Raw genomic sequence first — 72,089 nt, 5'->3', positions numbered from 1 at the left:
TATGATCCACACAATCAAAGGCTTTAGCATAGTCAATGAAGCAGAAGTAGATTTTTTTCTGGAACTCCCTAGCATTCTCCATGATCCAGTATATGTTGGCAATTTGATCTCTAGTTCCTCTGCCTCTTCAAAATCCTGCCTGTACTTCTGGTAGTTCTCAATCCACATAGTGCTGGAGTCTAGCTTGTAGGATTTTAAGCATAACTTTACTAGCATGTGAAATGAGTGTAATGGTGTGATGGTTTGACCATTGTTTGGCACTGCCTTTCTTTGGAATTGGAATGTAAACTGATCTTTTCCACTCCTGTGGCCACTGTTGAGTTTTCCAAATTTGCTGGCAAATTGAGTGTAGCACTTTGACTGCATCGTCTTTTAAGGTTTTGAATAGCTCAGCTGGAATACTGTCACCTCCACTAGCTTTGATATTATTATCAAAGTACAATTTGTTCCCTGTTTTGTGTTTTTATGGTGACTATGGAAATTCTCAATCATTCAGGTCATGATTGTACCAAAGGTGCTTTTTCCAAAAGGCAAGTGGATTTTTTGGAATTTTTTCCTTTATTTACTTCTCATCCAAGAAACCTCTTCAGTTCAGAACTGAAGGAGCTTGTTGGATGAGAAGTGAAACATTTTCAAAGAAAAAAAAACACCCATGAAAGTCCAGTTTGCCTTTGAGAAAAAAGCACCTTTGGGTTTTTAATGTGAGTTCAGAAAAGGGAGGGGAAAACTTTAAAAGGTACTTTAAGGTCTTAATTATTTCTCCTATTCTGTGTGCTGTGTGCCTAACGTATTGGAAAAGAACACAATAGGGACAACAAAAGAGGGGCCCAATTTTACCAAGAAAATCAAAGTCTTGAGCAGAAGGAAAAAGAGACCTGCTTTTGCAAGCAATTTCCGGGATGCTGTCTCAATGCAAGTAAGTGCTGCTAGTCCCCGATAGCCTTCCTCACAGGAAATGTATTGAAGCAGGAGAGCAGAGGACAGAATTCGTGGGGGTTGAAAATGCTACCAGAATCCATTACTGCTCACTTCCCTGTAATTATTGTCTCTGGGTGTCCAGTTTTTCAAGGTTCATGCAGTTCTTTAGAAATTTGCCAAAGGCACCGAGAACAGATGATAGCTAGACAAAAAAGAAATGTTGCTGTGCATCAACTACCTTCCTTTAAAACAACTCACCTCCTTTCAAAATTATTCAGCAAGTCCTAGACTGGACAGAGGCTGCAAATATCAAGGGGGCTCCAAAACTACACCCTTTTTTTCCTTCCTTTTTGGCCTCTTCCTTCTCCCACCAACCCATATCTCACTCTGCAGAAGTAGAGCAGATACGCTTAGGACTCAAAGTTTCTCTGCTTTCATTCCTCAATCGCAGAGCTTGATCTTCCAAAAGCCTCACTGGGGAAGAGCTTCATATAGTTGCTGTCTATTGCTAAAAGCTATCTGTTAGATGTGCAGGATGATATATAGAAGGCAAGGAAAGGGTGTTTGTTCTCATGCCTTTTGAAACACCATGGTTTATTCCTTCTCCCTTCTCCTTTTACGTTGCATTTTCCCAAGGTTCAAACTCTCAAAAGCTTCTTTTTCAGTTACAGCATTTACAAGAAAACACGCAGCTCTTATTAGGGGGTGAGTTCCCCTATGCCCCTATTTGGGGCATAGAGAACCATCATCTTCCTCATGGGAAAATACATTACATATCTCCAGCATTTGGTACTATACAAGTTTAGGACCAAACCATGCTCAAAGGATAGCCTTAATTGAGCTCGGTGATCTTATGGAGACAAATGAGAAGAAAGTAACCTTTAAGTCTGTGGTTGCTCAGCACTTTGAAGGAGGGCCCAAACTCAGTGAGTAAAGTTTAATTTAATCCTAGGACTTTAGACATGCTACAAGCATTTATTAGAAACTTTTCTTCTCCCTCTGCAGTTTAAAATCACATTGACTTTCCATCACCTTAATTTTTTTATAACAGAGTTGCCAATTTGATGGGGTGTTCTATGCTCCCATAAGCCAACACACATTCTAATTAATTCCAAAATTAATGTATAAACCTCACTGAACACAACCGCACATCCTAAGGCCACATTTCTAGGCCAAGGAATTTTATCACTTGTCATTTTTCAAATTTGCACATAAAAAGTTTTGGCTGTCATCACATTTTCAGTTAACCTTTCTTGGGCTCTGCAGCTTGCATATAGTTGGATACAGCTCCAGATAGCATCCCTTTTAATAACTAGAGGCATTTAGAGTGTGAACTGTTTATGGTTCAAAGTTATTTATATGGGGCATCTAGTTGATCATATTATTTTACTTTAGAGGACTACAATGTAGCTTTACCATCCGAGTGGTATAAAATCCTCTCTTAGAGCAAGTCCTCATTATGGTAAAAAGATTATTGTAATATACAAAGCATGAAACTATTTGCTCAGTTTCACATCAGCCAGACTGGAATGTCTTCAGACATTTTTCAATAATTACATATATTATCTGTCTTGGAAAATGGGGCGCCTGTGTTAACATTTACAGAATATGATTATGTTCATTTCAACTATACATAAGAGCACACTTTCCATAGTGTAAAATGTATACATTATCTCTTTATAGTTTATAGATTACCAAATTGCTGGGAGCTGAGCTTCTCACTTTGTTACAGCTTAGTGATTTATAGCTATTCTACCCAGAGGTATGCCAAGATTTTCCTTCTTATCAGTCTCCCATAAAGGCAGTGATATAATCTGGGGTAAAACATCATGGTGATTTCCCAATGTAAATTTGAATGATCAGTTTAACATTGTGAAGCTTTCTTCTGCAGGAGTTTCCATCCGTGGCCAGCTTTAATTTCGTGTATCCCACAGGTTCATACCAGATTTATTTCTCAGCATGTGAAAGTATAGTTCAGGGTTAGGTTGCCTCAAGTTGGGTGTCTCCTGTTCAATATAGTGAACAGAAAGCAGCTCTTCTATTATTAAAGCGCCTGTCTGATTTTGTCTGAGAAATTGAAGCTTAATTTAGAAAAAAACCCCACCATAATCTCATTTTGACTTCTAGCCAACAGTCTGTGGCAAAACAGCTGGATATAACTAGGAGGATGCAAGTAAAAGGCACCTCTAGCACACTATAATAAATTATCCTGTGCATATCTATTAATGCTGGATAGAAAACTTATCCTAAACTTTTTCCTAGCAATCTTTATTCATTTTTATGAAAAATAATGAAATTTAATTTGTTTTCAAAGGAGGCATCTTCATGCCTAGAGTCTGATGTTCTTGTGCTTATTCATATCTGTGAGTCTCATGTTTATCATTGTCCAGTGGTCTGCAGCCTTCCTGGCTTCTGACTCTTAAATGAAATTACTAGGTAAACCATGATCATGGAACTTGTCTTCCTGGTTGGTTTCAGTGCTGGTCCTCCAGTCATACGTGGGAATCCTGCCCTTGGAAAATGCTTGTATAGTTTATTCTTTCACTGGATCCACCTGATTTCTCTGTCCACACCTTTGTGTTGGCCATCTTTGGCCTAAGAAATGAATTCTAACCAGCAGAGAAATGGTACTTTCAAGGGCAAGTGAACAAAAAAGTGATGGTTATATAATTTGGTGGACATGTGGGTTAGAGATAATGTGTAACTGAGTATACATGGTTAAGGTTTTATTCCATTGGAAAAAATGATTATAATGGGCCATCCCTATGTTCTGCATTGTATCAGCAGTTAGAATAAGGTTGGGAAAAACAGTTTCATTTCTCAGCTAGGAAACCTCATGGGGCTCACTCAAATTATAATCAAAGAATTGTTACTGTGGATCAGAATTGGAAGAAAGAGTACTATGTCTTTAGCCTGTACTAAGTGACTCTGCACTCCCTTGAAACACTGACTTGGTCTAAATCTGTTAGACTGACAAAACTGGTCCATCTTCATATTCCAAATTACAATTTTAAGATGGGCCGGCTCTGGCCACTTGTCCAATTGGATATCAATAAATGTCCTTGAGTAAGAAGAGCTGAAGATAGTATAGGAAGAAAAGTCTCCAGTGAGTCCTCACAATCCACTTTAGAATAAATACTGAATGTCCTTCTAAAAAAAGATCTTTTAAATCTTCCTGTCTGATGCAGACCAAAAATTACAAGACTCAAAATCAAGAAGCTAAATACTTTGACACATGAAATTCCCATTCTCCTCACCTTTATTCAATAAAATAATGGTAATAGTAATAATAATGCAAACTGAATAACTTGCAATTTGTTATGTTTTTGCACAAAAAATTGGGCCCCTGAGGCAGTTGTTGCATTCTGTCTAATGATAGGTTGGCCTCTTTGATGCTTTTAAGTTTTTCAGACTTAAATAGAAACATATTTGACATTTTTACACAAATATTATACAACCAAGCTTTTCCCAGGAGTCATGAAAACTGTATTTAATTCCATCAAGGTCATGCCGGATCATATTGCTCAAAAGGGAAGGTATAAGGACACATGGATGCTCTCCTTTAATAAATTACTTGCTCAAAGCAAGATTTTGTACAGAGGATAGTGAAAAAATAACATCTGCAAAGTATTAACTGCATTTTGTTGGTAGTGCTTTGTTTAAAAGAAGAGATCTATCTTATTTTAATATCATCAGAACATCTTGGCCCTAACCAATCAGCTATTAATTGCAAACTTAGTAATTAAACAGTCTTGATAACTTACATACAGTATTCCTAAATCCAGTTAACATGGACACTATTGGGAAGTTACACTAAAATGCAATAAATTATATCTAGCTGCTTCTAGTGATTTCTCAAGAATTAATCAAACTGCAATATTATCAGAAATGCTTTTATCTTTTCATTGTCAAGACCATCATTGGCACCTGGCATTATTGGGCAATTGTCAAACTCTGACACCTGTAAGAGACTGTGGGTAGGCTGGGGAACTTATGGAAGAGAAATTAGAAATACATAGACAGAGGAGGAGCTGGATAGTAGCTTATCTTGTAAACAGCAACTCAGTTTAGGTAGTAAAAAACCTAGGAAGGAATCATTCAGAGCCTCTCCCATAAGGAACTGCTCTAAATGAGTTTAGTTTTTGAAGAGTTACTCTGCCAACCGACTGACTGGCAAACCAAAAATATAACCTCCTCAGCTCCTTGACATAATTTCTTTCCTACATTCCGTTGGGTTGAAAAGAATAAAAAGCCATTCTCCCTACAATAAACTCACCTTTGAACAGAACAGCACAAGCTTCTCCCCTGGCTCAACACAGCTGAAAGATTCCTGTACTAGCTCTATCCTTCAGAGCAAATGCTATGCAAAAACACTTCCTAATGAATCATGAATATTCACTTAATAGGCATAGAGCTGATATTCAGCCAAGTTAGAAAGCATCTGCAGTATTTATACTCTATTACAGGATACTCACTGTTGTGTAGTGAGTTCTTTGAAGGCAGTAAGCGAGACGAGAGTTTGCAAACAGGAACATTGCTTTATTGAGGCAAACAGGAACAGAACTTTATGTTGCTCTCCGTATTGTACTAGCTATCATCTTAGGCAATACATTACACTCACCTATAACCCTCCCCTCACAGTTAAACCTCATGGTTCGAGCACATCCACCCATTATTATTTTGTATTATATTGCTTTATTCTCCCTTCACATTTTCATTGCAGTATTATTTTTTTAAAGGCGTTCTATGAGAAAAAAAACCCTGCTTCCAAACAACAAGGATTCTGAGCAGTTATCAAGATAAGTTATTAAAATAAAGAATTTTCTGAAAGAATGGTGTTTAGCAGAATGTCTCTGCAGATTCTGTAGTTAGTTAAATTCCTCCCTCATTTGCATTTGAATGCAAATTTTCAGGCATTATAGATTCTACTGATGGAGACTAAACCATGCCTTTTCACTTTCTCCTAGTTTCTTCATTCTTCATTTATCAGTGGATTTAGGGCTGGAAATGCTCTAAAGTACAACGTGTGAAATGAGGCACAGAGCTAACCTGAGCTTTACTACCTTTTTCTTTTGTGTCTCTGAATAAGCAGACTGAGTTAAAAATGCTACGTGGTTTGGTTTAACAAGTTAATAGATCCAACACAAAAGGAATAGATGAGGAATGCAATACATTTAGCTCGTAATATCCTGCAACACAGCCTGGAGGTTTTTTTTAAATATATATATATAACATTCACAACATTAAGGAGCCAAGCAAAATTTAGAATTTTTTTTTCTGATAGGTCTGTAATCTCAGCGATTTAAATTACACAAACTAAAGTCCTAAACGTAAAGGGACACTTAGTTTTCTTTGGTATGATCTCAACTATTCCAATATTTTTTGCTGTGCATAATGACACCACAAGTTGTCCATTCTGTTTAATGTGACCCCCTGGTTTTGCTTTTCTAACTGAAAAACATTCTGCAAGTCAGCTTAACATTCTGGGTTTTGCACAAATATTATCCTCTGGTTACAAATCAATAAACCACCTGGATAATTTCACTAATGGCAGCTATTTTTATGTTTGCCCAGAATCCAAGCAACCTTTGCCAAGTTCCCAGTTCTGCCTCTTATTTTAACAGGCCACAACATTTTGAAAGTTGTGCTACTTCTGCGAAGTATGGGCATTTTCTGCCTTTTAAAAAAATAATACTGCAATGAAAATGCGAAGGGAGAATAAAGCAATATAATACAAAATAATAATGGGTGGATGTGCTCGAACCATGAGTTTTAACTGTGAGGGGAGGGTTATAGGTGAGTATAATGTTTTGGGATTTTACTTAAACTGTTTCATGTGTCTGTTTGAATGCTGCTTAAGGTTGCTCAATTGGTGTGTCTGTGTAACTGACTAGCCAGACTTGCTGTCTCCAAGATGATTGTTGGATGATTTGGGGTAGGAATGGGTTCCTTTAAACCTATTGGCCGCCACCTAGTGGCCAACTGTATACGTAGCTGCGCAGAAGCCTCTGTTTCAGTTCTGTTCCTGTTTGCCGGCACCTTTTTTGGATGGAACCTTGTAGGGTAGGCAAGGCGGGTTGTATGACATGTGTGAGTTCCGGCACCTTTTTCTTTTACAAAAAAAGCACTGTTTGGAAGTATATAAAACCCCTACAATTAATAATAAACTTTTTCCTGCCAAAAGAAAAGGAAACCTCCTCAGATCTGGTATCTTGACTTGATACATGGAGGATTTACCAAAGCATGGAAGTAACAGGAATAGTAGCAATAACTGACCAAGTTATGCTGACTTTTTAAAGAGACATCAGAATTGGTCACAATATGTTAGAATTCAAGAATGTTGCATTATATGTTTTTATATTTATGCTTTTATACTATTGTAAGCTGCCCAGAGTGGCATGATAGAGATAGATAGATAGATAGACAGACAGACAGACAGACAGACCTTAAACAAGCTAATGAATGTCCATAGTTGAAAGAACCCAGGTCTTTCCAGCTTTATGTTGCTCTCCGTATTGTACTAGCTATCATCTTAGGCAAGCCAATTTTGCATTGTCAAAATATGCGTATGCTGCTTGTCCTCAGTGAAACTGCATTAAGGAAAAAAAATATTTTTCACATTCATAAATCACTAATTTATGCCTCCCTTTACAAAGATTGAGCAACACCGCTTGGTCTTTTGCAGTGTAGGGCTGTGCTTAGGATTGAACTTTGGTGGATTCATTTCATTTTGTATTTTTAATACAATTAATTACACAGCTGTACTTTTGTCCTCACAAAACCCATTTGAGTGGAGTTAAGTTCTGGAGAAAATACATTTTGAGAATCACATTATCATAGTGCATAGAGTTTTTAGAGGCCCAGCTAATGAATAACAGTATTTAGGGGAGGGAATTGAAAATGGTCCAATTAGAACCATTCTGATTAAATGCATAATTTACATTATATGTGCACTAAATGTTGCAAAATAAAGTAGTTAGAGTAAGGTGATTATGTTTCCAAGAAACATAATTAAGTATTAAAGATGTATAATTACCCACCTGAGCTAGGTAACAGCACTCAGATATACATACTGTTGTAATTATAAATTTTAAACCTTACAATTTATGCTTTAAACTCTTGAACTTTTGTTAATAAGAGTATCATTTACCCAAATGTTATTCTGCATGAGAGTGGGTGGGGAAAATAATCCTGGCTTCATCTGAAATTTAAAAAGTCATTTTTGGTTGCTCCCAGAGCAGACAGCTGGCATCTTAATGAATTTACCAGATCTGGTGAAAGAAATAAATCCATTTCAGAAATAAAAGAAGTACAGTCCTGTCATGCTTCCAAAGATAGGACACCATTCCATTCATTCTAGTTATTCCAGAAAAGATATGACTAGCATCCCAGTTTATAGCAATGTGAAGAGTGAGATATGCAGGATCTAAAACAGAAAATTCTGTTGAATTTAAGCAGATTGGTGGAAGTTCTTGGCTGCAGAGGAATGAAAGTAGAGAGAATGTTAGTTACAAGAGAAGTCTGACTAGGTTCATTCTGCCTTAAAAAATCAATCTCTGCAGAAGCTGGGGACTTCTATTCATCTTTTTTAAAAGGGGAGGGGAAAATGCACAGGATCAAATCCAATTTTTAAAAACCTTTAAAAGTCAGAGGTGCAGCAATATCAGACTCTTTTTTGTGAATTTTCTTTCCTTTGTCGGTGTTTCCTGGAATGCTATGAATGCTCTCTGATCACATTGTTATTTCAGGGAATGCCATCAAGAGTAAGAAATCTCTCTCTGTTTGGCTTGGTACCATCAGAATCAATTTCTCCAAAAATTAATTTGTCATATATGGACAGCTGAAATTGTTTGGTGTCCCTCACATTTACAATATAAGGTGGGTTTGAAGCTATAGAAACATAGAATTGGAAAGGTTTTTCAAAGCAATCCAGTGCCCCTATGTGTTCTATGCCGATTTACTATAGTATATATTTACCTTATGATAAACAAAGACTCCCGCATTGCTTTTGCGTGTACCATTGCCAAACCAAGTCTTCCCCTTCCTATATTTCTGTCTTCTACCCAAGTTCAGAACTTTACATCTATTCTTTGACATTCAATCCTGTTTATTTCAGACAAACGTACAAGTGCCTAGATCATTATAGCCAACACTCCAGAAGATAGGCTTAAGATACAGGAGGATCTTGACAGACCTGAACACTGGATGCTATCTAACAAAATGAAATTCAGTGGTGAAAAAAATAAGGTTCTACATTTAGGCAAGAAAAACCAAATGCCCAGGTACATTATAGGTGGTACCTCACTCAATAGTAGCAACTGTGAGAAAGATCTTGGAGTCCTAGTGGACAATCACTTAAATATGAGCCAGCAGTGTGCTGCAGCTGCCAAAAAAGCCAACACAGTGCTAGGCTGCATTAAAAGAGGAATAGAATCAAGATCACGTGAAGTATTAATACCACTTTATAATGCCTTGGTAAGGCCACACTTGGAATACTGCATCTAGTTTTGGTCATCACGATATAAAAAAGATGTTGAGACTCCAGAAAGAGTACAGAGAAGAGCAACAAAGATGATCACGGAACTGGAGACTAAAACATATAAGGAATGGTTGCTGAAATTGGGTATGTCTAGTTTAATGAAGAGAAGGACGATGGGGGACATGATAGCAGTGTTCCAATATTTCAGGGGTTGCCACAAAGAAGAGGGAGTTAAGCTATTCTCCAAAGCACCTGAAGGAAAGACAAGAAGCAATGGATGGAAACTGACCAAAAAAGAAGCAACCTAGAACTAAAGACAAATTTCCTGATAGTTAGAACAATTAATCAGAACAATTAACCTGCCTCCAGAAGCTGTGAATGCTCCAACACTGGAAGTTTTTAAGAAGAGACTGGACAGCCATTTGTCTGAAATAGTATAGGATTTCCTGCCTGAGCAGTGGGTTGGACTAGATGACCTCCAAGTTCCCTTCCAACTTTATTGTTAGTGTTAGTGTTATTTTGTGTCATTTTTTTTTCATCTGAAGGATTAGCTGTCCCTCCCAGTTTGGTGTTATCTGCAGTCTTAACAAAATCCCTTAATTTCCTCATCCAAGCCATTGATAAAAATGTTGAACATAGAGAGCTCTGTGGCATTTCCCTCAATACTTCTACCTCCTTCAGTACTCTGCATTGTAATCCACCTGGCTCATGACACCTCAATATATTTAAAACAGTTATTCTCTTAACCTCTTCATGGTCTGTCATAAACTGTACAGTTACCTTATTCCCTTGTGACAAAATATTGACCAACTAGGGTCAAAAAGATAGGTAGAAAAGATAGGTACAAAACCGAAGTTGAGAAACAGCCTATTCACCAGCATCCCATACAATGCTTTCTTCTCCCGATTGACCTATACCAGTTTTGTCTTTCCTTTTATTTCTAATATTTCCAAAGAAATCTTTTATTGCTCCTGGAAACCTCTCATCATTTGCTGTAGCCCTTCTGGTAGAATTACTGTAGTTCATGGAGACCACAGTGTAATTTAATTGTTTACATTCCAGTTTTTCCATGTCATGATGATATTTCCCACTTTTCATTTATTTTACATGTCCCATTTCCTCTTCAGCATTTTAGAGAGTTTTGAATGCATCCAAGCCCATCTCTACATTTCTCCCATGTTTCCTTGTGATGACTGTTTGAGGATGCACCTTCTGAGTCATGTTATGTAGGATCTTTACCTGGACATTTTTCTTAGATCTGATGCAATGTCCTCAGATACCTATCTTGCCTCAGAGTTTATTATAATCTGCTCCTCTGCAGCTCTGATTCTTCTCCGTTGCTTTTCTTCTATATATTAACAAACCAGAGTTTCCCACAATATTCCAGTAACTTTCACCTCTTCCAGTTCATCCCTGTAGATGTTGTTTAAATTCAGGAGAGCAACAACCTTTTTTCTTTCTTCTGCCTTCTGCTGAATGAGGTTGTCAGTAGCACAGAACAAAAATTTGTTGGACTTCTGATCTGGGCAGAGTTAGATTCCTAGCATATGTCTGGTTAATGGAAATCCCTTGTTATCAGTCTTGCAAGCTTTCTGCAAAGACTGGTCATGCGGTGCAGAATGATTTTATCTGTGTGTTCTGCTTGTCCAAGTAACCTAAAATAAGCCCCCACAATGAGGAGATATGGGTAAGATATATTCTTACCTAAATCCTCATTCTCTCTCTCTCTCTCTCTCTCTCTCTCTCTCTCTCTCTCTCTCTCTCTCTCTCTCTCTCTCTCTCTCTCTCTCTCTCTCTCTCTCTCTCTCTCTCACACACACACACACACACAAACACAATGAGTATGCACACGAGCACACAGTGTAGTATAGTGATGAAGATGCTGGACTATGATCAGGAAAATCCAGTCCTACTTTTTCTACTGTTGTCCCCTACAATTTGCTTTTGTATTTTCACCTTTTATGTTATAAGTGAATAAAACTTATATATATGTATATATGTGTGTGTGTGTGTGTGTGTGTGTGTGTGTGTGTGTATGGAAAACCCAGTTCTAGTCCTCTCTAAAGCATGGAATGGGGTGCCTTTGAGACTATCATCCTTTCTGTGTCCTAGACAATGATGTCCAAAATCATATATCTATCAACCTGTACTGGAATTATATGGTAGATTATGATCTACAGCCATCAGTGAGGAGACCTTCATCTTGTAATGGATTGATTCAGGCTGATAAATCATAATCTGCGGTGGAATATCCCATCTTTTCTGCAGGGTCTGTTACTTTCAAATAAATTATAGCCCTCCAGTGCTGTGTATCAACCATTACTATCATCCCAACAATTTGAGTGATGTTTTTCACTTCACATTTTTCTTTCTAAAGTAGAATCTCTAATTGCCTGTATTTTGTGCATTAGTGTAGAAACAATTGAGTTTTGGGCTGGTTATTGGTTTCTGGAACTCTTCATCCTGGCTTTCTATTTTCCCTTTGTGCTTTCTTGGCTCCAATTATTGGTTGTATATTTGGTTGTGGGCCTTTGCCATCTTTCCTGTGAGACTGGAGAGGAGCCTACTGGGTATGTTCTTTCCAATTTTTGTAAGATGTAGCCTCTGCTCTGTCCAAGGAGTTCTTAGCCGATTGTCACAGAATGCAAATCCTTCTTGGTGGCATCATCTGCAATGTCATTTGAGAATTCCAGAATCCTGTTTTCTCTTGTTTCAACATCAGTCTTAGCTAGAAGGATGGATAACAAGAGCTGTGTTCTGAGTCTCTTCATCTTTCTTACCAGGCATTGGATATTGTTTAAGGTATATTCTGACCATAATATTATCACATAAGATAGTTGTTGGTGGGTTTGAATAGTCCTGGTAACATTTCATTCTTGTCCTAAATAAAGCAACATGGAAGACAACATGCTTTCTTAGTATAATGTTGGTGCTGCAGAGAATGGCATTAGTTTATCTTAGCAAGGAATCACCCTCCTCATAATACACTTCTTTCTCAGGTTGATTCTTGAATTTCTTGAACCTCTGGGTGCCCAATTATCTGCTACAATACTCCAAGATTTACCCACGTGCTATGCTTTGTGTTTTGAATGGGGAATCCATTCCTCAGTTCAACTACAATGAGTACCTCCTGATCTTTCTTCTTTGGGATACCTACTTCCACATGATTTTGTCTACTAAGGGGAACTGTCTCCTCAAATCCATTAACTTTCTTTTCCAAGAAAGAGAAAAACTTGCACTTGCAACAGATATAGTTGGGGTCCTTTTCAGAGGACAAATGCTGCAAGGAGACTAAAAGAGGAGAGAGGGGTTTTAGTTAGCTTAATTTGAATGAATTAATCTTTTTAATAAGTTCAGTGTAATTTAAATTATTTAAAATGCATGTGTTATTTATTTTTTATTTAATTTTAATTAATTTATCATGAATATTGCTTAAATATTATTTACCATGGATGTTTTAATTTGAGGTGTTTTGTGTACCACCAAAGAGTTACACAAGGTTTGACTGTTAGAACTTAATTTCAAAAGGAATCCTTCTATCATTTTGTACATTATTGAAAAATAATTGTAATTCCCATCCAACCTCATCTGATTGAGCCAATATTTTTACATTTTTAAAATTATTCTTTTAAAATATGTCACATCTGAAAACTAACCCATTAAAGTAAGATGTAAAACAAAACAGATTTTTGAGGCAATGCACATATCCAATGAAGTTTCCCATAGCAATAAAAATATAATTAAATTGGCAACTAAGTTTATTACCACTTACAGACAGTCTTATCTAACAGTAGTGTTGGCTGCCTGCTTGTGTCTTTAAATATTCATTATCTGCTCTAAATTCCTAAATTTCAGCTTAAGATAAAATCCAGAAAAAAAGAAAAGAAAAGATAATGGAATGATAAAAACAAACAAAGTACAGGAGGGGTGTTCCATAATTATGGTGCCATCTCTCTCAAGAGATTTTAATCTTTGGGCAGTTTAGTCCATGAGGCCAGATGCTTTGGAATATAATTTATTGATTCATAAATTCATGTATATATTTCAAAATGACTCCAAATGGTAACAGGCTGATCTGTCTATCCAACACATTAAGTTGCCCCCCTCAACTCAGTAATAGTTCTTTCCTTCTTCCATTCATGAAACATCATCAGCCAAATATTTCAAGCATTACAGTGTACAGATATAAGTACAAAAGACATAGGGATACAAACACAGGGTGTCCAAATAAATGATGCACAAGCACCAGGATATAAAAACATAGACACAAATAGTGTGAATTTGATAATTTTCACATCATTGGTGTGAATCATATAACTTTCACATCCTGGGTAATGATGATGCACAGGATGGATCCCCCTCTAAATGTCCATGTGTACAGAAAGTGTACAAACTGAAAAAGTTCTAAGCTTATGATTTTGTTTTAGATTTCAGACAGCCATTTGAAGTTTAAAATGGATTGATAGACTTTTGCAGATCCAAAGAGATGGTTTCAGTTTAGATAGACCAAGTAAGATAAAAAGAGCATGTGTTTTAATAACAAAATATATATCCTGCCTTTAAAAAAAAGCTTAGAGTGACCTACATGGGGCACAACACATTTTACCCTCACGTTCATATACTATGAAGGCATGTTTGGTTGAGAAAAGGTGACTTCTCAGGTAAAGTGGGGATTTGAACCCTGAGCCTATGTCTAATGCTTTTAACCACTAGTAAATATAAGTTTGGGGTAAGAATAAAAGGAGGTAAGAATGATAATATGATGGAAAAGAATAGAAATGAGATGAGACTAGGTATCACTGAGTGTAAATTACCATTGTGGTGGCAATGGTGTTGTTGATAAGTATCCTATGTGATAGCTTCTTCCTTCTAATATATCAGCTATCAGGATACTAGGAGCCAAAATAGTTCCTCCAACCTAGAACTAAGGAGGAATTTCCTGACAGTTAGAAAAATTAATCAATAGAACAACTTGCCTCCAAATGTTATGGGTGTTCCAACACAGAGGTTTTTAAGAAGAGATTGGACAAACATTTGTCTCTGTTATTCTGTCATTCCTACTGCCCTGCCTCCACAAATGGACCAGGCTTTTGCACCTCTTGTCTTCCTGGAATAAAATGCTTATACTTTATTTCTTCTCTTAAGGGAAGGTCAATATCCCCCCCCCCCGTCATGGGCTTCTTTCCTTTAGGGAGACTCTGGAGGGCATAAGGTGAACACAGTTAAAACAAGAAGAGGAAGTGGACAGAGCCAAAAAAGACAGGGAAGAAACCATTCTTGGGCATCCCCCCTCCTCCAGTTTCTGATGCCCTGCTCTCTCTTTTCCAAACAAAAGGCTGCAGGGAAGGATAAAAATGCACTTCCCAAAATGGAGGGGTGTCAACAAGATATGGTTAAAAAAAAATCAAAATGGGGGTTGCAGCAGTGTGTTGGAAGATCTGCCTGTTTTGTTTTTTGATGTGTGCCCTGTATGCACAGGCAGACACCCCTACTTTAAAAAATGTAAAGGTTCCCCCGCACATGCGTGCTAGTCGTTTCCGACTCTAGGGGCCGGTGCTCATCTCCGTTTCAAAGCCAAAGAGCCAGCGCTTGTCCGAGGATGTCTCCATGGTCATGTGGCCGGCATGACTAGACGCCAAAGGCGCACGGAATGCTGTTACATCTGATTTTGGGACCTGAACATGAGTAAATACTGCAGGACTACGGTGAGCATAGCACAATGTGCAAAAAAACACATTTTGTAGTCTGTGATAAGTGACTTGCAGCACGACAGTAAGATTAAAAGGCATTTTCAATGTATTCATATTTTCAATTACATTTCTAAGCAGCAGAGACATTCTAATAGTGTAAGTAATGTTAGCTCAGGTACAAAAATGACACTCAAACTACATTTGTGCCATTAAAAGCAAAGCATAACAGTATACTGCCAGTGCTTCTAATTACATTTCTTACATCCCTCTCCTCTAAACAAATGATAATGGGGCAGTGAAATGCAGGTCTAAAAATGCCCACGGAGGGGAAAAAATTCATGTGGGGCTTATAATTATATAAGTGGAGAATTTCCCCCCTTCCACAACTTGTTTCATCTTTTTTTGGGGGGGGGGTGTAAGTGTGTGTGAAGACATTTGTGTAAATGGCTAATTTGGCAGACTTAACTTTGCTTGCATTCTTTGTAATTGACATGTAGAATTATCAGGAATTGGGTCAGGAGGCTCAGGATGGCAGCAGCCACACTGGATCTCTGTCAAATGTAAAGCAGCTATTTGGCAGATCAGAGGAGGATGGGAATTAATCCAGGCAAAATGGGATTTGATTCAAGGCACAAAACGGGTTTAGTTCCACTAACGCAAGAAACAAATTAGTTAGAAGTTAGAAAGGCAAACATAAAGGGCAGGAATTTAGAAACAATTTCTGGACTGGGGGAATCAATAGGAATAAAAGAAAAGAGATAGGAAGGAGGGGAGGCACCAAGATGGCAACACTTCAGCAGTCCCTGAATTGTGACAGGCCTTATCTTGTGACAGGCCTTATCTATTCTAGGTTAATCCTACGGCCCCAAAAGGTTATCCAGAGGCAAGAAAAGAACACAGATGATCAGGTGCTGGGACTTGAGCTCCAAATGGCAGGGGGAAAAAAGGTAAAATCACAGTGTTTTCTCCCCCCCTTTTTTTTTTTAGTAGTCCATGAGAAGTAAAGAAGAATCCACCCAAAATGGAGGAAGTGTTTAAAATACAGAATGGTTTGGGGGGAGATTTCTTAAGCTGGTTTCATTTCCAATTGGTTTATGCATTGGTGTCCGTGAGTTTGAGGCTGCAGCAGAGGAAGAAAAAAAAACTTGTGTCATAATCGTATCTGCCTCGAACATTTCCAAACTTATGTTCCCACCAGCAAATCCAGGAAGTACATGACACAGAGCAGAAAAGCATTCCCTGGCACACATGCCTTAGCGTGCTTGGTCAGCACTGGGAGAAAGGAAACAGTAAAAGCCAACTAGGGTCGTGGAATGGAGGGGGTCAAAAGGACATAGACGGGAGAAGATAAGCAGGTGGGGAGAGTTGAAGAGCCCCTGTAATCATGAGGGAGGGCAGGCTGTCAAATATCTGAATTTTGATCACGTGGCCACAGGGGTGCTGCAACAATTGTAACTTGGAGGAACCAAGTCTCTTTGCTCAGTGCCACTGTAATTCGGCATGGTCACTGAATGAATGGTTATTAAGTTGAGGACTTCTTGTAAGATTATTTTATGGGTATTAAAAATGAACCTGAATTCTGCCAAAGTGCAGAAATTATCTAGAAATGTATAAAGACATAGATGCATAGACTGTATACCTGTAGATAGGGAAAACTCCAATATGAAGACCAGGAAGGGGAAAGATTTATGTGAGGAAGAAGCGTGTAATCCAGCTGTACAAATCAACAGTTTTCATCATGGTTCTAAAATGACTTTGGATTACTTTACTGAAATATTGTGTTATTGCGCTAAGTCTCTTTCTCCAAAGGTTAAAGAGTTGGGACAGACAACTCGGTAAGATGTAGCAAGGCACCAACAAATGATTCATATTCAATTCTTTTAGCCTCTGCCCTTATTTGTTCCTCTTCTATTATTGCTGTGACTTTGCTGCCAACTGAGCAGAACACCAAAATGTCTTAAACTATTTTTTCATTCCTCGGGACTCTCTAAGCTCCATAGCTATCTTTCTTCCATTTTCCATGTTTCCACCCTAGAGGTGCATCTAAGAGGTATGTCGCTTCCATAAAAATTGAGAAAGGAAAGAAGGAACGAAGCAAGCTGCTTAAATTACAGAAGAACATCAAAGCACATGCCTTCTGCTCCACAAACACAAAAATGAGCTTTTCATAAGAACCAATGCTTCAATTATTCGGAAAACTTGCAGTTTTAATAGATAGGGCCATCTTTTGATTCTGTGTCATTTTCATAACAGTTGCTTACAAAATATAGGGAGCTCAACCCATATTTTTATTTGAAAACCCTAAAGTATAAATGCTGCTCTTATACCAACACGCAAACTCTGAACATATTGATTTTGATACTTAATTTCCAATAATAGTTACTTAGGCTCTGAGTCAAAACTGCGGATAACTGCATCAGTCTGACATGAATAAGGCTGTTTTTTTCAAATCCCTGAATCCAAATTCAATCTTACTCCCTTTGTCGGTGTCACCTCCCAATCAATACTTTCCCATATATTTTACTATAGGATTTTGAGTAATTAGTATTAACCTGAATGTTCATAAGTTGTTTCACAGTGAGATCTCCAAGCTTCATATTTCAAAACAGAATTCCTTAATTTAATGAAAGCATACAAACAGGCATTTCCCACAGATTTATGTGAATCAAGCAAAGTACCGCACTTCATTCTTGAGGGAGATAATAGGGATCAAATATTTAAAAAAAAACAAGAACAGGAAGCTTTAAATCTTTTCCTTGCCCATTTCCATAAATATTTTTTTTGTGGTAGAACACACTACCAGAAAAATGAACCTATGTTTTACAAATGTTTAGAAATTAAGGAGACAATAACAAGAAATTGACATCGGGCTAAATTTGAATGTGGTTTGTGATTTCACCTTGCAAACCAGTCATGTTGTGGTTTGTTCAGTAAATTATTGGTTATCAATGTGATATCACATGATGTGTGGGCCCAACTAATCTAATTATATACTTGGTTGATATAGTTTAGGGCTGCTCTCAGTCCTAAATTACACAAATAAAAAACAAAACTTTCACTCAGAATATGCCTTACTTTAAGTGAGGACCATTATTGTATCTCCTCCAATGCACCATGCTAGCAGTCAGGTCATGCTCTTCTTCTGAGGAATAACTCTGCAAGTATTTAAAGAATGTTTCTATATCTTCCCTCAATCATGGCTTTTCATGTCACAATGCTTGGTTTTGTGTTCCTTGGTCATCTTTGTTGTTCTTCTTTGCCCCTGTTCAGGATATCTGTTTTTTTTTTCAGGGGTGTTGATCAAAGTCGAATGTTATTAATGCAACTAGAATAGAAGTGTGATAATTTGCTGTAATTTAGTCAAGAATACAATTAGAATCAAATAGCTCATTGAAATGTGCCTTTCTGGTCATATTTGCTTTCAATATATATACTACCGAATGAAGCATGATACATTTTTACCTGATAATTATGTGACAATATTTGAAGAATACAAAGGCCAATGGACAATTAAATTTTAAACTTATATAAAATCCAAAAGGTTCAGGTGCACTTGTGGTCCCATCATTAATTCCCTCAAGCAAGGTTAAATATGGAGTATATTTCAAGGAAATAGCATTGAAATGTTCCAAAGTTCATAATGTATGTGTCACCTGAAACAGAAGTACAGTACTATTTTTCTTTCTATTTTGGGTTAAGGGTTAGGAGTTGCCTGGGGTGGAGAGTAAATAAGAAAATGTGTGTTGCACAATCGTGTCACAAATGCTTCCCTTCATGCTCTTGGCTATGATGTCATGATGCAAATAGGAAAGGACAGAGCATGCCCCATGATGTCACAATGTAGATTTTGTCACTTTGGCAGCATCATGGTTAGGAACAGACACCTATAATGGCTGAATTAAAAGTAATGAATCTACCTACATTAATATTGTTTAAAGAATAATAATTGAAACAGAAAAATAATCCTTGACATGAATCCTTTTGTTACCTTCTCCGCTCTTTGCTACACACCTCTGTGAATGGTGAACATGCTTCTTAAAGCCATTGCAAAAGAACTCCATACTTTGTCCTTTCCACTTCTTCATCTGTGTCAAAAAGATGCCCCAAGAGGTATTCCTTCAATTTTGGAAAAATGTGGAAGTGCTGCGGCACCAAGTCTGGACTATATAATAGATTATATATATAGCCTACTTTACAATTTCCTCTTGGATAGCTCATGACAACTAATTTTGTCATGCTGCTACATGACACTTTCGCTTACTGCTTTAAAGTCTCTGTTTCAAAGTTTGTAGGATTGCAGTGTAAGTGCTCTAAGTTGATACTGCTGCATCCCACCCCACAAAATTGTAAGCCTGAGTTATCCTGGTGAAACCTAGATTTTGATTTTCTTTTCCCCCACAGGTAAAACTTTGTGATGATATTCCATGGACTGACACTTCATTTATGAGTCATAATGATAGGCCTATGTTTCATCAGCTATCTCCCCCCCCTTTTTTTAGTAGTCCATGAGAAGTAAAGAAGAATCCACCAAAATGGAGGAAGAGTTTAAAATACAGAAAGGGTTGGGGGAAAATTTCTTAAGCTGATTTCATTTCCAATTGGTTTATGCATTGGTGTCCGTGAGTTTGAGGCTGCAGTAGAGGGGGGGAAAAACCCTGTGTCATAATCATATCTGCCTTGAACATTTCCAAACTTATGTTCCCACCAGCAAACCCAGGACGTACATGACACAGAGCAGAGAAGTGTTCCCTGGCACACATACCTTAGCATGCTTGGTCAGCACTAGGAAAAAGGAAACAGTAAAAGTCAACTAGGGTCATAGAATGGAGGGAGTCAAAAGGGCATAGACGGGAGAAGTTAAGCAGGTGGGGACAGTTGAAGAGCCCCTGCAATCATAAGGGAGGGTGATATTCCATGGACTGACACTTCATTTATGGGTGGTAATGATAGGCCTATGTTTCATCAGCTATCACACTGCTGTGAAGAAAATCTTCATCTTCATTCTTGTAGCATGGCAACATTTGCTGGTAAATTTGAACTCTTTAAACTTTCATATCTGCCCTCAGTATATGAGGAGCTCATCTCATACAAGAGGGGCCCACCAGCTCTAGTGTCATACCACATTTGACCACAGTTTGAGTAATCCACCAAGTGTCCTTAATTAGTTCACATTTTCTTATATTAAACTCCACTGGTTGTCATTACAGGTCATCCACTTCATTCTTGCTCGTATTTATCAGCTCTTCCCACTTCAACATCTTTATATAATTTTTGGCCTGGTGACACACAGTACTCACAGCAATAGTCATTATTTCCCAGGGGGTGTGTTTGAACCAGAGTGCAGAAAATAATCATAATAAAGCACAATTGGTTTATTGACAATGCCTGAGGCAAAAACACAGCTAAAAAGGTGTAGGGATACATCCTCTTTGTAAACTTATTCAAATCAGATTATATAAGAGATCAATTGCTGCAGCAAGGTATTTTATTTGGGATAGTGCATTATGTATCTATTCTGATCAGTGAGGCAATTAGGGTATAACTATGAGGAAATGAGGTAGAACTACAATAAAGACTTGAAAGAAAAAAAATGCAGAATTCTATAATTATTACATTGTTCACTTCTAGTGAGCAATTTTCTTTTGCTTTTCCAGAACTTTGCCTGCCTTCCAGAATTTCTCCTGGTTTATTACTGCTTTCTAATGCCTTGCCAGATTTTAAAATTAGCTGTTGCCTGATTTGACACTAGGGACGTGGTGGCTCAGTAGGTTAGGATGCTGAGCTTGTCATCAGAAGGTCGGCAGTTTGGTGGGTCGAATCCCGAGTGCCGCGTAGCAGAGTGAGCGCCTGTTACTCGTCCCAGCTTCTGCCAACCTAGCAGTTCGAAAGCATATAAAAATGCAAGTAGAAGAATAGGGACCACTACGGTGGGAAGGTAACAGCGTTTCGTGTGCCTTTGGCATCTAGTCATGCCGGCCACATGACCACAGAGACGTCCTCGGACAAGCGCTGGCTCTTTGGCTTTGAAACGGAGATGAGCACCAGCCCCTAGAGTTGGAAACGACTAGCACACATGTGCGGGGGAACCTTTACCTTTACCTTAATTTGACACTACAAAGCTGTACTAGCACTTTGTTTTCTTTGGGGGAAGATATATTATTATATCATTCATTTGCCATTAATGATCATTCATAGCAATGGTCTTAAATAAGAAACTCAAAGTTCCCTTTACAGTATATTGCAGTATATTTCCTTGTGGATGCTAGAAACAAATTATTTATATGCCTGTTCCCACATGAACCCCTCACTAAGGTGATTAGAATTTTAAGAAAGGAAAACAAAAAGTTATTCAATAGGACATCAGTATGAAAAGTCTTAGCAAGCAATAGCAAAATTCATTCAAGTAATTTATCTACCTGTGTCAATTCCCATTGACTTCTTTAAAACCAGAATCAATGTTAATGATACATTTTCAGTACCATTCCTATGAACATATATTAATAAGCACAGCATAGAAATTATTCTTGACCTTGTGCCATATAGGACAGGTAATCAATATCCCAATGTCCTTGGTCAAGGTGAACTCTGTCCTTGGATTATGTTAATGAAAAACTAAACAAACTGCTGGGCTGTTATAATTAAGAAACAGAGGAATAGAACAAGGAAATAAATAGCAGGTGGGTGATTTCATATTAAAGGCATTTGATAATGGTAACAGACAACCTCAACTTGTTCTAGGTATATTGTTGACTTACCTGGAAATAGGAAGATCATTTCAAATGTAAAGTGAGCAAGGAAGGCTTTAAAAATAGAGGTGAAACTGAGGTAACTAAAGTCAAAGATGAGATTCCAGTTTAAGTAAGTTTTGTGAACTGAGAAAGGAGAGATGTGCAGCAATTTGTGAATGATTTCTGAGGTTTTATGCGTACTTGTGGCGAATCTGAATCGTTTTTCAGAGTTAGTCTCATAGCTCAGAAAACCACTCACTAGCAAAGATCAGAGTGTTACTAAATTGCAGCAGAATAGAAGTTTAAAACATAAATATGTAAAATTCTATTCAATTTTTTTTAAAAAAGATGCTGTTACTCTTCACAATAAACCTTATATCTGATGCAGCACAAATCAGTGACTTTCTCCAATGAGCCCTTAACTTTCATCATGCCCAGAAACATAAATATCAGAAGGGGATCTCATATTCTTCATCTCTTTTCTCCCAATCCTTGAGCTGCACCTGAGTGATATTCACCCTGCACTGGAACTGCAAGTGGGTCTATGTAGCCCCCGAATTGAATAGGAGAGCATATATGCCCTTCAGGGGTGAACTCTTGGGTTTCAAGACCCTTTGAGCTTGGTTGTTTTCTTGCAGACATTTCATTACCCAGCTGAATAGCATTATCAGAATGCAGGGAAGTGAGGTTTGCTGGCTGCTTATACACAGTAGCTTCCTCTGCCAGTAGCTTGGTGAGTGTGGAGGAAATGTGTTTGGGACTCTTTGTCCATGAATCTCTCAAATTTCAGGGCAATTCATCTGTCACCTATCTCTTTGCTTACTCCCGTGGCCCACCCACTCATCTTACTATATGGCCAGTTATAGATTTGGCTAGATCAAACAATGTGCTCAGTCCTTTTGCACATATATGATGTGCTCTATTCAGCAGAACACAAAGTTAAAAAAACAACAACACCAAACCTCTTCTTTACTTATCAAAGCGTTGTCTGATTTACTGCCTGCTAAAGTCAACGATCTTAGATTTTTGACTTTTCTTCAGATCCTCTGGTGTGGTGAATTAATTGAATTAGAACTTCATGGCTGTAATCTACGAATATCTAAAATAACTGAAGGTAGGAGGCAGATAAATGGAAAGGTGTCTGTGTATGTTTATATATTTCCCTGTCTCTTGTACAACTGGAGAACCAGCTAAAAAAAGATTGCTGCAGAAAGAACCTTGATAAAAAAAGTACAGGATGTTAAAGCCATCCTCAGTAAGGTTGGCACATTGGAACGGATGAACCACTATAAACATACTTTCAAACGAACAAATATAGAAATGTCTACACATTTTAGGGCATTATTTACTCGAGCAAGATTCAAGCAGCTCGGCACAATGGTTAAGTATGGAAGATTTAACCAAGACCTTCATAACTTGTCTTTGCGGAGCTCCAGAGACATATATTATTTGAACATCAATTGTATAAGAAATTTCTTGGACTGCATTTTAGACAACCTATCTATTGGGGCCCTTATATTAAAACAATGTATTTTATGTGCTGTCAGAATTCAGAAATCACTTATAACATGGCCATTTATTTATATAACACAGTTCAGTTGAGATCTACATATGTGAGTCTGAGTGAGGTAAATTGTAGGGGTGACACAGAAATAAGATTCACATTATTTAATACATTTAATTGGTTTCTCTTATTCCATTTTTACATATGGTTTTATTAATGGTCTGTATTTTATATTCTGAATCTTGATATGACCTATTGGCTATAAATAAATAAAGTTACTTTCACAAAGAAGGTTAACAGAATGTTGGTTTCGTGCTTTGTGCATGGTCTTGTATCTTGTGAATGTTGAGATTCACAATTATTTTCAAAATGAGGCAAGTTTATATCTTTAAAGGCATTATTGATGTTACAGTCAATAGGCCAAAAGGAACAATTACACAGTGCACGTGTTCATGTAAATTCAACCAGCCAACAATGTGAAATCCTTTCATAATGTTAACTTTGTTGGTTTGGCTGGACAAATGAGTGTTGAAGGGTTTTTTGGAACTTTTCAAGTTCATTTGATGATGGATTTGGCAATGTGCTTAATTTTTAAAGTTCATAGCAACTTTTCTATGCTCTCTTGCCTTGATGATTGTGGAGTCTTAACAGTACATTGAGAAATATAGACTTTGTGTTGGTTTGGCCATTTTGGCAAGCTTTCAATATCTACTGAACAGTGTGTGTTCTCTTCTGCCTGTTAATTATAGGGAATTTGGAATATATTTTAAAATACAAAACCTGTACAAGTACATTAGCTGCCTTTTCAACCAATGATATGTGTGCATTTGGTCCATTATGTCAAGGATTGTTTGTGACATCACCTCTTAGTTCCAAATTTCAAAGTTATAACATTTTAGCATAAAGGCACATATTTAATTTTATATACTGTATAACACAGTACATTCTCCTCTTCCCATTTCATACATTATTGTATGACATTAAAATGTCATTCAGTCATAAGTTGTTGACTGGGAGATGATATATAGGCCTTGGCTAAACAAAACGATTGATGAATATAAATACAATTGAAATCTCTTTGATTTAAATACTTAGTTTTCATAAAATTGAGCACCACACACAAGTATGGCAACATTTTCATGAATAGACCAGCAATTGTGGATTAACTTTGCCACCTAGTGCTGAAAAACCAGACATGCAGGAACATATTTACCAACGTTCTATACAATTGTGGTTTAAAATTTTATTTTATTTATTCAAGTGTACCCATTCATTGAATACTGCTCAAAATTAATGAGATATCTTTGCAATTTTTAATGGGAAAAATATAGCATAAGTAAAGAACAGGTTCAAAACAAAACAGGCATTTGGGAAATGTGCATCTCTAGGGAAAATAGATCAGATAATGTGGGACAAAGTAGATTTTTATGTACTTGAAATGTAGCACTAGATTAATAAAGTAGATATAGTTACTGAATCTAATCTAATATCTTAAATGGATATTTAAGATTTTCAATATGAGGGAGTTTCCTCGCTATTTTTTTTCTTTCTAATATAGATTTTGGATTTTTCTTTCAAATGGCCAAAACATCTTATTTTACTTTAATAACTTGGAGGCTACTGTACTGTGCAATCTATTAAACAGTAGGAATGAAGTCTGAATAATTCCTGAAGTTAGAATTTCAGTCCCTTGAGAATACATCCTAGCCAGGTATTTCTTTCTTTTATATGTGTGTGTTTGTGTGTGTGTGTATCACTGGTAATTACCAGATTTGTTAATGTCTCTGTCCTGGGTTTAAGAGGCTGACTCCCTTAAAACTTAATCAGGCAGGCTCTTTCTGATCCCTTTTCAATTGAATAAGTCTGCTGCCTAGCTTTCCCTCCTCTTTTTTACAAATTCAAGTACAAATCTTCCACTTGTGAAAGCTTGTGCAATGAGTGGGCTGTTGGAGGAACTGAAAGACCAGGTTAGGAACAGACCATCATGGAGAATTCTGCTCAGAATCATGTGGAAATGAGGGGAGCATATAAATGTAATAAGTACTATGGAGTCACTAACAGTCAACAATAATGCTGTTATTCTGTTATCCCGATGAAGGAACTAAAATATAATACAGTGGTTTGTGGGATCATTTCTGGACGTCACCCTTCCAGCTCTGTTATCTGTATCCTGTGTTATGATTTGCTTAGCAACAGTTTAGCAATGCCATTTCAATCTTAGTTTAATATAAGGTAAAGGTAAAGGTTCCCCCGCACATGCGTGCTAGTCGTTTCCGACTCTAGGGGCCGGTGCTCATCTCCGTTTCAAAGCTGAAGAGCCAGCGCTTGTCCGAGGATGTCTCCGTGGTCATGTGGCCGGCATGACTAGACGCCAAAGGTGCACGGAACGCTGTTACCTTCCCACCGTAGTGTTCCCTATTTTTCTACTTGCATTTTTATGTTTTCTTTCGAACTGCTAGGTTGGCAGAAGCTGGGACGAGTAACAGGCGCTCACTCTGCTATGTGGCACTCGGGATTCAACCCGCCAAACTGCCGACCTTCTGATCGACAAGCTCAGTGTCTTAACCCACTGAGCCACCACGTCTGTTTAATATACAGCCTTTAAATTCCCATCCAGTCAAACATAATACAACTCTTGCTGCCAAAAGTCTCAACAAAGCAAAAAACCAGTTAGAATCCTTTTTTCTTTATACTCATTATATGTTCCAATCCATGTTGCTGTTGGCCACTATTTATTTATTTAATTTGGTTTAGGCACTGCCCAATTCAACTGTGGCAAGAAAAGGTTGTAAACTCATTTAACAACCATCTTGCAGATATTTGGTCCCAATTGTGGTTGTAAGGTGAGGACTAACTGTACATTTATTGAGACTGGCCATAATAACAGAAGGTTGCATTTCTGATCGTGTGGTATTTCCTCCTCCTTTTTATATTTTAGTGAATTAGAGAGGCACCTGCCTGAGGTGCTTACAAGCATTGCTCGTCTGTTCTAGACTTTGAAAATGTTTTACTTTTCGTCACCTTATTTTCTGCTATTGGGCACCTGCAAATATTTGGCAGTGTGTGAGGTGTATGAAGTGATTGCAGTGATTGATGTCTCTCCTAGGCAACAGCCTATGACAACCTCTGTCAGCCATTCTGAAGACTTGAATATTTGGCTAATGATATCTACCGTTAAAAATTCAGCATCTTTGTTAATCTACTGAAAACCAACTATTCAGACCAAAGATCCCAATGAATTTTCTACTTGCTGCTAGATTAGCCCCAGATCTAATTAAGAAATGTTTACATACATACATAATGAAGCATACACTAGAGGCATTCTGTCCCTATTTTGAGCTTTATTTACTCAGTCAATATCTCATGTTTCCACAATAAATAGAGTTCAGGAATTCTTCTCCCCTCTCCCAGGGATATTACGACCCAATATCTGATGGGAAAGGGGACAGGGAGGAAGCACAGTCAGCTGCATTTTTTCCCCCTGTCCTCACAACATCATCACCACCATCATCTTCGTGGAGCAATTCTAGTTACATTTTTCCCCCACATCCTATTTATTGTCTTTTTATTTATGTTTGTTTATAAGCTGCTTTAGGTCAATAGCTGCTTTCAATAGAGAAAAATAAGAAATCACAGATAAAACACCAAGGATACTAATTCAAATCAAGTTTTAAAACAAATCTGTTAGTAACCAATTGAAGCCAAAAGCAGAAGGGGATGGCAGAGAATGAGATGGTTAGATAGGGTCATTGATGCAATGAACATGAATTTGGGAAAACTCTGGGAGATGGTGGAGGACAGGGGCCTGCCGTGCTATGGTCCCTGGGGTCACAAAGAGTCAGACATGACTTAGCAGCTGAACAACAAATTAGCAATCATTTAAAAGAAATTAAATAGCAGTCTCTCACACGTCTACCTGGAATCGTTACTTCTGATGGTGAACAGGCTGAAAAAAAATGGCCTGATCTAGAGGACCTTAAAGATAAAATTTGGCTTGTCCCTTGATAAGGAAGCTGCAGAACCCTGGAAGGAGCCATTGGAAAGATACCATCTGCCTTACCTGTCAAAGTTGTTTCTGACTGTTGGGAATGAAAATGCCTTCTCCCAAGGATTTTAAAACTTAGCCAGATTGACTTGAAATAATGTGTTATGGCCCATTTCCCAGAAATCTTGGCTACTTCTACTGTAGGGTTATTGTGATTTTATTTTACATTATTTCTACTATCATCATTCTATTATTTCAGATGTCAGTCAGCTGTTATCTTGAAAGGGATATACAATAATCTCTATAATCTTATTGAAGAAAGAGCTCTCCCTGAATGATCTACATTCAGTTAAGGCCGGCAAGATCTGTGAATGCTAATTTGTTAAAGCTATAATTGTGTATTTTTTCAAAATGGGTGAGTTTCAATGATAATGTCACTCTTTCTTTCACTCACAGCCAGGTTTTTACATGATTGTTCTTCTTTATTTAGTGGCTTTTGATTTCTTAGTATAACTTTTATGCTCAGTAATTGGAGACCCCCATTAGCAATCTGTTTCAGTAGAAAGACTACTGAAAGATTTTGTAAGGTGATAAAATTGCTTTCTGATTAATTCAATGAAATCAGACCAATTTGAACCAAATGTGAGTGTTTGAAAAGTTAATGTTAATATTAGATAAAGATGTTGGTTGAATGTAATTCTTACATTAAACATACTCAAGCCAATGTTGAATTTATATGGATATTAGATATTCTAGTTTAGCAATGCCATTTCCATCTTAGTTTAATATAGAGCCTTTAAATTCCCATCCAGTCAAACATAATACAACTATTGCTGCCGAAAGTCTCAACAAAGCAAAAATCCAGGTAGAATCCTTTTTTATTTATACTCATTATATGTTCCAATCCATGTTGCTGTTGGCCGCTATTTATTTATTTAATTTGGTTTAGGCACTGCCCAATTCCAAATCATCCATGGGCAGTTCACAATAAAAATAAAAACACAATATGTAACAAAACAGATGAAATCCAATCACCCCATATAAAACATAATGGGTTCCATTCCATCTCATCCCCATCCTAAAAGAACAACCAGGTCTTCAGAACTTTGCAGAATACGATCAGGATGGGTGCCACATGGACCTCAAGGGGGAATCTCATTCAGAGGTAAGACCCCATGGTAAAGAAGGCACATTCTTGGATCCTCATAGATGGCACTGTTAAATTATAAGGACATGGAGTATACCAAGCCTGCTGGCATGTAGTGGCCATCAGAAACCATGGGAGATAGGCAGTCCTTCAGATAACCTAGCCCTAGGTTATGTAGGGCTTTATAGGTAATGACCAGCATTGATTAAATTAATATATAAAACTAAAATATTTCTATCATCTTGAGAAATGGTATAAATCACTACAAAACTCTAAACCAGGGGTGTCAAACTGTCGGCCTGCGGCCCAGTTGCATCATGCAGAAGCTGCGTTCACCCCCGCTCTGTCAATGCAAAGAAAGTTGTGATACCTCGCAACACATCACGTGACATGGCGAGTTTGACACCCGTGCTCTAAACTGTAAAATTTACAGTTTAGATACCACTCACCACTATTTGTCATTACCTACTGTAAAATGAATAGATATGATCTCATGAAAAGAAAAATAAATACTTCAAAAAAAAAAAAAGTAAAAACGATCATCAGTCCACTTCAATAGAAGGGAATTTAGAACCCCTTTGATACTTTTAAAACTATCCCAACTGGATTTCCTTACCAGAGCTTCAGGCAGGATATAATTATGTCATAATTGTGTCAAATGTTGCCATTTTAGGAATATAGAATTCCTGCTGATTATTCCAGGAAGTACCTGATAACCCAAGAGCTCTTGCTTAAGACTATCTCAATCCTTTTTCCTTTTGACTAGACAGGAAATTTGAGGCATCACTTGGCCACAACAAGGACTTCTAAGAAGATATGTCATACACTGCATGGCTCTGGCAGTGAACAGTGTAATAGAAAAACTTGCTTTTCAGCTACTCTTCTTCCCCAACTTATTTTCCTTCAGAACTAAGTAAACAAAATGAAGTAATTGATTGGGTTGTTGGTGTTTTTACACAAACCGGTTGACAATCCCTTGAAATGAATTAACTCTGTTAGCCCTTTTGGTTCTGTTAGATCTTTTATGGAAGCAGACCCTTACTGTAGCTGAAATCACCAAACTGGAGTGAAAGTCAGTGAAATCATTCTTACTTCCAGGGTTGTAGTGTACGCTCTTAAGCATACATGGGATGTCAGCACAGCAGGGGGCTGGACAGCTCCAGGCTATAACCGTTTTGGCGGGAAAGCCTGAATAGAGCAAGCCGTTGACAGCCCCAGGGCATGGTCAGCTCTGGCGGGAAGCCAGGGTTTAAATCCATTGGCCATTTGCACTGCCGGGAAGCCCAGGTTTGAATCTATTGGTTGCAATTCACCTGGGCAGGTATAAAGAGACGCCAGGTAACCCTTTTGCCCTAGCTTCATTCCTGATCCAATAAAGAAGTTACTACCCAGCTCAAGTGTCCATCTCTCTGTGTGACCACGCCACTTTGCAAGGGTACACTGCCTTCTCTAGGAATGAGGAACTTTTTGTCCTTCAAATATTTTGGGCTACAATTTCCAACAGTGTCAATTTACATGGTTAGACTTGAATGGAAATGAGAGCTTTAACTGAGACCACACCTTGAGGACCTGATATTCTTCATCCTTGGTTATTGCATAGATAGTGCCATAATAGAGGTATTATGGTAGAACTGTGAATAGGAAAATAGAGCAAATTCTCATCTTGAGTTGCTGAATTTCCCAGGCTCCATATTAAACTGTACAATTCTGCATTGGCAATATTCCCAGACTCAGAGGTATCTTAATTTTCAGAAGAAAAATCTGGTAGTTCTATCTGAAGTGCTTCATTGAAGAGAAATAGGTGTGTTGCTCTTAAATTTTATAATATTCTACTTCTGTGTTTGGCAAATCACCTATTTGAGACATAATCTCTATTCAGGCATTCAGATGTCTACACCATACAGGATACATTGGGACACATTCACCAGCTTCCGCCTCATTTACTTCCATCTTTCTCAAACTGATGGTGAAAATCTAAAGCACAAGTTCCAGAAATGACAGTTCTTATTCATCTATAAGGCATTGACTAGTGAAAATGCTCAAATATGCCCCAAGAAATTCTGAACACTTTGAAGAATGGCATACCATTTTTAAAATAAATTTTAAAATGTTTTTTTTAAATCTAAAACCGGTATAAAACAATAGATAATGGTCAGAGGTGTTTTCAAAGAATTAAACAATCTCTATTTGTTGATTTTATTTATTTATTTACAATAATTTAGTTCTGCCTACTGACTAGACTCTAATGGCTTACACTTTTAAATACACTGAAACCAAAATTCAATGTAAAACCAATCCATTAATAAACATGCAATCATTACCTATGCTGTCACTGCTCTTCCATTCAAAATACCCCATGAAAGAAGTTTCTTATCATTATCTTTCTAATTACTGAATGGGAACAGCATTTTGAGTTTCTAGAATAAGTGATGGAGCTGTACAAAGAAAGCCATCTTCAGGGTTTTTGCCTGCTTGCCTGCTTGGTCGCACAGGAAGTGGGTACACATTCTGACTAGGCTATATCTACCTAATGCATGCATTTCCAAAAGTATTGGACTAAGAGTGCCATCCTCACTCACATCCTGCTATAGATCATCACAAGAATGACCAATGTGGTTTTGCCCCATGTCTAGGCTTGACTCCTGACTGAAGGGGATGCAAATAATCTTTATTATGCAGGGTTACTTCTAGTTGTAGTCTGGCCAACTTTTTTATGTTCCACTTTGTCTTTACATCCAAATTTTGATCACTGCTGTAACTACTGCATGGGGCTGCTGCAATGGTCATATGCATGTAAAATTGTCATAAGTCACTTTTTCCGGTGTTGTTGTAACTTTGAACAGTCACTAAATGAGTCATTGTAAGTTGGAGACTACCTGCCATCTTGGATCTGTCTCAACCCCGAGAATGGTGCCATGAGATGTGTCTCTGTGGGGTTTTTAAAACGCCCATCGCTTATATTGTGCACGGTGATTCTCACACCTGATTTCCTTTGGAGATTATATAAGTGATCATGCAACAGAGTATGATCACATGAACTTTCTAATCTAAGATGTTTTGTTAGGCTATGCGCAGCTTATGCGAAAACAATGCTCACTGCTTTGAGTAAAAAGACATGTAAGGTTCTTTACCCACTTTATGCAAGTATAAGCTTCTTGGAAAATGGTACAAGTCATCAGATCTAACTCCCTTCCCAGTATGTTTCAAACCTTTTAATTTCACTGCAAGAAAGAAAGGAAAATACAGTGTAGCTCTTTTATGGAAAAAAAAATAACAACATCAACAACAACAATCCATGTTCCTCAACTTTGACAACTCTAAGATGTAGACTTCAGCTTCCAGAATTCCCTAGTCAGAGGACTGGCTAGGGAATTTTGGGAGTTGAAGTACACACACATTAAAGTTGACACTGCTGTAGAGAATCTCCACAATACTAATAATACTTTTTTTTCAGATTATCACAAATCCTTCCCGAGCCTTTCAATCTCTTCCAAGAGGAAATCAACATCTGATTTTTTGGTTGCTGGATTAGAGAAGACCATTCGGAAAAAGTTCACATTGTCTCCCAAAGGTTGGTAGCTAACCATAGTAGTGCCTTCTTCAATCATTCTTGATTTTATTTTTGGAGCAACCTGGATAGATAGGGCAGAAAACAATACTTAATTTCTGGGGTAAACCATTGAAGAGGCTAAAGAATAAGTAATAGCAGCCTTTATTTTGGACTATTGGCAGAAATATGATTAAAGTATTTATTTATATGTGATTAAAATATGGTGAACTTTATGCTTATCAATATTGACATTTTAGGAATGTCTTAATATTATTAATTTTTTTCTTTATCTTTAAATATTTAAACATCAGAGTATTAATATTCTCTAATCAATATGATATAAATAGCACTGTATTCAAATAATATAATGTATTACTTATGCCTTATCACAATTCAATAAAACAAATTAAAAAATGAAAAAAAAAAGGATTCAGTGGTGTGTCTTTGATTAGAAAAAAAAGTAGAAATAAACTGGGAATAAAATGTTGGGTAAAACCATGCAGAACAGGAACAGTCAGATATGTCTATCAGAAGCTGAAAGCAAAACCAGATCTTCTGCAATTACAGATTCTATCTGCTATGCATAAAATAGACTACCCTTACCCAAATGCTGGATTGCATGATCCTTCATCCCTAGTTGTCACACTCAATGAATCATTGGTAAGGATAGTAGTAAGGTAAAGGTAAAGGTAAAGGTTCCCCCGCACATGCATGCTAGTCATTTCCAACTCTAGGGGCTGGTACTCATCTCCGTTTCAAAGCTGAAGAGCCAGCGCTTGTCCGAGGATGTCTTCGTGGTCATGTGTCTGGCATGACTAGACGCCAAAAGTGCATGGAATGCTGTTACCTTCCCATCGTAGTGGTCCCTATTTTTCTACTTGCATTTTTATGTGCTTTCAAACTGCTAGGTTGGCAGAAGCTGGGACGAGTAACAGGTACTCACTCTGCGACGCGGCACTCGGGATTCGACCCGCCAAACTGCCGACCTTCTGATCAACAAGCTCAGCGTCCTAACCCACTGAGCCACCGCGTCCCTTAGGATAGTAGTAGTTGTCATCTAATATATTTAACCAGTGGTGGGATTCAAATATGTGAACAACTGGTTCTCTGTGTGGATGCCACTTTCGGAAGTTCATTCTGGGCCTGGGCAACAGAAAATTAGCTATCACTGCCGAAGTGGTGAGAACCAGCTGAATCCCACCACTGTATTTAACTTATGCGAAATATGGAGGGATAGATAGAAGACTTGCTCTAACACAGTGTTTTCAAACTTGGCAACTTTAATATGTGTGCACTTCAACTTCTAGAATTCCATACCCAGACTGGTTGGCTAGGAAATTCTGGGAATTGAAGTCCACACATATTAAAGTTGCTCTAAAAAACTGCTCTAAAAGAAAATGTACATATGAGCTTTTACCTCATGAAGTCTTTTGTCTCTTTCTGGCCCCTTTGGGATTTGATGAAGACTTGGTGGGATATACCAGAAACATACATTGCTGAGTTCAGGCTTGAAGATTATTTTTTTAAAGAAAAAAGAAAAAAAGAAGAGGTAAAATCAAACATTTTTATTTCTGCAACAAATGTTCTACTTTATCAAATAGGCAGGGGAAATTGGAATCTGAAGTCTTGGAAGCAAAATTAAAATAAATCCACTGTTTATGCAAAATCCTTACTATAAATATAAATTCATGGTAAGCCCATGACTTGCTCAGTTGGCTGATGACGTTGCAGGATATTATATTTTTCACATAGTGCCCAGCATGAAAAAGCTCGATGGAAACTTCAGCCATTATATTTCCATCCTTCAGAATTGCCTCACATTAAATATAACTATTCATGCCTGTATAACAGAGGGGAAAATATTTTCTACTGCCAACCCAATAAACATCACAAAATAGCTCAGGAGTCGTTTCTCCACTACAGAGTCAAAATTCATAATGAATTAAGCTAAAATGTATTTTTATTAAGTTCACTGCAATCTTAAATATTGGCTGAATTTGTTTCTGCACGAACATAAATTTTAACTTATTTTATTGACAGTTATCATTAGTTCAGGTGTAGGATATTTCCATGAGATGTTTATTAATATCTACTGAGATAAAATGTGTGAAAACAGTCTATTTAAGTTTCCTTAATTATATAGAAGTCTCTGAGGCATCTCAATGAATTATTGCATATTTTAAAATTGGCTGTTTTCCATTAGCTCAGGGAAAAAAATGATTTGTGCGAAGAATATTCCATAAATATCAAAAATTTAGGCTGTAGAACTTTTCCAGATCTAACTTATATTTAGTTTAGCTTTTCAGTCCTTTTTTAAGTTTAGTGATAATTTTACAACTGCTATCTATTTGTGAAGCATTTTTATATCTTTTGATTCATACTGCACATTTGCTACTCTATTTTTCTCTCCTGGGGCATTATGAAAACTAAGGGTTGCCTTTTCTGATGTTCACATATTTACGAAACATTTTACATTTTACACATTAATAGCTCCAGGAAATCTCTGGGGCTTAACATGAAATAAATATGCACCCACATGAATTTGTAAAGAAGTTCTGGAAAATGTAGAATTCTAGCATCAGAATGCTACTCAGCTGAAGCAGAAATGTGAGGTTCAAATCCATTTTTGAACATATTTTCATTTAATCTGATTAATTTATTTGGCACTGACTTAACCTAGGGAAAAAGATGTTTCATTCTTCCTAGTCACTGGAAATCCTGATTCACACCCAGTAATAAGTAATACAAAGAATTCACTTGCATGGAGGTTCGTATGCAAAGTTTCAACTAAGAAAAAAAAGTGATTGAAAAAAAAAGGATTGAAGGAGGTGGAGATGGAAGAGGAAAAAAACCACATTTATTCCTTATAATCCAGCCAAGAAAGATTGGAAGATCTTTGTAACTGTCGTGATAATTAACTTAGTGTGCCCATTTATTTATTTCATTTATATCCTGCCATTATTGTTTTTACAAATAAGTCAAGATGGCAAATATATGCAATATTCCTTCTTTCCCCCTATTTTCTCACAATAACAACCCTGTGACATGGATTGGGCTGAGAGCACCTGGACCAAAATTAGGATTCTTAATCACTACTATACCAAACTGGCTATTTTCATCCTTTGCGAAGAAGACTTTTGTGGGAACTGGAAACTGTAGATTAACAAAATAAAGAAACAATACAGAGACTTCTTGCCACTGTTAACTCCTAACCTCAGCATCAAAAACCAGCTCATAATTGTTTCTTCTCTTGAGTTCCTTATGAAGATATTCTGCAAATTCCAAAAATTTATTGATAGGAATTTCAAATCCTCCCGTGCCCTGTAAGACAGAAAAGGCAGAACAAACACGGTTCCTTCCATTATACACTGCAAGTCTGCAAGGTAAAATGACAATGATTTATCTGGAGCCAGAAAACAATTAAAATGAGGTCCTTTTTACTATAAAGTAACATAATGGCTATATTGGAATTTCAGAAACTGCCTTATGAAGAATAGAAAGATTTCTCTGCAGATTTTTATTAGAGCTTCATTACAAAGAAGTCCAGCAAAGATAGATAAATACTTTTATTGCTGAGGCCCAGCAATACTGATCAGATTTTCATTCATTCATTCATTCATTCATTCATTCATTCATTCATTCATTCATTCAAATGTATTGCTGCTCATCTTACCACAGGGTAACTCCAGGGCTTTTTTTCTCATAGAACGCTCAGAACGGAGTTCCGGTACCTTTTTTGGATGGAACCTTGTAGGGTGGGCAAGGTGGGTTGTATGACATGTGTGAGTTCCGGCACCTTTTTCTTTTACAAAAAAAGCACTGGGTAACTCTATAACTTTGACTTTTGGAATTATTTCAGGTATTGTTTGGTTGTGTAGCAGAAATGGAGACTTTCCTCACAGATGAGGAGTTCCAAAAAATTTGCCTTCTGACTATATTTGACATTATTTATTATCTATAACTTTCCCACTTACTGTCTCAGTTTCTCTGCCTGCTTTCCATAACAGCATTGGAGACTTCAATGTTTTCCTTTTCTTCTGAGATTCTGTTTGTTGCATTATATCTCAGCTCGGTGGAGATAATTGATTCACATTTTAATGCAAAATTTGTAATTTTGCACCTCCAGAAGGTGCCTTCTCTAAACGTTGTGTTTCAAAAACTGTGTGCACTTTTCCGATCGAGACATGCACAAAAATGTGCTTATTAGAAAGCAGTGTGCAAATGTATATATGCACACATGCACATTAAAAGGAAAACACTTGCAAATGGGTATGTGTGTGTGTGTACATTTATTAATAGTATTAATTTTGACTGGAAAAAAAAATCCTCAAGTGATGCAAATATTAGAACTAAACCTAATATTAAAAACTAAGAAACTGAAAGCAACCAACTTGTTCATCTTTAGTCAGGTACTTCATCCAGTAATGAATTTGCTCCTACTTTAGCTCTCCACATTAGCCATAGTTTGAAGACATCAACATGTCGGCCACACTGGATTGTCTTGTCTCCGGTGTCATAAACTGTATCATAAGCCTTGTCCGGTTGGAAGAGATAGTCAGCATGGAGCTGGTGGCAGGCTTGGAGAAGACCCTAGAGGAAAATAGAGAATAAGAAAAGCATCTACCAACAATTTTATTTTACGTATCGTTATGATCTGATACCATCCTAGAAATGAATTGGGAGAGGGCTGCGATTCCCACCAAGCCAAATCCACGCATTACAGGTGCTCCTCAGTTAATTACCATTTGTTCAGCGACCAAAGTTGTGATGGTATTAAGCAAGTGGTAATTACAACCAATCCTCAAAATTCTGGCTGTCGCAGCAGCCTTGTCCTCACCTGTTCATTTATTTAAATTCTTGGCGACTGCTGCAGCATCTCACGGTCATGTGGCTACCATTTGCAGTCTTCCTTGCCAGTTTCCCCCAAGCAAAGCCAATGGGGAAGCCAGCAAGGAAGACTGAAAGTCAGTTCCATAACTTTCTTCTCCTGGGGAGCCCCACTCGTATTGCATAGTGAACTCGTGCTGGAGCGAACCCTCCCCAGCTCCACTAAACGTCTTTACTGCCCGCATGATTGCTCAAAAGCAGGGGTCTTCAAACTTGGCAACTTTAAGACTTGTGGACTTCAACTTCAGGAATTCCTCAGCCAGCTAGGGCTGGCTGAGGAATTCTGGGAGTTGAAGTCCACAAGTCTTAAACTTGCCAAGTTTGAAGACCCCCTGCTCAGAAGTAATCCAATTAATTTCAGTAAAAGTTGTTTCCAAGGAAGTATATAAGGCAATAGGAACCTTACTCTACTAATCTTTCCTTAGGAAATATTATTTAAACATTAATTAGATATAAGTCTTATTTTTTTATAGAAAACAGGTAGGCTTACCTGGACACCCCCACCCACCCACCCACCCACCCCCCCCCAAAAAAAGGAAATTACCTTTTCATGGACTAAAAAAGCTGAGCACTGCAGTGGAACACCCATCAGTTTGTGAGGATTCCAGGTGACAGAGTTGGCTCTAATTAAAGAAGTGAACTTTAATATCTGCAGCTGTAGTAATATCTGTGTCAATATCTGCAACTATATGATTATACGCAGGGACTGTTCAGAACTGGGTCACGCAAGTGGCTTGTCCGCTGCTTGCGTGGAACCATCCCCTCTCCCTCCCCCCTCCGCTGCCCCTGCCTGTCCACAAAGACAGAAACATTGGAAACTGCAGATTATAGAAACACAACAACAACAACAAAACAGAAACAAAAGGGATATTAAATGGAGAACGCTTTTAAAAAAAGAGAATATAAGTAAAGCATTTCTTAAAGCCGGGAAAAATAAACCTCTAAAATTATGGTCAGATTATTGTCACTCCATGATCCTATATAAATGTGTGCATTTACTAGTGTCATCATATAATTGAACTAACTCAGTGAAAAACCACTGATTACTGTATATAGGTATCACACTGGAAGTGGTTGATGGATTAAGGGAAGACCCCACCTCTCCTCACCATGTGCATCCCACTCCCTTCCTCCCCCTCTTTTTAATTGTAATTGTAATTTACTACTGTTATTAGAATATTTATTGTTCATGGTTTTCTTGGCTTTTAAAGTTTGTAAGCCGTCCAGAGTCATCTCAAAGTGACATAGGCGGCAAATAAATCTCATAAAAACCAACAAACTAATAAAATATAGTTGTAGATAAGCTTGCATTTTCAGCTCCTGATTATTGCCAGTCCTTTTATTTGGTAGGTAAAATGGGGAAATGTTCCCACAACAGGGTTAATTAAGTAAAAACAGTTTAACTCTAAGTGTGAATTGGTTTGTGTAAGGGGAAATTGTACCCTCTGGGGATTAGCTGAACTGAGTCTATTAATGCTTTTCCATTTTCACAACCTATATCTCTCCCTCTTTCAACTGATGAGCAGGTTGTAGGAATAGATTTTTATTTCCCTCCCGCTTGTCATAACACAGTTCACTTTGGTTGTTCAGGAGTCATTATCATTGTAATTATATTCTTTATTTATTCTTTATTTATAAAGAATGATATTTATTTATTCTTCAGTAAAAGGTTACAAACAAAAAAACCATAACTAAGATATTGATCTCACTGTTGTACAAATAAATTACATCATAAGATGCTCACCTTTCAATGCCGTTCAACTTATGGGAATGCTTTCTTGACAATAGTAAACCACCTCCCCATGATGCCTATTGAAATTAAACACACAGTTATCTAAACGAAAAGATTCCACCTTTTATTACATTTTGCCAGCCATACTTACTACACTGGCCTTTCTAAAATATAAGGGAAAAGAGAAGCTAAGGAATTTAAAATAAAAGTTATTGTATTAGTAATAGTTATATACTTCAGTAGTGGAAGGAAAAACTAGAATATCCAATTTTGGGGAATCAATGAGACCAAGTGCGAAGTAATGTGAATATACATCTTACCATTTAAACTTGAAATTGACTAATCAGAAAATATTATTTCATCTTTATTGGACACTCAAAGAAGGATCATTAGATTTTTTTTTTAGGTGGGTATTGTAAACAATTTGAAGTTTCCTTAATTCATATGACCTGGTCTTTCCAACTGTAGCCTTGTTTTGGTTTTAAATCACTACATATGTCAAAACACATGGGAAGAAATATGACAATTAAGGAACCATGCAATGTTTAATTATATTTCTAAAATATGAAGTTTGTTGTCTCATGAGGAGCTTTGGTTCTGTTGAGGCAACTGGAAAGAAACTTACTCTCTGATTTTAAGGACAGAATCCAGGATATGAGTTTGTTATCTGATGATAAGATTAAGGATTGAATTAATTTTATATTGTTACTGCAGTTATTATGTAGATCAGACATGTCAAGCACAAGGCCCGGGGGCCAGATCCGGCCTCCGAAGTGGTTTCATGTGGCCCGCAAAACCATCCTGGAAACAGTGAGGGAACGGCCCCCACTGCCTTGGCCCTGGCCCAGAGACTCTCCTTCTGCCAGAGACCCTCAGATCTGTCCCACTCCTGCCCAGGCCCCCATAGGCACCCTTGATGCAAACGATGTAGAGCTGGCCATGCCCACCCAGTAGGCCATACGCACTTTAGCCATGCCCACCCAGTAGGCCATGCCCACCCAGGCCATACCCATCCAGCCCCCTGAAGGCAACCGCAATGCTAATGCGGCCCTCAATGAAATTGAGTTTGACACCCCTGATGTAGATCCTTTTCCTGTTTTTCTTTTTTGTCACTTCCAGTATATACTAATCACCATTTTATCAGGAGTCTATGAGTTGGAATCCTTAGGCACAAAATCATCTTTGTGAGATTGAGTCTTTTAACTTCTGCAGTCCAGGCAATTGCCAGGAGTCAACACAAAGTACTGCTTTAAAGTGTGTCATATTATGTACTAAATAATTTGATTTAGTCATAGGAAGGAAATTACTGAAGTCAAATAACAATCTATTGCAACATCCCATTAGTTGTATTCTAGCTCAAGGTGTTATTTTGATATAACCAAGATTTTATTCTTACCTATGTTTACATTAAGAGAATAATCTTAAGAGTGGCAATGACCTTTCTCTCCTTGAAAGCAAGTAACATCTTTCATGGTTATCTTTGCTCATCATATGCAATTATAAATCAATTTTATAAGACTCCAACCAATTCACTGCATTTTAAATTGCCTAAATTACTGTTATTTATCTACATCGCTCTTGTGTATATTTAATAGGGCTGCATAAATCTTTCAAAGAGATTTTATACAATCTGAAAAGAAACTAGAGTTTGCAATATCCACAGAAAGAAACAACCTCTCTTCAAACCATTGAAGCCATTCAGAGTCATTTTGGATGGTGAGGTGGGCAGCATATAAATTTAATAAATATTTTTCCCCTAGACTCTTAAAATTGGTTTGTAAGCTGCTTCAAGTTGATCCTGCACAGTGAAGAAGTTGGGAATGTATATTTGTGAGGGGACAGCTTATACAGCAGCTCAGCTTCTGTCTCACCACTAGTTGGTGGCAGCATTGAGTGTGAAAACAAGGATCTTACATCCACATGCATCCAAAGATTGTATTTTTCACAAATGTCAGCAATGTTGATGAGAGGATCAAAGGCTCCATACACTGTTGTGCCAGCTGTGGCACTAACGTACAGTGGTATTTTCCCCTGAAAAAAAAAATACAACAGTCTATATTAAAGAACATACAATCTGTCCTCTGTTGTAATCATTCTTATAAATAAAACATGTTTCCATTTTGGATGTGGTGGTACTGTATAGCTAGGATGTTTTAGTTCAGAAGAGATCAATTCATGTTTTGCATGTAACAACTTGTGTGCTTTAAACTTTAACAACTTTAAAGACCTTCCTCATTAGTTACACCATATAGAACAGGGGTGTCAAACTCAATTTCATTGAGGGCCACATCAGCATTGCGGTTGCCCTCAGGGGGCCGGGTGGGTGTGGCCAGGGTGAGCATGGCCTACTGGGTGGGCGTGGCTAGAGTGTGTATGGCCTACTGGGTGGGCATGGCCAGTTCTACATCGTTCGCATCAAGGGTGCCTATGGGGGCCTGGGCAGGAGTGGGACAGATCTGAGGGTCTCTGGCAGAAGGAGGCTCTCTGGGCCAGGGCCAAGGCAGTGGGGGCTGTTCCCTCACTGTTTCCAGGATGGCTTCGCAGGCCGCATGAAACCACTTTGCAGGCCGGATCTGGCCCCTGGGCCTTGTGTTTGACATGTCTGATATAGAATATCGCATCAATAAAAAATAAAATAAAATGCCTTCTTTCAACCAAACAATGCATATCTTGTAACACCCTCAAGTGAAGACTGATTTCTGGGGACTTCATGGTAATATTGACAACAAAATGAAGTGGCTTTTCACTCTTGCTTTCTGGGATGATTCTCAGTCTAACACTTCCTTTTCCAAGTTCAACTCTGTCCAAGTCCTGTTTACCTTCTAAGCACGTCATGTGAGGTGTTGTGATATATCACAACTTTTTCCCCATTGCCGGAGCTTGGGTGGGTGCCGTTTCGGCATGATGCATCCAGCCTGTGGGCCAGCAGTTTGATACTCCTGTTCTAAGCCCTCAGATAATTATTAAAATACTACTGTGTTTCATAGACATTCTTAGGAAATTTTAAAAAATGATGAGTCAGTGCATCCTAAAGATTTTTATGAGAAAAATCTTGAATTCATTTTCTTTTTTTTATTAATATATTTATAAACCACCTTTTCCCAAGTAGTTTCAGAATCATGGACAGGAAGCTTGACATAAACACATAACAACTGCATGCAGTCCAACAAAATTTGAACAAGTGTTCTGAAGACAGTAAAAAGAGAGGGAAGAGAGTAGAGGAGGGGGAAGGAAGTAGGAAGGTTGGAAGGAAAGAGGAGAAGTGGGGAGAAACGGGAAGGGAGTGGTGAAGGAAAGAGAAGAGGAGAGGAAGAAGAGGGAAGTAGGAAAGAAAGGAGAAAGGGAGAAAGAAAGTAGAGAAGAGGGAAGAGAGAGAAGGAGGGTGGATACAGTGAAAGGGGAAATGGACGAGCAGCACCCAAACTTACGTGTGTGTATTTATGTATGGCGATATATATATGTTTTCTGAGGTTTTCACAGGTGTTTGTATGTATATCTTTGGTCATTCGGGTTTTTTCCCCACGTAGAATTGAAGGTGTAAGAGCAACATTTCGACGAAATCTCATCCGTCATTGACGGATGAGATTTCGTCGAAACGTTGCTCTTACACCTTCAATTCTACATGGGGAAAAACCCGAATGACCATATATATATATATATATATATATATATATATATATATATATATATATATATATATATATATATATATATATATATATATATATATATATATATATATATATATATATATATATATATATATATATATATATATATATATATATATATATATATATATATATATATATATATATACAGTAAAACAGAGTAAAAAGCTAAGTTTGAAAATGTTTTGTTTTTTTTAAGAAAACTGATATTAAAATTATTGGAGCCAGTTGTACCTCTACAATATTATGGTTGAGCTTACTGAACAAAATAGCCAAGGATGCTATTTCTATAAACCATCCTCCCTGCCCACTGCTTTTCTATTACAAATCTTGTAATATGCTGCCCAATGCCAGCATATTCTAATCTAAGAAGAGCCCAAAGGACGATTTTCCTTATGATATCTTCCCCTGGGGTGTAACTGAAATACGAGGAAGTAGAAAATTCTTGTGGCCTTTTTAAACCACTATCTCATTAACCTGTCCTTTTTGGTGATGGATGACTACCCTAGAAGCAAGGATGAGCAATGGGTTGTTGTTTTTATCTGCTCACTTTTCTGTCTTTCCCCTTTTGGAAAAAGAAAAGAAAAGAAAACTATTCTACATATTTTTAGATATCCCACCAAAGTCAAATTTCCATTAGCATGATAATTCAAAGTTATCAACCAATTTATGTTCCAGAGGAATAGTCACGGGAGTAGAGACTGAAAGAGTTTACAGGTTTCTTGGGACATGAATAGTAGCTTACTTTATCAAATTAATGAAAATGCCATGAAGCATAAAACCAACAGAATAAGAAAACAAACAAACAAACAAACAAACCTGTTTCTTGACTTTGATAATATTTTTCTCCAGTTCAGATGGAATCATTTTCCCTCTGTTAAGTTGGTTTTTTTAAAAAAAAAAATAGTGGTTAATAAAGATGGCATGCCTGAATTTTCCAAAAATGTAAAAAAAACCTTTCTTTTCCAAGCAAAACCATTCACAGATATGTACTTCCAAACAAATATCCATGTCACTCAAGTTCCATTCAATCATTTTCAACATGAACACATATACAAACACATATACACACAATCAAGTGAAGAAGACAGGATAGAGCTTGTAGGACTAATTCATGGGTGTCAAGCTCTATTGCATCACGTGATGTATCGTGATGTATCATGACATTTTTTGCCTTTGTGGCACCAGGGTGGGTGTGGCCTGTGTGTGATGCATCTGTCCTGTGGGCCGCCAGTTTGACACTCCTGGTCTAATTCCTCCATTGTTCATTTTCTTCATGATACATGGTGAACTTCCTCAGTACTGTAGAATAATATTATATCGGTCATTGAAACCCACTTGGAGGGGGAGTCTACATTAAAAATTAGATGCAGAGGTGTCTACCCATAGTAGACCTTGACTTTTGAATATGTAGAAAACTTTGAGCATACGAAATAAAGACACAATAGAAGTCATAAAACCATTGAAATCTCCTTTTATGTCTCCAAGAAATGATGAAGGATATCAATGAAGTCCTTATCCCTTTTTTCCCTGTCAGCAAACAAAGTAAATTAATAGAATAAAATCTGTTTACTGCTTGGTGAGAAAGTAGACTTGGATTTGCAGTAGAAGTTTGAAAAAAAAGTCCTTTATTGTTTTTAATTATACTAACATTCTTTGTTAAAACATCAGTCATGTTCCAATTGACTCATTAAATGCATTGATGTTCTTGATATCCTTATACATACAGCCATTTTTTCCCCGATAACAACAGAACTAACTTCAGCAGCTACATCTTGATGGCACCGATGGGGACAATTGACCTAGTTTCAGTTGATGTATTATTTATGAGAAATTAATTGATACATTTTACAAGAATTCCTTGACTTCATGGCAGATTGGTACAACGCAGGAGGAAAAATGATCTGGAGGCAATAACTGAAATAATCTATCCTGCTCTGGGAAAGGTAGCTGTTTCTCATTGTTTGTGAAAGGTTTGCCAAATAATTGACAACTTATGACAATAATTGACAATAATTGACAACTGCCGGCATCAACTTCCCTCCGCCCTGTGCGCTCCCACAGAGTGGGCCTCCTCAGGGTGCCACCGATCAGAGAATGTCGATTGGTGGCCCCCAGGGGGAGGTCCTTCTCTGTGGGCGCCCCGGAGCTATGGAATCGGTTGCCGGTTGAGCTCCGGATGGCGCCCGACCTTCGCTCCTTCCGTCGCGATCTGAAGACATTCTTATTTGAACAAGCCGGCCTGGCCTGAAGGGGGATGGTTTGGGTTTTTTATTCTCCTTTTATTATATGTATTTATTGTTCTTAGCTGGGCACATGTTTAATTCTTTTTTAACTTTTGTATTTTTGTATTTTTATATATTTGCCCTGTTCACCGCCCTGAGTCCCTCGGGAGAAGGGCGGTATATAAATAAAATTATTATTATTATTATTATTATTATTATTATTATTATTATTATTATTATTATTATTATTATTATTATTATTGTTGTTGTTGTTGTTGTTGTTGTTGTTGTTGTTGTTGTTGTTATTATTATTATTATTATTATTATTATTATTATTATTATTATTAACTAAGTCATTTGGTCAGGGAGATTTAACCTACTGGGGAAGGGGGGCACATTTTGTGAAAATAATGAATCTGAAAGATGAAAATACATCTTTATCAGAGAACCACAGAGGAAGTGAGTTGTACATACTGATATTATGCAGGAAAACTTTGAGAACCTTACCTTTCATCACATTTGATAGCAATAACATTATCCACGCCAATTCCAACAACTGCTGCTGCCTTTTTAATAGAATAGTGACTCTGAAATAATTTAGTAGAGAAAAACATCAAATAGAAAAAAGATTTTACTAAGTGCATTAGAGATAAGCAATTTTATAATTGCTCTTGTCTTAAGAAAAATTGAAGGGTGGTAACACTAAGTTTAAAACCATGACTGGTCTGCTAACATTAGTGGGACTACAGTTCAGTTTTAACAATCCTTGTATCTGGGAGTAAACCCCATTTAATTAAATTAGAGGAACCTGTGAGTAGGTATGTATAAATAAGTTAAGAAACAAATTAAGACTTAATGGTGATGATATTAGAGGAGGCAGCAGATGACTTTCACAATATTCAAGAGTGTTTGTGGGTGATCAGGGAACTAAATATCTCTAAGCAGAAAAGATTTCAAAGTATTTTGTTTTTGAGAGAATTAACAATAGCCATAGTACAATTTACTTCTTTTCTGGGTTTTTACTGATGGAAGTGCTTCCTCCCTCTTTCTCAATAGTGTAAATTTAATATAATTATGGGGCAGCATGCAGAAAAATAGCAAATAACCTAAATAACCTGTTTTGAGACAGTTGACTTGTTACCATAAAAGGTAAAGGTAAAGGTTTCCCCGCACATGCGTGCTAATCGTTTCCAACTCTAGGGGCTGGTGCTCATCTCCGTTTCAAAGCCGAAGAGCCAGAACTTGTCCGATGACGTCTCCGTGGTCATGTGGCCAGCATGACTAGACGCCAAAGGCGCACAGAACGCTGTTACCTTCCCACCGTAGTGGTCCCTATTTTTCTACTTGCATTTTTACGTGCTTTTGAACTGCTAGGTTGGCAGAAGCTGGGACGAGTAACAGGCACTCACTCTGTTACACGGCACTCGGGATTCGACCCGCCAAACTGCCGACCTTCTGATCGGCAAGCTCAGCGTCCTAATCCACTGAGCCACTGCGTCCCTTTCTTGTTACCATAGGGAGAGTGAAAGAAATAACAAGAAAATATGCTAAATTATTTCTATGAAAGCTTAACTCATAAGTGAAATTACCAACTAAGTGTGCCTTGTCTAATCTACAATCAAAATATCTCCATAATATAATCTATAATACAGTACAGTTGTGATCAATGAGGAAAATATAATCAAAGCTCATAATTCTTTGATTTACAGTTTATTAATTTATAACTGCTTAGGCTAGTCATCTTCCTAAGATAGTGACATTGCTTAAAGTGAGTCACATTTTATGCACATTGGAATTTATATTAGTCTTTCACATCTGATGTTCTCTATATATGGGGGTTCTGTTGCTCAGAGAGTTTTCCAGTTCTTCCAAATATATCTTTAATACATAATAACAATACTTCTAAAATAACTGTCAGGAATTCGATTCTCACCTGGTTAAGGTTGACTCAGCCTTCCATCCTACCAAGGTCAGTAAAATGAGGACCCAGATTGTTGGGGGCAATATATGCTGACACTGTAAACCACTTATATAGCACTGTAAAGCGGTATATATGTCTAAGTGCTCTTGCTCTTGCTACAACAATATACCTAGAGCCCATTGTCATATTGGATATAGCAACATTAGGTTGACACAAAAATCACATTACACCAGCAACATGGAGCAGGGATGACTGCAACAGTAATCATTGTTCCTAGGCTGAAAGATTCATGTGTTATTGGTAGCTACCAGTCACTGACTTTGCTCTGGGTCTTGCACAACATCTCTTGTGGCTGTCATGACAGGAATAATTCACAATGCACAAACTTGCATTATTGCTATCAGAAAGCAACACTTCCTCATCTCTACAACTAGCCATGCATTATACATTAAAAATTCATTTTCCTCCCTTTTGACAAGGTAACTTTCTTTCTGGTAAGTAATCAATTGCTAAAATTAGGGAGAATGGAATTGAGAGTTGGTGAATGTCAGTCCTTGAGGTAGGTAAAGTCAGATAAAAAAGGATTCATTAAGAGTCTTAAAATGTACTTTAATGTGTTTGGGCATTGTACCAGAATTTTGAAAGCCTATTAAAGCCCTCCCCTATTCCAATTTATAGTTAATACAATGAAAGTGGACTTGTTTTGAGTTTCTTTCTCATGCTTTCTACTTTCCCAGGTCTCAGATATCTTTTCTGTAATTTCTACATTCTTCTGGCATGTTGTCATACTGACAGTTCATTCAACAAACATGTATTATTAAGATAATTGCAGTCTGCCATAGTCAAATAATTTTATACAGGTGTGATTGCACACGTAAATACTCACATGTTCAGAAATGAACAATATGATCTCTGGAAGGGCTGCCATGCCTTTGGTTTTAATCTCAGGGTAGTATTTATAGCGAGCAACTAAAACACTGTAGAGGTTTGATATGCTTCCCCCTGGTTAAAAAAAAAAACATTTTGTTACCATTTGAATAGCTGAGTGTCATTGGGAATTAATGCTTCATCTCATAATTTCAAGTCAAACAGACAAATTTCAGATACGAAATGCAGATTATTTTAAAATATTCCATGTAGTGAATATGGATCATCCACACAGGTAATGTTCTCAATTCCAATTTTTTAGAGGCAGTTTAATTCCATTCAGGATATTTTTCAATGCCAAGGAAGGTCTGTGTAGAAAAGCCATGAAAAGCTTGCTATGTAAGCACAACTAACCTAATTACATTCTTATCCACTAGGATACAACATAATTTTTCAGTGTTAAAAATGATGTTGCATTGATCTCAGCGTGCTGAATTCCACAACCTTCTACGATCTCAGTGAAAATTCTTATCATCTCACATCCACTGGTGATTTGCAGCATTGTTATAAAGCTTTGGGTGCCCCAAAAATAGTTGAGGACAGAAAGTAGAACAGGATGGCTTTGTTCTTGTTGTTAGTTGCAAACCCTTGTCTGACCCATCGTGACCCCATGGACAACATTCGTCCAGGCCTTCCTGTCCTCTACCATCTTCTGGAGTCCATTTAGGCTCACCTCTACTGCTTCAGTGACTCCATCCAGCCACCTCATTCTCTGCTGTCCCATTCTTCTATTGCCCTCAATCTTTCCCAGCATTAGGCTCTTCTCCAGTGAGTCCTTCCTTCTCATTAGGTGGCCAAAGTATTTGAGTTTTAGCTTCAGGATCTGGCCTTCTAAAGAGCAGTCAGGGTTGATCTCCTCTAGGACTGACCGGTTTGATCGCCTTGCAGTCCAAGGGACTTGCAGGAGTCTTCTCCAGCACGATAGTTCAAAGGTCTCAATTCTTTGGTGCTCAGCCTTTCTTGTGGTCCAAATTTCACAGCCATACATTGCAACTGGGAAGACCATAGCCTTGACTATACGCACTTTTGTTGGCAGGGTGATGTCTCTGTTTTTTAGTGTGCTGTCTAGATTTGCCATGGCTTTCGTCCCCAGGAACAAGCGTCTTTTAATTTCTTGGCTCCAGTCCCCATCTGCGGTGATCTTGGAGCCCAGGAAAATAAAATCTGTTACTACCTCCATTTCTTCCCGATCTATTTGCCAGGAATTGAGAGGACCGGATGCCATGATCTTGGTTTTCTTAATGTTAAGTTTCAAGCCAACTTTTGCACACTCCTTCACCCACAACAAGAGGCTCTTTAGTTCCTCTTCACTTTCTGCCATTAGAGTGGTATCATCTGCATATCTTATGTTGTTGATATTTCTCCCAGCAATCTTAATTCCAACTTTTGATTCATCTAGCCCTGCATTTCTCATGATGTGCTCTGCATATAAGTTAAACAGGCATGGTGACAGTATACAGCCTTGCTAGACTCCTTTGCCAATTTTGAACCAATCAGTGCTTCTGTGTCCAGTTCTCACTGTTGCTTCTTGGCTCACATATAGGTTTCTCAAGAGACAAATAAGATGGTCTGGTACTCCCATCTCTTTAATAACTTGCCACAGTTTGTTGTGATCCACACAATCAAAGGCTTTAGCATAGTCAATGAAGCAGAAGTAGATGTTTTTCTGGAACTCCCTAGCTTTCTCCATGATCCAGCGTATGTTGGCAAATTAATCTCTAGTTCCTCTGCCTCTTTGAAATCCTCCCTGTGCCTCTTGTACAATGTTGTGAACCTCCCTCCATAGTTTTTCAGGCACTCTGTCTATAAGATCTAATTCCTTAAATCTATTTGTCACCTCTACTGTATATTCGTCAGGGATATGATTTAGTTCATACCTGAGTGGCCTAGTGTTTTTTCCTTCTTTCTTCAGTTTAAGCCTAAATTTTGCAACGAGAAGCTCATGGTCTGAGCCACAGTCAGCTCCTGGACTTGTTTTTACTTACTGTATAGAGCTTCTCCATCTTTGGCTGCAGAGCACATAGTCAATCTGATTTCTGTGTTGACTGTCTGGTGATGTCCATGTGTAGAGCTGTCTCTTGGGTTGTTGGAAAAGAGTGCTATGACCATCGTATTCTCTTGACAAAATTCTATCAGCCTGTGCCCTGCTTCATTTTGTACTTCAAGGCCAAACTTGCGTGTTATTTCAGTTATCTTTTGGCTTCCTACTTTAGCATTCCAATCCCCCATGATGATAAGGACATCATTTTTTGTTGTTAGTTCTATAAGGTGTTGTAGGGCTTCATAGAACTGGTCAATTTCATCATCTTCAGCACCGGTGGTTGGGGCATGGACTACTGTGATATTGAATGGTTTGCCTTGGATTCAAACTGAGATCATTCTGTCATTTTGGGGATTGTATCCAAGTATTGCTTTTCCTACTCTTTTATTGACTATGAAGGCTACTCCATTTCTTCTGATGGATTCTTGCTCGCAGTAGTATAACTGATGGTCATCTGAATTAAGTTCACCCACTCCTGTCCATTTTAGTTCATTTATTCCTAAGATGTCGATGTTCAGTCTTGTCATCTCTTGTTTGACCACATCCAGCTTTCCTTGATTCATGGATTTTACATTCTAGGTTCCTATGGAGAAAAAATCTTTACAGCATTGGACTTTCTTTTCACCACCAGATACATCCACAGCTGAGCATCTTTTTGGCTTTGGCCTAGTCACTTCATTCTTTCTGGCACTACTAATACTAGCCCTCTGCTCTTCCCCAGTAGCATATTGGATGCCTTCTGACCTGAGGGGCTCATCTTCCAGCGCCATATCTTTTTGCCTTTTGGTACTGTCCATGGGGTTTTCATGGCAAAGATACTAGAGTGGGTTGCCATATCCTTCTCCAGTGGATCACATTTTGTCAGAACTCTCTGCTAAGACCTGTCAATCTTGTGTGGCCCTGCATAGCTTCATTGAATTACGCAAGCCCCTTCACCACAACAAGGCAGTAATCCATGAAGGGGACAGGATGACTAAGGATGACATTTTTCTTTGTAGGTTCTTATTAAAACCCAGCTAACACAATGGTTTTGACATTTATGTATTCATTTTAAGGAAGGGAGAAAATATTGAGAAAGAGGAAAATATATCATCTTTATGTATATATGTACAGTATGTACATATATTCCCACTGTTATTATTTTTTATAAATAACCCAAGATGGCAAACATACCTAATACTCTCTCCTACCCCTATTTTCCCCACAACCAGAACTCTGTGCGGAGAGTTAGGCTAAGAGAGAGTGGCTGGCCCAAATTCAGCTGTCTTATATGGCTAGGGTGAGACTAGAACTCAGTATTTGAAATGTCAGCAGGCTACATTGTTTGCATAATCTGAATAACACTTAACATTTTCAACCTACTTACCTGGGGAAAATATGCCATCTGATTTGCTTTCTTCCCATCCAATAATTTCCTGCATTTTTTTCAGTAAGATCTCCTCCATTATGATGAACACTGGTGCTATTTCGTATGTAAACCTGTTAATATATTTTTAAAGTAATCAACATAACACAGACATAAATGAGCAAGAAAAAGAACACACCATAACCATTTTTCAAAGTTCTTTTAACCACCAAACTAGAATTAACAATAATCTCCAGATTTGCTAGGATGTTCACATACGCCTGGCCACACCAAGTGGCAGCCATTTTCTCTGTTTACCATGTGAGTACCAGATACATTTGACACAACAGTCTGTCACAGACTTATACAAATAAGAACTGTTATCAGTGAAAATGTGGTGGCCATTGTCTTTCACATTTTTTTTACTGTTATAAGATTCACATTATTTCTGCCTCTCTATTTGGCAACCTCTCTTTAATGTTGATTGAATGGTTCTATATTATAGTGCACTCTGAGCCATTCAATAAAACTCTCAATAAAATATCAATGTAAAGAAATACATAGAAGGACAGCTTGTGTCCTAGAATCTCCTTCTTTCTATGACTTTAGGATGAGAGAACTTTATTTCTGTTTCATGCTGCTTTATAGGCCATATGAAGTAACTTGCTAAGGCATATAAATTGAATAAAGGAATAAATAAAAGTTGTGTATTGTAGTTGTGCATTGTAGGGCTTGATGTTTTAGGTTCCTGGGCAACTAAGAGTTTATGGGTGTTATTGTATACCCTAATTTTAACTATCAAACATGCTGCATATAAATCAGACTGTTTAGCAAGGAAAGGGGATCTTTTTCAAAGCTTTTGAAGAGTTGAACTGATGCCATCTTGTATCACAAATGGCTCTCTTTGTTCCATCCAAATTATTAGATACTTAACCCAGAAGAGGAAATGTTTAAATTTTCTGATATTTTGTATAATTTACCATGACCATTAATTCACAGAGTCTACCTCTGTGAAGATCTGACCTGGAAAGTTAACACAACCCAGGTGGCTAGAAAGGCCCAGCAGAGGCTTCACTTTCTTAGGGTCTTGCGGAAGAACAGGGTAGAACAACAGCTAATGACCCTCTTTTACCGGTCCACTATAGAGAGCGTCCTCTCATATGGTATTGTGGTTTGGTATGCTGGTCTGACAGCCGCGGACAGGAAAGTATTACAGAGGGTAGTGAGCATAGCACAAGACATTGTGGGCTGTCCCCTGACACCACTGGATGACATCGCCAGGGCTCGTTGCCTTGGAAGAGTGAGGAAGATTCTCAGGGATGACTCACACCCTGGACAGTATCTCTTTACTCTCCTACCATCCAGTAGGAGATATAGGAGTATAGCCAGCCGTACCAACAGGCTGAAAAATAGCTTTTATCCGTGGGCTGTTAGGCTTTTAAATGGGATATAATCTCTGTGAACTTATGCAGAATTGACTTGGGAGGCCGGTGTGTGGTGTAGTTGGTTCACATGGTGTGGGGTTTGTTGTCACTGTGTGTTGGGGGGAGAGAGCACGGGGGGAGGCTCAGCTAATCTCAATGTACACATGTTGTACTTTGACAATAAAAGGTTTATTATTATCTGAAGTTCTCAACAAACTTCCCATTGACTCCAGTGAACTTTTTCCAACATTTTTTTTCCTCCACATTTATTACATAATGGCCATCTTGTTAAAATTTTACCAGGGAGATGAATTCTGATGCTCAGAAAGTTACACATGTGACTGAAGCATGAGCAAAAGTATTTCAATCTTTCTGTGCTGAGCAGAAGCACTAGCCTCTTCTATAGCCTGCAAGAGCTGTTAATATTGGTAATATTACTTGAGCACTGAAGTTTATTTACAACAACAAATGCCAAATTATTTTTGTTTTTCTTGAATAAAAGAAAATAAATACAGGTAGTCCTGAATTTACAACTGTTCATTTAGTGAGTTACAACGACACTGAAAAAAGTGGCTATTTTTCACAGTTATAACTTGTGCAGCATACCCACAATCATGGGGTCAAAATTCAGATGCTTGTCAACTGGTTCGTATTTATGACCATTGCTGTGTCTCAAAGTCATGTGATCCCTTTTGCGACCTTCTGGTAACCAAAGTCAATGAGGAAACCAGATTCACTTAACAACCGTGTTACTAACTTATCAACTGCAATGATTAACAACTAAAGGAAGAAAGATTGTAAAATGGGGGCAAAGCTCACTAAACAAATGTCTCACTTAACAGAAATTTTGGGCTCAATTGTGGTCATAAGTCAAGATCTACCTGTATTACTAATGAGACTACAAACCTGTCAACACACATAGGGGTTTTGCTTCTGGATCAACAGGAAAAAAGATCTTTTTAAAGAACTAAACAATGTACTACTTCTAAGAAGTAGCTTTTATTGGTTTGTATTACTTATTGCACATGATCCAGCCAGCCTATTAGGCATAAAGTATCAAGCAGTTATCATTTAAAATGTCAATCAGATTTTCCTTAATACATTGGGGTGAACCCAGGATTGACTAAGCTCCCCAAGTCCCAAGAACGTAGTGGACCATGCCATTCATGCTTCTTATTCCCCCTTAAAGAAGGGAAATAGTCTTTGGGGAATGGTAATTTGCAGACCTTTCAAAATGATAGTCCAAACCCCAGATGCATGTTCTTTTTATTAAGAAAGGGAGCATGGTTAATAACGTGTACTTTAATCCTAAAAAAACCTTTTTTTTTCAATAGAAAAATGTGGCTTTTTATCGAACAGTCTACACACTTTTCCAATATATTGCAAATGCTTATTTATTTGGTTTATGTACTTTCCACCTGGCAAATGTACTTTGTTCTAGATAAACATTTAAAAATTGAGAATCAAATGAAAAATGGAAACAGTGAAGGTGACAGTGTCAAAGGCTAGTATAAAAGAAAGAAAAGTAGCACGTTAAACTATTAGATGGTCATTGAAACATCTTGTTTTAGTACTTTAAAATGTGTGTGTTAATGTTTGTGTGCATCCGCACGCATGTGTGTACAGGCACAGATATAGAGAAGATTCCAATGAGGTTCTTGGAGAAGAATCTTTGTATTAACTAAGTCCTTCATTTGTCTTTTCATTCTTAAAGAGCAGCTTACTATTTTGCTGAAATATTATTTATTGTCAGATTAATGATATACAGTATATATAAAACTGAGATTACAGTACATACATGTTTGTATTTGCAGTAGCTGTCAGCCATTCTCCAACCAGTCCTATAATGTCAAGGCCACTGGAGAGTTGGTTGAAATAACGGGGATGTGCTTAAAAATACAAATGTTAGAAATACATCATTTTAATTCACTGTAACTGTTGCAATAAAGCATCCACAGGGAGTTGGAAGATAGTGTAAAAAAAAGCATTTAGCCCGTGTGCCTAGATGTTTTATATATAAAAAGAGGTGGCATTTTTTTATGGGACTACAATATCCATCAAAACATTCATGGCACAGCGGTGAACAAAGAGCAAAAGTCTCTTCCTGAATCTGCATTACAAAAGTCACTTATGAGAGATGCATCCAAGAAAGAATACTGTGAAAAATGATATAGTCCGTGAAAGTTTGAGCTGTGGAGATTTATATTTTAGAAGTCTGCATTGGAAAAGCTTAAAAATCATAAAATCTAGCATCAGGGTGAAGAAAAGGCAAAAGACAACCCCCCCCCTAAAATTATAGTCTCTAGGGAAGAATTGGTAGTTGTAGACATTTGCTGGTGCATGAGAAGTAATGAAATTAGCTTAGCTAGTAAAATCCTCAGAACATGCTTGCTCATGGTGGAACAATGCAATTGCATGCACAAGAAACCTGAGAGTCACAAGAATAGGAAACTTACAGGTAAAGGTAAAGTTTCCCCCGCACATGTGTGCTAGTCGTTTCCAACTCTAGGGGCCGGTGCTCATCTCCGTTTCAAAGCCGAAGAGCCAGCGTTTGTCTGAGGACATCTCCGTGGTCATGTGGCCGGCATGACTAGACACCAAAGGCACATGGAACGCTGTTACCTTCCCATCATAGTGGTCCCTATTTTTCTACTTGCATTTTTACGTGCTTTCGAACTGCTAGGTTGGCAGAAGATAGGAAACTTATGATAATGCTAATATATGTGTGTTGTGTGAGGGTAAAGGTTTGTTATCCGAGCTTGTGGGTTGGTTTCCCAACGTTTTGTAACATCTTACCTAGCTTGATGATGAAACGTTCGGACACCAACCCACAAGCTCAGAGAAGGATCCTTCACCCTCATCCTACACTACACTTTAGCTACAAATGTTCTCCACTATTGCAGATAGATAGATGATAGATAGATAGATAGATAGATAGATAGATAGATAGATAGATAGTTAGATAGATAGATAGATAGAGATAGAGATAGAGATAGAGATAGAGATAGAGATAGAGATAGATAGATAGATAGATAGATAGATAGATAGATAGATAGATAGATAGATAGATAGATAGATAGATAGATAACTGTTACAGGTATGTCAAAGGCAACGGCTTAAGAAAAGTGGAACTTGGGGAGAGGGCGGTGCAGTGTACTAAGCATAGCACAATGTACCACTTGTTACTGGAAAATAGGGGTAAATGTGCTGGTGACTGCTAAACATTGCAAATGCAAGCTAAGCGATATTAACAAATCTTGATAAAGTCATAGGATAACCTATGAGAGATTGGCTTAAGGTGGGTTTAGGGAGAAGCATCTATAAAAACTGTACTATAGCAGGAGTGGTCTTAACACAGGCCTGGTGGGAATGATCCCCTTGCTTCCTTTCTTCTACGCAGAATAAAGCTTTTGTAAATCTCCACTTCAGTATGAGGTTTATTGGGCATCACATCCCAGGCAGAAGCAGTTTTCTGGGGCAACAAGGGGACTTTGTGTTTAGTTCTGAGCAGTGCTTTTTTTGTAAAAGAAAAAGGTGCCGGAACTCACACATGTCATACAACCCATCTTGCCTACCCTACAAGGTTCCATCCAAAAAAGGTGCCGGAACTCCGTTCTGAGCGTTCTATGAGAAAAAAAGCCCTGGTTCTGAGAAATCCCATTCTTCCTGTCTTGGCTTCACTCTCTGCTCTGTTTCTCTTCCCCTACAGCTCTTGAAACACTTACGGTAATATTTTTGTTTGTTTGCATTTCCTCATCTTTCAGCCTTCTCCCTGCATTTTCTCAAACTTTTTGCGTGCTTTGTGAAAATAAGTGAGACTTTGTTACAGATATAAGTTTCAAATCCATTAAAATACCTAATGCCTTTTCCATGCAAACAACAGCCTCCTATAGCTATTAGTCACTCAATCAGATAAGCTATGTCTGCTTCCTTCTACCAGGCTCCAAAGGCAACAGGTCACATGGGGAAAAAAAGTCACACCTGGAGGAGATGTTTGTGCCACTCTTCCCTCTTTTTAACTTAAGAGTGAAGGACTGTAATTTTAAATAAAAGTTTACATGCAAAGTTTTTGTCATATGTGCAGGACGGTACGATCTCTTCTCCAACATGCAAACAGACAAGTGTACAAACTAGTTTTGTGTCTACCCCAAAGTGGAGTTTCAAAAAAATAAATAAATCAGTAGCTTATTACATGAATAAACATAGTAGTATACAAAGAACCAACAATCAGTCATTAAGTGAAGACTACCTGTGTTTGGAAGCATTTTGCTTTTAAAAGTGAAAGTTTCATTTAGATGATGAACAGATATTGGAACATCTGGTGGATTGCTTAAAACAGTGCTGCAAAATCACATTACACAGTAAGTTACCTGTTTTAACACCATATTTCAAGGTGTCCCTGCAGTCTATAAGAATTTGCTCCAGAGGCTCAGGGTGATCAGAGAGTTCCAAATTGAAGCCTTCTAGCCCTTCCAGAAGCTGATGTGGATGGTGGAAATCCAGCACTTTGCTCTTTCCGTCTATGGCCTTTTTGATATAACTGAAGATAATATCCACCACTTCATGAAGAAAATGTTTGGTGCTTTCCTCACCATTCCAAGCTGGCAACAAATCTAAGGAAACAGCCCCGGATAAAATAACATTTTTGTGAAAAGTAGAATTTAGGAGGAAAGTAATGATGAAAGTGAAACAAAGAATTGCCACACGGTTGGAGGATTCCTTCATAATTGTACGTCCCCAATTGGATAGAAAAACCAAGTTCTCCTAGTTCTTTCACTTGTTTCTCTGCTTTATAAAAAGATAAACTACATTTCCAAACTTTCCTAAATAAACCTGTTAAATTTAAAGCGTTAAGCCATTTCCTGAGAGTCGTAGGCCAACAGATCTGATGAACAAACAATTCTACTGAAAGTGATACCATGCAGATATTAAGAAAATAAATAAAATAATGGAGCAAAACTTTATTCTCTTTAGATAAGAACAAAGCCATCAAAAGTTCCCTATACATGTCAACAGGTTTCCTTTCAAACACACAGACTGAAAAATCGCAAAACACACAAATTGAAACATGTATTTTCAGATAAATGTTAGTATTACCTGAGCCATATATGTTCGAAAAATTTGTTTCAAAGTTTTGAAAAGCAGATTTTTTTCCTTTCTCTTCATGTTCTCCATGTAAAGTAGAAATATGTTTGGATTTCTGTTGGTGAGGTTCTGAATGGGCCGGCCCATCTGGGAAAGTAGCACAAGAATAAGCATCTTTTTAAAAAAATTACCATACCAATGTTTGAGTAGCAGGTAGAAGACCTTAGGTGATTAACTGCTGTGCTTGAAGGTTAGAGTAACTGCCCTAAAAGGTAACCTCAAACAGGAATACAGAATTTTAGGATAAAAAATAAAATAGCTAATGGATTTTTCTTCTTCCTCTGATATTTTTATCTGCTTTGGTACATACTCTTAAAAAATGATGGTTTTGACTATATTATAATGATTAGTTTCTTAGAGATGGAGCAGGTGACTTCCGTCTCATCTCCAGATTTCTTCAGCCATTAATGTGATTCGTAGACTTGCAGATGCTGTATGTACAATCCATTATGAGATTAGGACCATGAGCAGAGAAAACAGAGCAAGGCAGGCTGGCCCCACTTTCTCTTGCTTAACCTTATTATTATGCACAACGTGGTTTGAGAAGACTCAAGGCTAGGAGGAAGACCATAGACCCTCTACCAAGTTCTATGTCACATAGGAAACTTGCAGTCCCTTGGAATAAGCAGCCATAATAAATTTAATGTAAATAAATAAATAGTAAACATCAGGACCAGGTTCTCTATACATCACAGGAGAAATGAGTTATTGTCTTTATTTCTGGTTTCTTTGCACTTTGATTCTTTTTTCTCCTATCTTGGTTTCTGGAGGTACAAAGTAGGCTTTTAAACTAATTACTGTAGTTCCTGAAATATTAGTTATTTGTATGTGACTGTATTTTTTATTTTATTTTTCCCTGAACATAAACTTTTTTTTTTAAATTCCATTTATATCCCGCCCTTCTCCGAAGACTCAGGGTGGCTTACAATCTAAGAAGCACAAATCAATGTGCTTAGCAATAGCCTTCATTCTATGTATATGCCTGCTTATTAGGGCTTTCACACACACCCCAAGCGGCATTATTACAAAGTCAGCTTATTGCCCCCAACAATCTGGGTCCTCATTTTACCTACCTTGGAAGGATGGAAGGCTGAGTCAACCTTGAGCCTGGTGGGATGCGAACCTGCACTAATTGCAGGCAGCTGGTGTTACTTAAGGAGGCATCAGCCCACTGCTCCACCAAGGCTCTTGTGGGTAGGTTACATACATTTTCTTGTTCATGTGCACCTCAGGAGTTTCCTGAGTAATCTGTTATTTGTTGATGTGTATGACTTCCAGTCTGATCAGAATTCAGACAACTGAGGTCCCTACTACAATGAATTATAATTATTTAATTAAAAACCTTTAACTGAAGGATTCCACATCCCATGAAACTATAGCAACATTTACAATTTCTAAATGAATATAGTCATTTTTAGGGTGCTGTACTACTTCATAAGGGGACGCGGTGGCTCAGTGGGTTAGGACGCTGAGCTTGTCGATCAGAAGGTCGGCAGTTTGGCGGGTCGAATCCCGAGTGCCGCGTAGCAGAGTGAGCGCCTGCTACTCGTCCTAGCTTCTGCCAACCTAGCAGTTCGAAAGCACATAAAAATGCAAGTAGAAAAATAGGGACCACTCCGGTGGGAAGGTAACAGCGTTCCGTGCGCCTTTGGCGTCTAGTCATGCCGGCCACATGACCACGGAGACATCCTCGGATGAGCGCTGGCTCTTCGGCTTTGAAACGGAGATGAGCACCGGCCCCTAGAGTTGGAAACGACTAGCACGCACGTGCGGGGGAACCTTTACCTTTACCTTTTTACTACTTCATAATATCTTTGCCTAACTTATAGCTCTATTGAAAACCATAGTTAGAGCTTCATAGTGTACTTGTACAAATCTACACACCTCTATCTGCATGGGTGAAAGAGATTTAATCTTTTCTTTGGCCTGATATTACTAAAAATAATAACCACTCGTTAGCATGGCTACAAGACATATAAAAATACCCTGGTTTCTTTAATTAGAAAGGGCATTTGGTAAAGTAGATGATATTTGATTTGAGCTGAATTTCAGCTTGAAAATCAATCAATGAGACTTTAGTGGAGCCCTTTTTCTAGTACTTTCAGCAGGCATATATGATGCCAATGGTGATTTGGAAGAGAAAAAAAAACATTGATAAGAGATGTGAAATGTTCTGCCCAACTTTATTGTTATCTGATGATGCTTTTCTCTGAAACAATATTTACTTTTTAAACAGTTTTAAGAAAAGATATTCAGTGTGACTGCAAATGTTTTAATATCCTGATTTTCTTTGTGATACAGAATACTTATTTAAATATGCACAAAGGAAAAACAACTTAAATATCAGGGTTCCTAAAGATAAGAACAGATTTCACCTTACTTGTGCTTTTGTAGATTGAAACTTCTGCCAATCTAATTTCATTAGAAATAAACTGAACAAAATAGAGAACAAATCATTATAAAGTGGAGGTGAAATATAAACCCCACAGTAATAACACAGATTAAAATGATGTCACCATGCAAGCACGAAATTGCATAAATGTTTTTTTTTAACCTGGCTTTAGGGCATTCAAAGAAAAGACTGAACATGTCTTCTAGGCTTTCCTTTGTTCTATATATCCACCTTTTCTTTTCTGTGTTCAAAACAAACACAGGACCAAACCTCAATTAACTGTTTTCATTCCCCAAATTATATAATCAAATCTACCAATAACAAAACACAATGCTTTCTTTAGAATGGGTGAGGGTGTTGTTTTTTTTCTGTGTGGGAAAAAATTGGGAGGCACGCAAGCAAGACAAAGACCAGTCCTACTGTTGTGTACTTGGTTCTTTGCTTGAGCGAAGAGACGAGGCGAATGAGTTCAGTCAGAAACACTCTTTATTTGCTTGCAGTCACCAAACTGGAAAAACAGGCCTGCGAATGCAGCTATTTATACCCTGGCCTCTAGGTGGCAGCCGATAGGTTTAAAGCAACCTATTGCCGCCCTAGAAGCTGCCAATGGTGGTGCTGGAGATGGGTTGACTGAGGAGCTGGGAGCCGTTAGCCAGCTCCCTGCTTAAACAACCTTCCAGCAATCAAAACCCACGTGATACACTCAGTAAAACAAAGCCCAATACATTACACCCCTCCCCCCTAGAATGTACACACATTATAGCAACAAAAGGAATACAGAATAGCAGTATGCATGAGTACAGCATTGTTCCACATATTCGCTAATACAGAGGCTTTCCTGACTAGCAGTGTCACTGCATTTTTTTTAGTTTTGCCAGCTTTGTTCATTTCTGTCTGTATATTTTCCCCTACTCTCTGCACCTGTGTTACTATCTTATCATGTAACCATAGTGATTGTCACATGTCCAGCCATGTTATGGTTTTACTCTGTTTTGTCCTACTAAGTGCGCATGGCTAGAAAAAGTTTTCTCACTTTTACTTTGTATTCTGCCTGATGAGAGATGTAGTCAGTTAGGTCTTTTGTTTTCTCATTAAAAGTTTTACAGTAGAATATGCCTCGGATTTCTTTCTTTGATGTTCACCATGCATCAAATGAACCATGGTTCATCACCTTCTGATAGGGGAGTAATAATCCTCCCCTGACAAGCAGCAATTTCAGTGACAATACATTACAGCACAATTATTTTAGGACAAAATCCTGTAAGTACGCAGGAAGTTTGCGAACCCTTGTAGATCACCTGGGTGATCCCGGCAGCTCCTGGGCTACCAGCTTGCCCGCTGGGCTGGTAGACCAGGATCCCTGTGTCCAAGAGAGTTTGGCTGACTCGTGTTTCTCTGGCTGGCCATTCCAGGTCAGCCCACCCCAGAGTCACTGACCCCCTACTACGACAATGTCCAGGTGCCCAGAAAACCCCTTAAATTTGACGGCAGTGTGGCCTTGCTCTTGACTTAATTGACCCCATTTTGGCTTAATGGGGCGGTGAGCTCCTGTGCAGCAAACACTTCTGCGGCTGGAGCAAAACCCTATGTTAAACTGCCCCGGGGCCCCAGTACCTCTCCTGATTGGAATGTCTGACTGGCGATTCGATTGCTGGTCTCTCTGATGACCTCTGCAGATGGATGTGATGTGGCCGGTCTTCCTGTAGGCCTGGCACATGGCTGTTCAGAACCTACAGTCCAAGCGTTGGTGGCAGCCACCACACCCTGGGCACCTAAGGAAGGGATGTGCCTTGTAAGTTGTCCCTTGTTGCTTGTCGCTGCAATGTGTTGGTCGTCGTGCCTTTGGAGCTTGTCAACTTCTGTGTTGTCATCGGAGTCTTCAGCATGTTCGACATCCTTGTGGTGGACAGCCTCCTCTTGCTGTGCTGTTTTGGCGAGCCACATGGCTCATATGGCCCCGCCGGCGGCTTCGTCCACCAAGATCTCCTTCAGTGTGTCAGTGTTGTGATTCAGAGTCAGCCTGTGGGTTCGGCAGTTGGGTCGGACGACGACTCAGAGGGAGGGGGGGGGTGTTGAAGATCTTGCTGATGATAGCCCTCAGGCAGGCCCCTCCCACTTGGTCACCATGGAGACCCAGCTGTGTGAGCCTGACAGTGTGGATGAAGATGACCCACAGCTGGCCCTGTTCAAGGATGCCCGACGCAGGAGGCAGTCAAGTAGGAGCAAACAGAGGAAGGCTGTGGGGCTTCTCGGAAGGAGGCAAAGAGAGGCCATGCCCTGAACTCTTTATAAAGGGAATGTTTGGGGAGGGCTGGTTTGCTGAAAGCAACCGCTCAGATAGTGTTTCAAAGCTCCTGTATCTTGGTACGTGTCTTGTTTGTTTTTGTAATAAATTTGGCAGACGTATTCCAGCCTCTTGCCGTTTATAAAGGGGTTGCCTTTTCTGCAAGGCCGGTAGCAGGCTGGTACAGAACAGTCTGGAAACAACAGAGTCTCTTTGGTGAAGAGCTTTTGTTGCAACTCTCAATTCTGGAGGCCGCAGACGAGTCAGTCCCAGAGCCTCTCCTCTAAGTCGGAGAACTGGCACAGGCGTATGGCCTGCCTCAACACTGCAATGAATTCACCCGGCTATTGAATCCTCTGTTCGAACACATGGTGCCAAGTGATTACCAACAGCTTGGGCTGGAAGTGGTCACCGAGCCATTTCTTCAAGTCCGTGAACGTTACAGACTCCAATGGCGTCGGCGCGAACAAGTTCTCTGCGATGTCAAACCTAGCTGGGCCACAAACACACAGGAGCGTAGTGGCCTTCAGGCTGTCCTCGGTGACTTGATTGGTGCAGAGGTAGTTCTCAACCCTGGATAGATATGAGGACCATCTTTCTGGGTGAGCTATGTCAAATTCTTCCAGCTTTCCAACCTTTGCCATTTCGGGTTGGTCTTCATGGCTGGAGCTCCTTGTCCTGCTCCTCGGTGTGCCCAGGGACTGATCCTCTGGGTCCGTGGTCGCTAGCATGGCTGTGCTAGGCTGACCATAGGGGAGGGGAATTGCTTTCCCGCCAGGCACGTTCCGGCATCTCCTCTAGTGACTCTCAGCTCTGTTGGAGAAGCAGAATCCCACCTTCGTTGCCAGTGTTGTGTACTGGGTTCTTTGCTTGAGCGAAGAGACGAGGCAAGTGAGTTCAGTCAGAAACACACTTTATTTGCTTGCAGGAACCGAACTGGGGAAATAGGCCTGCGAATGCAGCTATTTATACCCTGGCCTTTAGGTGGCAGCCAATAGGTTTAAAGCAACCTATTGCCGCCCTCGAAGCAGCCAATGGCGGCGCTGGAGACGGGTTGTTTGAGGAGCTGGGAGCCGTTAGCCAGCTCCCTGCTTAAATAACCTTTCAGCAATCAAAACCCACCTGATACACTCAGTAAAACAAAGCCCAATACATTACACCTACCTTATTATTTTGACATCCAAGCCTTTTATTTTAACATGTTCCTACTTCCTTCAACTTGCATGCCTTAAACATTCTTGCAGTTTTAAAAGCCTAGCAAATATTTCCCACTCATTTGTGTGCAACCTATGGTATTATCTCTCATCCTACTTCATTTAACTTTGTACCTATGCTCATGCTCTACTGAACTTTTTGTCTCCATGCTTTACCAACCCCCCCTTCACTATTTTCCTTTTGAAATGATGCATTCACAATTATCTGCACTTCCTGTTTGGTTCAGCATGATTCATCCACCAGTTCTGAAGTGCAGGAATGCTGGAGTGCATTTGCCCTGCTCCAGGAACCAAGGTGAACCTCTGCAATGTTTTCTTACTTTATCTCAGAATTAGTGTTTTTCACCTTCTGATAGAAGAAGAGATGACAACTGGCTTGTCTGCTACATTTCACTGAGTATAAACAATGGACTAGTATGTGTTGTTGAAGGAACACGCCTCCTCTCCCTTGTTGCTGCAGTGCACAACCATTTTATCTGGGTTTGAATTAAATGCGCTGCTCAGAAGGAATAATGCAAATTATCTAAAATTCAAATTCTTGCATCTTCCCAAGTTTGGATCCATAATCTTCCCTGCAGGGACTGTTGTACTAGAACTCCACTAGTATAATCATACGGTATTGTCTTCTGGTTTATCTGTCTTTACTTTCTTCATTATGTTCTGGGGTGATTTGTCATCTGAGTACCAACTGATTAGCTTTTCTATATTTACTAATGTTAGCTAAGTCCTTCTCACAGTAATTCAGGGGTATTCAAACTTGGTCCTTTTATGACTTGTGGACATGCTGGCTGAGGAATTCTGGGAGTTGAAGTCCATAAGTCATAAAAGGGCCAAGTTTGAAGACCTCTGCAGTAATTCATGTCCTTGTTACTTCTCATTTACACCACTGCAACACACTATAGTTCTTCTTTTTTGAAGGCAAGGAAGAAGAAGAGCAAGAAGGCCAGAAGATGAATTAGAAGAAAAAACATACCTGAGACGGTTACAACACAGATGCTGCTAATCCATGGAGCCCTTCCAGAATTTCATATATTTTTTTTTAAGTTAGGGCAAATGTTCTACAAAGGTTCACCTTTTTCAGAGATAGTGTAGTTAATATTTAAAGTACATGAATTTGAACTTACTTTAAATTGTCATCAATTATCAATTCATTAATCATCAAGCTTCCTGGTTGCCTTATGACTTATCTCATAATTTGTGCTACTTTTCAGGATTGCTCAGGATTCTCCTTACTAAAGTATTAATAAGGGGAATCAAGCTCTTGGAAGATGATAAGCTCTTATAGAAAGTGTCAAGCAATAACATTCGATGTTAGCAGCATTGACATCATGTTTGAAAGTTTCAGGTCAAATCAGCCTCAACTAGGACAAAATTCTGCAGCTGATTGTTCAGATGCCAAGAGAACATTTGTGCTCTTTGTGTTATCGCCTATTAATCTAAATTACTCCAAGTATTCTAGATAAAGTAGACCATTTTGATAGATGATAGAACTTTCCACAGGGGGGAAAAATAGAAGGATAGCATTACTGTGTATTCTCTCACTCAGTGTGGTGGACATGTTTCTCAGGCTTTTGACTTTGTTTCCCTGAAATACATTATGGAGGAACTGCTGCTTTTAGATCGATAGGAAACTCAAAAACCTTGCTTAAGTATTCTTTACATTGCTTCATTTTGTTAGGGTATCTCCCAGTTACAACGATATGCTCCTATTAGCCGTATGCTTCATAGATCAAATTAGCACAGAATCCAGGAAGACAAACTCAGTAACAAGGAAGTTTATCTTTTTATTTTGCCATAGACATCAAAATATTTCATTCGCTTCTTGTTTTATTTACAGAAGCACAGATTTGGGAAACTATGCAAGTATTCATAGACTTCACCAACTGAGCTTTTTGCTCAGGGATCTTATTACTAAGCTACAATTTCTTATCACAGTGGTTAGGTTCACACTTCACATTGTACTAAAACCAAATGTACCATATTATGATCACCTTGGATCCCAAGTACTTAAGGATCTTCTTAGTTTTCTGAATTATGCTTAGAAGGAAATAATAGGTTTTATAGACGTGTCTTTTTCCCACATTAGTGTCATCCTTCCCAGGTAAATCAGGCAGAAACCATGACCTGATGAGCTATTATTACCAAAAGGATTAAATGGTGACACCACCATTGCCTGGGGGACACCCAGTTGGGGCTCTTTTTATGTCCCTGTTAAGTTGCCGACCAAAGTGATAACCATCTACTTGTGGTCTCCCGCTTTCAAACTGCTGGGTTGGCAGCTGGAGCATGTGATGGGAGCTCACCCAGATAGTGGCAACAACCAGGTCTCAAACATGGATCAACCCAGTGTCTTAACCATGTGAGCCACTAAGCTCTCTACCTGATGAGCTAATTCTACTTTATTGTGAGGTTACATTAACAGAACCTTTTAAATCTAGAAGTACACATCTTTAGCCTGATAAGTTAGGGAGGATCCTTTCTGAATTCATTTCTCTGCCCACTATGCAGCTGTAGAATCACCCCCCACGTCTGATCATTCCCTATGAAGTGTGACTCCTGCCCCCCCCCGAAGAGTGTAGTTCTAGCATAGTTCTAGTCCTGCCTTAGACATAAACACAGCTTGAGCTGTGGGAACCACTTCTGAAAAACTTTGCCAAAAAAACTGCAGGGACTTTTTCAAGCAGATGTCAGATGTCAACACTGACTTGAAGGTACAAAACAAACAAAACCCCACAAAAACATACCTTCCTGCATTACTTCTATTACTTCCTGCATTACATCAGTTTCCTATTAGCTTAAATCTGCACCACCACATTGCAACAATGAATCTACTAGCAAACAGCACCCACAAATAGTTGCTTGGAAAAGTGAATTTATTATCTGAAAAAACAAAAACAGGTTACTGTTTTCTTTTTTAATCGAAAGCACATGTCCAACATTCAGAATAAAGCAGATGAAAAAGTCATAGGTCCAGTGAAGTCTTAGGAAGTTCCATCCTGAGACTCTAAATATACTTAAGCTTCAAGAAGGTTTCTTTGGATTATTTTTTTAAAAAATAAACTAATCTATTTCAAAAGAAATTGAAAAAAAATCTCTTCTAGTCCCCAGGGGAAAAAAAAGGTTTTAAGGTTTAAGTATTTCTTTTCCAGCACACTTTCCCCCCCCCCATAAAATCCACAACTGAATCACATAAATCGTTTTGAGATGCCCAGAGAAAATGAAGCTTTACCTGCAAGAAATTTTTCTTCCCTTAGAGGTGTTTTCCCATAGAGATCTTCCAACTGTTAACAGTCTCAAAACTCTCCCATTCCCAAGATCCTGATCAGCTGCAGAGCAATCCTAAAGCTGTTTTCTATTTTTGGAACTCTGGAAGAGCTAGAATATTTTCAGAGGGGATATGGGTAGAGGGTGAGACAATGATACCTTTAGGCTTACTTGGGTGGGTAATCCTCTGGAAATCCATCTGCTTCTTTCTGAATAATCCTGCACCACTGAGTAATATCCACAGTACTAAAAACAAAAAAAGACAAGAAAAAATTATAGCAATAGAACTGAACGCAAGTATCCACAAATGTACCTCCTGCTGAACTAATTTATTTCATTATGGAGTATTTCATAATACTAGACTGCTCAGTGCCTCTGGGCATTCCACTACATGATTGGAAAATAGGCGGAGACAAAAATTTGAGATTTAATTTATGAGGAACTTGTTTTTTAAAGAGACAATGTTGTTTTTATTGCTACAGCCATTTCTTCATTCTTACCCACCAAACCGAACGAGAACTGATAGGAAAAAAAAATGTGTGGCATTGATAAGACTGGCTCTACTTTTTCCCTATCTTCCTGGAATAAACTTGTTCGTGAAAAGAAGTTTCTATGAGAAGAGGTTTTTGAAAAGAATGTGCTGTTGGCTGAATCAGGAAGAAAAAAAAAAGTCTGTTCCATGAAATAGCTTGGAATCTTCAGGACATATCCAACGTAGGACATATCTAGAGATTAAAAGAACAATCTGCATTTGTTATTTGGAATGACTAACTTTTTGTCCTTTGAGAAATAGCTGATGGGAAACAAAAGAAGTATAGGAAAACACCTATGGAAGTACTTTGGTACTGTGCACAATATGTTTCCTATAGGTCTATTTATACCTTCTTTGGGGTGGAATGAAATAATGTTATGCCAAAATCTACTTTTAAGTTACTCAAAACATTTTTTTTCTGCTTTCCAGAAATCTGGCTGTTATTCCAGCAGATAATCCTACTCTGTTTTAGCTCTTCTATCCTCTTCGTTTTTTAAAAAAAGTAATTTTATGAAATGTTACAATTAAAAAGATAAAGCTAATTAAGGATCAGGCTAGAAATCAGCAGATCATGAGTTATAGTCTGGCCTAAGGCATTTGGTCAGATACTCTCTTTTGACCCAACTCACTTCACAAAGTTGTTGTTGTGGGGAAAATAGGAGGAACAAGGAATATGTTCACCAATTTATTTATTTATTTATTCGTTCATTTATTCATTCATTTGAGTTGCTTATAAAAATAATAAAAGTAGGATGTCAAAAAAATAAACTAAGGAAAATAAAAGTGAGAAGAAAAAAGTGCAGAAATTAAAATGAGAAAAATGGAAAAGGAAAACATAAAGATATGGTAAAGAAAAGAATTATATAAAGAAATGACTACCCCTTTCATCGCAAGTAGTAACATATCACCTCTTAAAAATATAACAAATGGTCTCTTCTTCCCATATCTCTTGTCAATAAGCAGATCCTTAAAGCCTTATCATTCAGTCCTGATCAGCAGACTCAGTTACTAGAAATGACAATATATCTATTTTAACCTTAATTAAGTAAACCAACTTTAAATACTTTCCTTCTACTTTTAACAATCTTGATCTTTCATTCTGTCAAATAATGTCCTAGAACTTTATTTCTTTTCATTTTTTGTGTGCCCTTTCTTATAAAAATTCTTCAAAATTTTAACAAGTGTCTTATGAATCCATTATAAAGAAGTTATCCAGGTTACTCTTTCAGATTAATCCTTTTAATTATTAAGACATGAGCCAGTTTCATTTGTACAGCCAGTGTAGCATCTTTTTCCATATCATTCCTGTAGTCTGTTAAATCACTTTCAGATCAGTCTCAGTCTATCTTTTTCAGAATCATCTTTGACATAAAAATTGCAACCTTGCTAGTAATATGCAAGTTTATCCCCTACAAGCAATAAGACACTTTCTCCTGGGTGTCCAAATATTTTTACTTTTTAAATAAGGCTCTAAGTAAGTGGCTAGTTCCACTTAACAGACAGGATGTGTTTGAAGTCTTCAGTAACTGGTACATTACATATACATGCTCTTTCTTTGAATGCAAAAGGCTGATGAGATGATTGTGCAATGATATAGGTTATCACATATACACTTGATCATCTCTCAACTAAATTAGTGAAGGAATAGGAGGCTCCACACTTGAGAATTTACCCTGTTTCTCTGAAATTATTTTTGAAAGCAAATTCTCTTCCATAAATTGAGTAAAGAGGGGTATTAAAATATATATTGCATGCTGCTTGAATCATTATACTGTATGTATAGAATGAATAAACTAATTATTCCCCAAATACTGTGCTTTTTAAAAAAAATAATTAATATTCTTTTAACGAATGTAATAGTAAGGAATATGTTCAGTTTTTAGACCCCAATCTGAACAAAGAAGAATGCATAATTCAGCTCAGCTAATGACTGTTAAAAGATTTTATATTTGGGTTGGTGGTTCTCATTTTTTGGGCAGAACTGAATATTGGCACACTGGCTAAGTTATTTCCTCTCTTCCTATAGCATTCCAGATTCTCTTCTTAGAGTCTTCAACTCTGGCATAAATTTCTAGAATACTGTGTGAGATATGGCTTTACAAAGGTTGATAAATGACAGTTGCCAGCAGTTTCATGACTAGCTGTTCTGTTCAGAAGGCCCCCAGTTCTCTGCCAAACTCTAAGCATTTATTACAGCGCTTTGTGAAACAACAGTAAATACAACATGGCTCTCTTCAAAGTATAAAAGATTAGCAATAAATTAATAATAATCTTCGTTTCCCCCCCCCCCCAGGGTTAATTCATTGCAAGACTTAAATAATACGTATTCTGTTCACTGAGTCCCAATCATCATTTTCTAAAACTAATGAAACAGTCGTATACTCAGAAACAAACCTTATTTACTCCAAAGTAAATCCCATTAGGCCCAATGGGACTTACTCTCCCTTAGATATGAAGAGAAATATGACAACGTATTTCTTTTGATTCATGCCACTAAAGTATTTTTAAAAGACTAAGTAATTTCTCACACCTTTCATTTATGGACAAAAATATTTCTCTGTGTAATGTAATGTGATTTCTTTTATGGTGGGAGATTATTTATTGCAGTTTTTTTATTACTGTTCTTTGTATATTTCCCAGCTGTCCCATAAGTCACATGAGCTTTTTTTCCTTTGGAGGAAGTGGGAATAATTGGTCAATTTTTAACTGCAAATCTTTTAATCCTGAAACTCTGTCATAGGTGAGTAAGAGAGATCGGATGCAATTGTAATTTTTATTGTCAAAAGATTGCTGTAGTAGTAATCTTTCATGATACAAAGGATGATCAAGCAGCTTTTAAAAATTGAACAACAAAGCAAACAAACAACAAAATTAAAAGAGTTGTTACTTATAATGTCATCAGTTTTGTGATCTACCAAGAAATAGGTAACATCAGATTTGAAATCTGAGTGTGACACATCTGATCCAAAGAATTTTTGGAAATAGAAAATCCAAATATTACTAATGGTATTTTTTTTTAAAAAAAATATATCACTACCATCATTAATTTATTTCCTTTTATTAGCAAACACAATTGTGCTGCCTTGAATCAATTGTTTTATCCTGGCTATTAACCAGGGCTATGTTTGGAAGATCTAAATTGTGTAATAATATCTAGGCAAATGTCTTTGGTCCCAATTCTGCCTCTCTTTTGGTTTAGTATATATAGTACTTGAAATACCTGCCAAATCTTGGTGACAACATATTTTATCAGACTTAATTTCCCATATTATGATTTCAATTTCAACCAAATTGTTTGCCAAACGCTGTACTTGAATACACTTGGTCAGTGGTAGAATTCAAGCAGTTTGCACTGGTTCAGCAGAACCAGTAGCTAATTTTTGTTGAGTTTGACGAACCAGCTGAAGCCCTAGCTCTTTTTTGCAAGGTCCAGAATGGCCCTCTGGAAGTGCATGGATGCCAATTCTGGAAGTCTGTTTTGGGCCTTGGAGGCCCAGAGGAGGCCTCCCAGGCCCAGAACGGACCACCAGAAGTGTGTGGACACCGCTTCCAGAAGTCCATTCTGAGCCTTGGAGGCCCAAGCTCAGAATGGACTTCTGGAAGCAGCATCCACACAGAGAACCGGTTGTTCATGTATTTGAATCCCACCACTGCACTCGGTGTGATTTCTGTCTTCTGGATAGCAGGAATTACACAAAAGAAGAAACAGAGCATCATATTTGGATCAAGCTCCTATTATTATTATTTTCCCTCACATTCTGTTCCACCTGTCCTCTCAGATTCTGTCCTCATTGCACTGGACATCTCCAGTGATGTTGAATAGATAATGATTCTTCAGCACCGCTTGATCCTCAAGCAACAGAAGATGTAAATGAATAGTTAAGAATTTACTTTTTGCCTCCTCTTTATCTAACACCCTGCTTGTTCTTTGTCTAAGAGAGACTTAGCCTGAGATCACTTCTGGCTTTCTTCCCAGGCTCACGTGCACAGAGCACTTGCTTTTTCGCTCCTCTGATAGCAAGCATCTAGCCAGGCTTTATCTATCCCTAAAATGTAATTCCTGTAAATAAATCTAATTTCTGTTATAGTTTAAAAACTTACTTCACCAGTCATTGTTCAAGTCAGATTCTACATCTTGGGAACACAGAGAATGCTTCAGTCTTCCACAGTGCTGGTTTCCTGGGTTTCTTCTCAAGGACAGTACAGCAACTATCCCACTGTGAATTTAAAATCTTTGGTGAACATCTACTGCAAATTTGCTTCTTTATCCAGTTTGGGAGGTCATTTTGATTTGCTTGGAAATCTCTTTGCACCAGCATGTCATCTCAACACTGTTTTTTTCCTCTTCCAATCCTACCTATGAATTCCATATATTATGAGCTTGTATGATGTTTTAAATGTTTTGCTGATAGTTTAAGTTCTTAAAGAAACCAATTAAATATTATATCTATGTTTTATAAATAAATAGATCTGCCTTAGTCTTGTGCAGACTTTAGACTTTGTGTATAATAAATTGGAAATGTCTGGTAAAATTGATGAGGTTGAAATAGATTTCATCTAAGGTCACTGCCATTTCTATCCTGGGACTATTTTCTAGAATTTACCTTTAGCATCCATTTTGGCCCATTATTTCTTCCTAGTGTAGGTACAATATTGGAACTATTGGAAGCTACTAGAAGATATTCTTTCTAAGCAGATGGCAATTAAAACATGAGTCTTTGAGTCTGAAATTAATATACAACAAATGCTTGAAGTATAAATGTCTTGAGTAACTGCTGCAAAATTCCTTGTGGAATATCTGAAATCGACCTGTTTCATTTCAAGTGATAGAAAATGTTTGGATCTTTTATGAATGAACAAAGAACTAGAAGAAAAGACCAATTTCCATATGACAAATGGAACTGGCATAATTCTGCCAATTGGGCTTTTAAAACTGATAAATGCCCTAGTGACAGGTGACTTTTTAAATGTGTCTTGTTTTAATCATCTACATTATGAGACGACATCGATTTTACAGTTAAAATGTGAATTTGTCTGTCAAATCTACTTAGAAATTGCACAGGCTGTCCCTTGCTTCATCCAGG

The 72,089-nt window shown here is 38.0% G+C and overlaps 1 protein-coding gene across 3 annotated transcripts; it reads right to left on the bottom strand.

The window, feature by feature from the left end:
* Nucleotides 1-30,687: 30,687 nt before the first annotated feature.
* LOC308665223 (glutamate decarboxylase 1-like) lies at nucleotides 30,688-66,853 on the bottom strand. Of its 3 annotated transcripts, none has more exons than XM_081322970.1 (15): nucleotides 66,633-66,853; nucleotides 57,272-57,406; nucleotides 56,545-56,787; nucleotides 53,973-54,063; nucleotides 50,772-50,884; nucleotides 47,324-47,439; nucleotides 45,024-45,103; nucleotides 43,111-43,165; nucleotides 40,535-40,651; nucleotides 38,633-38,697; nucleotides 37,433-37,511; nucleotides 36,442-36,591; nucleotides 35,215-35,322; nucleotides 33,419-33,508; nucleotides 30,688-32,083 (listed from the first exon to the last, which is right to left on the bottom strand). In XM_081322970.1, exons 1-15 carry the CDS (start codon nucleotides 66,670-66,672, stop codon nucleotides 31,910-31,912), a joined length of 1,656 nt encoding a protein of 551 aa, XP_081179096.1. In that variant the 5' UTR covers nucleotides 66,673-66,853; the 3' UTR covers nucleotides 30,688-31,909. The 3 variants fall into 3 exon arrangements, with proteins under 3 accessions (XP_081179096.1, XP_081179097.1, XP_081179098.1); XM_081322971.1 differs by having other exon boundaries at nucleotides 66,645-66,853; XM_081322972.1 differs by lacking the exon at nucleotides 40,535-40,651.
* Between the last annotated feature and the right edge of the window lie 5,236 nt (nucleotides 66,854-72,089).

Source organism: Vipera berus, assembly GCF_964194415.1.
Source record: "Vipera berus genome assembly, chromosome: 3".
Lineage (NCBI taxonomy): Eukaryota > Metazoa > Chordata > Lepidosauria > Squamata > Viperidae > Vipera > Vipera berus.
The sequence above is the reverse complement of the archived record's forward strand: the minus strand, read 5'-3'. Positions and strand labels throughout refer to the sequence as shown.

What these genes read in the sequence shown, in the direction of transcription:
- LOC308665223 (XM_081322970.1), bottom strand. Translation starts at nt 66,672, where the DNA reads ATGGATTTCCAGAGGATTACCCACCCAAGTAAGCCTAAAG. An exon ending in GCTACTGCAAATACAAACAT is followed by an intron (nt 50,885 to 53,972) that starts GTATGTACTGTA and finishes ATATATTAACAG; the next exon opens with GTTTACATACGAAATAGCAC. An exon ending in GCTATCAAATGTGATGAAAG is followed by an intron (nt 43,166 to 45,023) that starts GTAAGGTTCTCA and finishes CCAACTTAACAG; the next exon opens with AGGGAAAATGATTCCATCTG.